The sequence below is a fragment of the Ceratotherium simum genome, chromosome 1, assembly GCF_057802395.1.
Source record: "Ceratotherium simum simum isolate JZ-2026a chromosome 1, ASM5780239v1, whole genome shotgun sequence".
Taxonomy (NCBI): Eukaryota; Metazoa; Chordata; class Mammalia; order Perissodactyla; family Rhinocerotidae; genus Ceratotherium; species Ceratotherium simum.
Window position 1 is genome coordinate 97,596,615 of NC_141900.1, and position 69,784 is coordinate 97,666,398.

Consider the following 69,784-nt stretch of genomic DNA (forward strand, 5'->3'; position numbering starts at 1 on the left):
AGTTGGAAATATTAAATTATTTCCATAGAATTTAACTGTGTCACAAAAAAAGTCCAGAATTTTTTAAAGGGATACAAATACTCCAGCACCTACAAGCATAAAATTCAAATATCTGACATCCAATAAAAAAATCAGATATGAAAAGAAACAGGAAAATATGGACCATAAAGAGGAGAAAATTACTCAATAGAAACAGATCTAGAAATGATATAGATGATAGAATTAGTAGACAAGGATATAAAAAGACCTGCTGTATATATTCCATATGCTCAACAGGGTGGAGGAGAGTGTACATATGTTAAGAAGAGACATGAAAGATATGAGGAAGACTGAAATAAAACTTCCACAGATGAAAAATACTATGAACGTGATGGAAAATACACTGGATGAAATTAGCAGCAGATGAGACATCTCAGACTGAATTTAAAGACAAAGCAATAGAAATCATCCAAGATGAAAACAGAAAGAAAAAGACTAAAAAAACAAATAGAGTATCAGTGACTTGTAGGACATTAAACAGTCTAACATTGAGAGTTTTGTAAAACCGGACAAAAGAAATGAATAACTAATAGGGAAACACTTCTAAATTTGATGAAAACTAGGAAGGCACAGATCCAAGGAGCTCAGTGAACTCCAAGCACATGCAAAGGAAGAATATTTTAACAAGACACATTATCATCAGAGTGTTTAAAGCAATGATACAGAAAAAATCTTTAAAGTAGCCAAAGATTAAAAGTCAAGCTATGCACAAATGAACAAAGTTAAGAATGACAGCAGTCTTCTCATCAGAAACAAGGCAGGCAGAGGCTGTGGAGAAATGTCTTTGAAGTATTGACAGGAAAATAAAAAACTGTCAACCTAGAATTCTATATCCATTGAAAATATCTTTCAAAAACTTTGCAAAAACTAAAATAATTCGTCACCAAGAGACACACACTCTAAGAAATGTTAAAGGATATCTTTCAGGCAAAATGAAAAAAAAAAGTCCAGATGGAGTTGGTAAGCCAGCTATCTAGGGGGGATAAAAAAGGAAAAAGAAAAGTGGATTTATAGCACTGACGAATTTCATGAATATAAATATTCCTACTATGGCCAAATTCAAGCTATCAACAGTTTAACAACTAGCTCACAAAATTTTTGAATATTTAGCAATTGGGTCTCAAGAGCTCCTACAAGCCAGCTACAGAATATTACTGATGGAATATCAATAGTAAATATGTGATAAATATAAAAACATGTTGTTTTATTTTTTTTTTAATTTCTGTAAAAATAATCGCTCTTCTACCTCCAGCCACAGTGAAGTAAGGACAAAATATATAAAACAATAGTTGTTCAACATTAGACATTGCACAAGGAAGGGCAGGAAAAATCAGCTGAGCTTTATAGTTGCCCAAGCTTGCTCCTTTAAGAGAATTTCCAGGCTGTGGCACACAGAGGGTAAACCTATGGGGAGACTAGCAGACTCTTTGGGTTGAAGACACAGAGCTGAGAGTCCAGGAAAAATAAGGCAAGTAGAGTTCATAAGACAGAGTATGGGAGAGGAGAGAGATGCCCAAAGAGAATTTCAGAGACCTTCAGATCTTAATTTTTTTATTTTTTATTTTTTAATTTATATTTTTTTGGTGATGAAGATTGGTCCTGAGCTAATATCTTTGCTAATCTTTTTCTTTTTCTTTGAGAAAGATTTTCCCTGAGCTGACATCTATGCCAACCTTCTTCTATTTTTTTTTTTTTTTTTTTTTGTATGTGGGACACCACCACAGCATGGCTTGATGAGTCATGTGTGGGTCTGCACCTGGGATCTGAACCTGCAAACCCTGGGCCAACAAAGCAGAGCACATGAACTTAACCACTACGCCACCAGGCCGGCCCCAGAGATCTTCATATCTTTAGTATTTAGCAGAGTACTGATCTGAGCATGGATGTGAAGAAACTAACTGAGACTGGAAATAACCACCCGAAAGGATTAAAGAGAACAGCAACTGAATTTCACATAGGGCCAGGAATAGTGCATATTCTCATCAGCCAGACTAGAAAAGCTTAAAACTCATGGGGTATTGGGTTGAGAACTCAGAAGTGTTTTGACTCAGGAGTGGAAAATAATTATCCCTAGACAAAATGCTACTCTGGTTCCATCTAACAAATATTTAAAGCGAGACACAAAAGGTTCAGATTGTTTCCAAGTAACTTAACTGTGTTCTAAAACAGAGCCCAAAAGTATGCATAGGAATATAAAAATTCCAACACAAAAGTGAAATTCAATGTGCGGCATGCAATAAAAAACTACCAGGCATGCAAAAAAGCAGAAAAATATAATTCATAATGAGGAGAAAAGCAAAACAATCAAAACTAACCCACAATTGACAGAGATACTAGAATTAGAAGACAAAAACATTACAATGGTTATTATAACTGTATCCCATATGTTCAATAAGCTAGAGGAAAGATTTAAGATACTAAAGATGCTAGGTAAAGACAAAAGAGACATACTTTTTAAAAGTCCCAGATCAAACTTCTACAGAGGAAAACCACAAAGTCTAAGATGAAAAAAATACACTGTATGAGGTTAATGGCAGATTAGACAATGCAGAAGAAAATATTAATGAACTTGAGGGCAAAGCATTAAAAACAAACCAAAATGGAATAAGGAGAGAAAAAGAATTTTTGAAAAGTAAACAGACCATCATTGTGTTATAGGACAACTTCAAGTGGCCTAAAATACTTATAATTGGAGGCCCAAAAGAAGAGGAGAGAGATGGGAAGAAAGAAAATAATTAGAAGAAATCGTGACTGAAAAATTTCCAAATTTGATAAAACTCTAAAAGCAGATCCAAGAAGCTTGACAAAACCCAAGCACAAGAAACACACACACATACACCAAAGAATATCACAGTCAAATCGCTCAAAACTACTGTTAGAAGATCCTAAAAGCAGCCAGAGAATAAAGACATATTTTGTACAGTGGAACAAGATAAGGAGGAGAGAGGATTTCTTGATGAAAACAATGCAAATGAAGGAGAAATATCGTCAATCCATAATTCTACACCAAGAGAAAAGCTTCTTAAAATCCTTCTTAAACATGCTTGTTATTTCGCCAAATTTCCACTCTGCATGCCAGCTACTTATTTCCTCCTCTTTCTTTCCACAGCCACTCCCATCCTCATTATTGTCCCAGACAATTCAGCTCCTGAAGAATATATCCAGCAAAACAAAAGCCTAAGAGTGGATCAGCCCCACTTGGAAAGCAATTCCATGATCACCTTTTTTTACATAAGCTTGATCTTTTCTGATGTTACCCTCTCCTATCCCCCTTCACCAAAAGTGTCTCATCCACGGATTTAGTAGACAAAATAAGTCTCTATCTAGGGAGAATCCTGCTACTTAGAAAATAGGATTTTCTCCTTCTTGTTACCCACAAAATTGGTGAAATTACAGGGATTGGTTTGGGAGAGGGGTGATAAGTGTGATTTAGTGCTGTGATCTTGAAGTTACAGTGGTCCAGTTCAATGGGAGAAAGTACAAGTGAAAGACTGGATTTTTAATGCGACATCAGGACTACCGATGCTGATTTGGGAGTCATTTACATAGAGATAATAGTTGAAATATTTGGAACAGATGAGATCTTCAAATTAACAAGTGAAGGAAAAGAACAGAGGTCCAAAAACAAGAATTGCTGAAAATTTGCACTTTTTGGAAAAGGAAGGAAAATAAGTTTGAGAAAGAAAGAAGGTAGTTGAGAGGTAAGAATAGAAATGGAACGGCCCCTGGGAGTTAAAAGAAGATTCTGACTAAAAAAGAGATGGCAACAGGATTTAAAAGGATCTAAAAAGGGTCAGTAAAATTAGGACTGAGTAAAATCACTGGTGTCATTGATGAAAAGCCGTGAGAGAGCAGAGGTGGAACACTTGTTAGACAAGTATAGAAGTGGAGAGAACAAGGAAGGAGTTAAAGGGAACTGAGGAGTTGAGCAAAGTCTTTTATACCAAGATAATTGCAATCTGATTATGTTTGAAAGCCAAGAGGAAGAGATCTGTGAAGACAAGAAAATTGGAGATGCTAAAGAGAGAAGATAATTGAGAAACAAGAGAGGTATGAGGAAATTAATCCTTGGGCATCAAGAGAGGAGAATTTCTTCCTCTGCAAGAGGAGAAAAAATTTAAAAATGTATAAAGGATAGACTTGCAATGAAGAAGGCCAATAAACATATTGAAAGATGCTTAATCTAACTAATGGTCAGTGAAATGTGAATTGTTGAAAAAAACAAACACCATTTCACTCATCAGATTGGCAAAATTAAAAGAATCGAGAGTATTGGATGTTGAGGAGCCTGTGGGGAAATACATGATCTCATGCACAGTTGAAATGTAAACTGTGACCGTCTTTGTGGAGGGCAATTTGGCAATGGTGATTAAAAATACACCTGACATTTTACTCAAAAATTCACTTCAAAGAAACAATTCCATAAAAAGATATGCACATGTAGGCAGAAAATTTTGCCAGGACTTGTATTATAGCATTGTTTATAAACTGCAAAATATAGGAAATATGTAAATACCCATCGGTAAATGAATGGACAAAAAAAATCCATAACATATAATACTATGCAGCAGTATTATTGAATAAAATAGAGCCGTATGTGGTACCATGGAAATATTCCCAAGATATGCTGTTGAGTAAAATAAGCAAGCGGCCAAATAATATGTATAATGCAGTATGATTTATATCAAAACACATTCACAAACATATGCAAAGCAGTTTATATGTATATATATAAGCATACACACACACGTACATATACACATTCATTCATTCAACCAGTAGTAACTGGATGCCTGCTATACCTTCCCATGTAGTTTATTTTAGCAAGAAATGCAAAATATAAAAAGGGCTGAAACAATGCACACCAGGTTGATAATAATAGTTATTTCGGGGAAATAAAGCAGGAGAGGGAAGCGTCAGAAGAGCCTTTGTTTGATTTGCAGTGTTTGTATTTTTTGAGGTAGATGGAGTGTATAATGTGTATTGAGTACCATCAACTGATCCCGGGTCTCACTCCACTTATTTTGAGTAGGTAACTAAGTGAATTAAGGTCGTTAGGCTCAAACTCCATCTTTTCTTCAGTACATAGTAAATATCTATTGAGAACAGCATCAAAATGGTGCAGAGTAGTTCAGACTGACAGAAAGTCAGGATGTCCAGCGAGGGATGAGTAAGTGAAAGAAACTGAAGGAATGGCATGAGAGAATGATCTGAGAGAGAGGGAGAGGATTGTGGATCGGAAATGCTGACAGAAAAGGTGCTGAGAAAGAACCATCTTATAAGATGAAGGCGTTCTGTGTTTGGCCTAAGTATTGTAAGATCGAAGATCTTGAGGGTTATGCAAGAGACAGACTGAGCTCATAAATGAATGCCAGAGGGGGACTAGAGAAAAGAACATGAATCACTTACTGAATCATCTTTGGATGTAAAAATGGGTCAGCAGAGAATGCTAAGCTATCGGTTTCAAGAGGGTTGTGGACATGAAAGGCAAAGACTTCAAATAATGACGAACAGAAGAAACGTGGTAGAAATGGCCCTGAGTACATCAGTCCTACCATCACCCACCATGGCCCCTCCTAGGGTGTTGGTTTTGGAGAGCTCTCAATGGGAGAGAAAAGTAGGAAGAACGGTATCGAAACAGGAGAGCTAGATAGGGCAAGGATGCGAATCTAGAAGAAAGTTGAGGAAAAAAGAAAACAGTATGTACAACAAAGCAGACACTAACTGCTTAATGTGAATAACAAGAGGGCTGAGACTGGGTGCTACCAACAGCATGGCTATTAAGAACCAAGTCAAAACCACCAGGGATGGGCCGGCCCCGTGGCTTGGTGGTTAAGTGAGCGCGCTCCACTGCTGGCGACCCGGGTTCGGATCCCGGGCTCGCACCGACGCGCTGCTTCTCCGGCCATGCTGAGGCCGCGTCCCACATACAGCAACTAGAAGGATGTGCAGCTATGACACACAACTATCCACTGGGGCTTTGGGGGGAAAAAATAAATAAAAAATAAAATCTTTAAAAAAACCACCAGGGTGAAAGGGTGGTACGCCGAGCCCTGGGTGTGGTTAATTGGGATAATGGAAACATCTGGGCAGATGGCATAAAGGAAAGCCACTCAGAGGAAAGTCATAATGAGAACTGGGGTGTCCGGTTGATGTCACTCCCCAAGCAAGGTGCCTCACAGCGGGAAAATCAAGTTCAAGAGAGGAGAGGCCAATGTACATGCACACACACAGGTGCGCGCACACACTTTCTCCCATACACACACCCTAAGATTCTAGATGTAAGACTCGTAATGAGTCATATCAATAGCAACAATTATTTGATTTGTCAGGGATATTTATTCTTGACAACATTGCTAATAATACTGGCTCAACACAAAGTTGACATAAGGGAAGTCATATTGTAGAAAAGAAACCCTATTGTAACTTTGAGTGGCCTCTGATTAACTAGCCCAGGCATGCTCTGTGGATTTTATGGCCCCTCCCAGCTGCTATAAATTGATAACTTGGTTCTCTTGAGTTTCTTAGGAATGTGATGACCCCCGGGGCAGAGAGTCTATGCTGATAGCCGTCATCAAGGACAACTAAAAGATCAGTGCGTTGCTCAGGTCTCTGATGCATATCCAGTAAAACCAAAGACTATCAGGAACTAAGACCAGGTGTCTGCCCCCACCTGGAGACCAGATGCCTCCCTCACCCGGAGACCAGCCCGCTATATAACTAGCCTGTAATCTTTGTTCTGTAAGATGGTTTTTTTCAGATATTAATTGGCCATCTTGCTTCTTGCTAACAAGTGTAATAAAAAGTTCTTTCTCTCCTATCACTTTGCCTCTTGACTATTGGCATGTCTTGCTGTGGGCAGACGAACTCCCTTTTCAGGCGGTAACACTAAGAGCTGTGGGGATGTGAGAAAGCTTCATTTACACCTCCATTTAAAATCCTGCTGTGCTCTGGTAAAAGTTATGTACTAGATTATAATCTCTTACTGAGGGAAGTTGAGATAGTAGCAAGTTGGAACAATTTCGAGAAAGTAAAGAGTTACCAAAGAAAGTGTCTTATGAAAAAACAATAAGCTTCATATACAAATTGAAAATAAATGACAAAGAAATTCCTAAAACAAGTTTAAAAATTAGTAGACCAATGAGATATGGGGAATGAGCAATTTCTTTTTTCTAACAGATAACATATTATGAGTGCTTGCTGTGTCCAGATTCAGATGCAATCTCGTTTTCATAGATTATCACCCTTGAAGTAAAGCTCCACAATCCTGAGAGGTAGTTGATATTTATCCCATTTAACAAATGAGGGCTTTGAGGCTTGGAGAGACTAAATGGCTTGCCCAAGGCCACACCACACCGGCAACATCTGGGTTCAATCTAATGCTGAAGATCTGCAAAGCTCATGTGTTTATCTACTGCACTATATTACTCCTCATCCTAGAGCGAGAACAGCAGGGACTCACATTGTTGCCATGCAGAGACACAGCATTTCTCCCTAATATCTGTTAGTGCTTACTCTTCCCCAGGCACTGTTCTTAGTGTTGAAATGCTTAACTTTATCCTGACAAAGACTCCATGCAGCAGGCGCTTTTATTATCACCCCCACTCCACAGATGAGAAAGCCGAGGCACTGATGAGTTAGATAATTCTGCCCGTGGTCATGAGATTAGTAAGTAGTTGAGCCAAGAGACCAACCCAGGCAGTCTGGCTCCAAAGCTATGGATGATGGTATTGTGCCATATCATAGTAAATGGTTGGTTTTGCTTCCCCCATGGAGAGAGAAACAAGAAAAACCTAGGATCGGAGGCAAAAGATGAAATATTTTTCTAATTTTCCTCTTTGCAAGAGTGTTGAACAGACAAGAACAACAAAACTGGGTTGTCTGTTAGCATATACATTTTCAGTCTTAAGAATTTCAAATATCTGAAAGACAATGAGAATATCACAGAAATTGAGAATTTCAGGATTCCTAATTGACTCTATAACCTAAGGGCCTCTAAGTAAAGCAAAATATGCTCAAAGGAAAAGTTGTGAAGGGATCAGGGAATATGAGAAAGAGAGAAAAAATCCAAGGTAAGTTGAATCAAAGTACAAAAATAGGGGCTGGCCCACCGGTGTAGTGGTTAAGTTCATGTGCTCTGCTTCAGCTGCCCAGGTTTTGCAGGTTCAGATCCTGGGTATGGACCTATGCACTGCTTATCAAACCATGTTGTAGTGGCATCCCATATATAAAGTAGAGGAAGATGGGCATGGGTGTTAGCCCAGGGCCGATCTTCCTCAGCAAAAGGAGGAGAATTGGTGGCAGATGTTAGCTCAGGGCTAATCTTTCTCACCAAAAAAAAAAAAAAAGTACAAAAATAATAGTAATAAACATTTACTATATACCAGATATTGTTGTAGATAGCATGCTCCTCTGGGCTAGAAGAATCAGCAAATGCTCTCACAACCTCCTTCAGAACATTGGGTCAACAACCCAACAACCAGTGGATGGAAAATTGTATTAAATGACCAATAAGATCTGTTTAAATGCAATTCATTTAAAAATGTCATTAAGTAAATAAAGCCCTATTCTTTGAATGATTCTAGATTCTATGGTTCTAGAAATAAAACAAGATTCTAAGAGCATAGTCTGAGAAACAAATTGCTTGAAGAGATGATTATAATAGAATAAGATAAGCAAGCACCACACACACACACACACACACACACACACACACAAACACACACACACAAATCTAGAGAGAGGATATCCATGATGTGCTTATGTCGAATTTAGGAGCTGGAAAAAAGTATATGGTCAGGGTTACACCAAGGAGAGATAACAAAATTTCTAGGAACACAGTCCAAGGAATATCTGCTGATTTAATGAAGCATAAGATGCAACTAGAAGTCAATAAAAGATAAACTCAGGGCCCAAATAGGACCTAGGGATACGTGCTTGTGTTACTCCACAAAAGGGGTTCATCTGCCTGCTGCAAGACATGCCAATAGTCAAGAGGCAAGGTAGTAAGAGAGAAAGGACTTTGTATTACATCTTGCTAGCAAGAGGGAAGATGGCCGACTCATGGTTCCAAAAGAACCATTTTACAGAAGACTACAGACCAGTTACATACGGGGCTGGTCTCCTGGAGGAGAGGCAGCTGATTTCTGGGTGGGGGCATCCATCTGATCTCTGGGTGGAGGCAGACATCTGTCTTAGTTCCTGATAGTCTTTTGTTTTACTGGATATGCATCAGACCAGAGCAACGCCCTATATCCTGATATTTCAGTTGTCATAGATGATGGCTATCAGCATAGACTCTCTGCGCAGGGGTCATCACATTCATAAGGAACTCAAAAGAACAAAGTTATCAACTTATTGCAGCTGGGAGGGGCCATAAAATCCACAGTGCATGTCTGGGCTAGTTAATCACAGGTCATTCAAAGTTACAATATGGTTTCTTTTCTACAATATGGCTTCCCTTATGTCAACCTTGTGTTGAGCTAGTATCACTTTGATAAAGAATCTTCTACTTTTTTTTCTTAATCTAGAGGTCCCCTAAACACATCACTACTTCATTTTTTTCTTTTCTTTTTTTTTTTTGCAGGGGAAGAGTCGCCCTAAGCTAACATTTGTTGCCAATCTTCCTCCTTTTGTTTTCCTTCCCCTCTTCAAAGCCCCACTACATTGTTGTGTATAGTTGTAAGTTCATCTGGTTCTTCCATGTGAGCCGCCACCACAGCATGGCTTCTGACAGATGAGTAGTATGGTTCCACACCCAGGAACCAAACCTGGGTTGCCGAAACAGAGCACACTGAGCTTTAACTGCTAGGCCATCAGGGCTGGCTCATATCTTTACTGCATTTGATCACAGTGGTGAAAAACAGTGAGCATAGTATCTACGTATGTCTGTGAAACCTTCCCATGAAAATATCTATGTTTGAAGTATATTTAAATGTAAGGTCTCTTACTCATAAAGACATAAATTTTACGTTTAATATGACCCAATGCTTGGTGCAAGCAAAATGAAGAACAATTAGAGTAACCTAGGAGTTCCTGCATAGCTAGGGTGTGGTCTTTGGAGAAGTAATGCTCCATTCTTTCCTAAGGATTTTGACAGGAAGGCAGAGTTAAGGTGAGGCGAGGTCCCCCTGCTGGGTGAACAAGGTAATCAATAAGCTATTATCGATAAGGTCTCCCTCCTGCAGTTCTCCTCTAAACCATCCCTCAGGGCCTTGGTGAAATAACTAAGGCAAGCTCTATAGTAGAAGGCTGCACACCACATGGAAAACACACACACACACTGAAAGAGAAGGAGAGAGTTGGCTCCTGAATGTTTCATAAAAGCCCTAGGTGTGGCCACTACATCTAGGCTTAATGAAGCTATAATTAGGGAAGGGAAAAAAAACATTAAGAAGAAGAAGCCCCTATTGTGGTATTTTCACTAATAGCAGAGGCTTGTCTAGGTCAGGTGAACTCCCATATTTCTTCCTAATAATGTCTCAAGTCCCAGGAAAGTCAAGGATAAGAAGATAAGGATTAAAGAAAGAAGCTGGTACAGGACAACCGGCCTAGATTTCAAAAATTTCAATGTAATGAAAAACCAAGAGAGAAGGAATTAAAATATATTTGTAATGTGCATATGACATATTATTTGAGAAGGTTAGAATCTGTCATAGAGACAAGAATGCAAAGAAAGAGGGTAAAGAAACTAAGCGTAGAGGTTAGTAGCTTGTAAGACATTGGCAGCATTCATGAGAGGTGCTAAGTATAGATAAATAAGTGAGTAACCTCTGAGACGCAATGAGATAAAATACAGCCTGAAGGAAGGCTGATATCATTTACATTCTACTGTAGCATAATAATGTATTTTGAGCTTTGTCTGTAAGTTGACTCTACAGGTTGAAAAATTAAAATGGTGTTTATGTTATTATGACTTTATAAATAATTCTATACTGCAGGTCATACAGGAATAATTACAGATACTCTCTTGTATAACTTGTATTGATTTTCCTGGAGTTAAAATTCTGTTTTCCTTAAAGCAGTTGACTTTATCATAGCCTCAATTTAGTTTTCCATGTTCTCTACCAAGTAAACTATTCTCTTCTGGCAGAAAATGCTAAGTGTCCCCCAATATCTGTTCTCCACTTCTTCTACTCTAATAAATGAAAATTAAATTTAGTTTGGTACATGGAAATTTGGCAATTAAAAAAACACTTTTTCCAGATTTGTTTGTAGCTAGGCATAGTCATGTGACTTAGTTCTAGCCATGGGATGTAAGGTCCAGTGTTATATGCAACTTTCACTAAAAGTCCCAAAAGGAAGTTGATGTGTTCAGTCTTCCCCCTTCGTCTCTCTGCTCCTGGTACTTGACTGGGTGCCTTTCACTGAATCTTTGGCTGAGTGAAGTCTAGGGAGTGCAAAGCAGGAAGCTGTCCGGCTCCTAGATCATTGTGCAGCTCCTACAGCTGCCCTGAACTGCTCACATTCAGGCTGTTATGTGAAGGGGAAATGAACATCTAGCTTGCCAAAACTACCTTGCAGGCTTTTTGCCAGCTCTCACCAGCAGAAGAATGCATAACCTAACTGTTATAAACTCAAAAGGACATCTTTTTAAAAACTTTTATTTATTTTTTTTTAATTTTTTTTTTATGTTTTAAAAACCTGAAGGAAATTTTATTTCTTATCCCACTGGAGTCTGACCCACCCTCTCAGTGGGACTTGGAGAACTTAAACAATTCATGTTTAAAAGCACCCTGAGCTAGAATTTCCATGGTGACACCCTGAAGGGTGGGCAGTCTTGGGCCAACTGGTTGGGTGTTTGGGGCCAAGAAATCGGGGTTCCTCATTGGAACATCTTTCTCAAGCAAGTGGGCAAACCTGATCTCCATCTCAGCCTGAGGGTCCCTGATTGCCACTCATTCTCAGGCATGCTGGGGAGAACACTCTCCCAACTGCAGCCAGTGGTCCTTGAGTAGACGTGATGGAAAGGGGCTGGTCACTTCTTCCGAGCCTGGGCCTGGTTACTTTGTCCTTCAAATAGGACATCCTTTTTGACACTTGCCTGGCTCATTTACTTCATAAGGCAATTCATGGAAGATGCTCAGAGTTGATTTCAGGGCACAGAAGTAGCGAAGAAACAAAGCAGGACACCAGGACTGTGTGAGTGGGTTTAGTGACACTTCTTCCTAATCAAATGTATTTTAGAGCTGAACATCGATGTAAAACAATGCTTCATTTACTGACGAGGGTGTACTCTAAGACAGAAAAAGCAGAGGGCAAAGGAAGAAGAAAATAAGGCTCTTAATGTAAAATGCTCCATGCAGCCAGTGTTTCATCCCAAAGATCCTAAATTTACAGAAGAGGTCAAGGCAGAGGCATATCTGGACAATCATTCCACCTGGTCAACCCAAGTTCTCTTTGTCCTATAATTTCTAGATCTAACTTTCTGATAATTTTATATTCACCTTTCCATAGCCAAGATTATCCCTTTAAATACCCACAATGTGTATTCAGGCACATGTGTATGGTGATGGACTGTAATTAGTTTTTGGGTGGCAACATGATGTAATCCACACAGAAATTGAAATATAATGATGTACACCTGAAATTAATATAATGTTATAAACAAGTGTTACCACAATAAAAATAAATAAATACCACAATGTTTATTATGCTAGTTTTTTTCTCCTTATTCTTTTCAAAACTCTGTCCCTTCCTTCCTGCCAACTTGTTATCAAAACTCCCAGAGCTCTTGAGTGAACCAGAAATGTGTCCTTTCTGTACCTGGGTCATATTCATATAAAGACTCAGTAGGAGTGGGGAGCACAGAATCACTTAGCCACAGGGATGGTGCATAGGGAGGAGAGGACGGCAGTCTTGTGGATAAATTGCTCACTCACAGATGCTCAAATAAATCTGTAATCAAAAGGAAATCTGAGTGCTTGGCCAAGGGGAAGTAAATTCCCTGAGGTCAACCTTTTGTTGGTCTCTGATCTTCTTCAGTAATGGGTCAATCGTCCCACCTGCCACCAACTCAGATGCTGTCCACATGATCTGCTTCCTGTCCCAGTGTCCTAGCTAGGGCCTTGGGATTTAGATTACTCTGGCATTCAAGAGGCCTGGACTGGAAGGAGAGAGAACAATAATACTTAACACTTATATACTACATATATACCACTTCTATGTATGTTTACATTTATCATATCATTTAATCCTCACAACAACCCTGAAAGACAGCCAGCTGGTTCTTTTATTTTTTAAATAATTTATCACTTTTAAACTAAATTCACTGTATATTTAGTTTATGATAGCATATAGGAGGTACCTATTTAATTTGTATAAGATTCCAATACTTAGACTATATTTTACAATTGAGGAAGGCACCTAGTTAGTAAGTGCTACTGGTATAAATAAGTTGGTAAAGACTTTTTTTAATGATAGTACTTACTAGTGATGGATTTACAAGACAGTATGGTATTTCTGGAGGGCAATTTGCCATACATATATAAGTCATAGAAAAGCAAATACTCTTTGAGTCAGCAATTCCACCTCAAGCAATTTGATCAAAGAAAATCATCAGACATTTAACACCCCAGGTATAAGAATGTCCATTGCAGAGTTGTTTATAATTATCAAAAACAATAACCAAAATAAGCTAAATGTTCAAATAGAGAAAGTTAACTGGTAAATTATGGTATACTACAAAATAGAATATTTTTCATATTTCAAAACCTGTTTTAGGAGATTATTTAATGATACAGAAAACAGTAATATTGACATGCAAAATCATTTATTGCTAACTGAAAAACATACAGCTTTTAATTCAAGATGATAGACTGAAGAAAATCATTTACCTCCCCTCACTCCAAAAAAAAAAAAGCAATGAACTATTGAAATATAAGTTTTGGTAAAGAAGCATAAAAGAGAAGAAATTAATGTGATTGCTGAATACTAGATGGAAAATATTAGCAAAACAAGATGTTATGAGTTTCTGAAAGATTGAAGATGGCTATGGCCAAAGTGTTATATAAATCAGAGCGGAGAGGGCCACAGCTCAGTACTGGTAGCTGAGAAAGCAGCAGGTGAGGCAAGGCTAGTTTACAGAGTTTCTTAAGTCCACAGGGATGTAGTCAGAGCACGAGAAGGAACTTAACACAAGACAGTTGGTGGAAGAACTATGTGTTCAATGGCTGCTGAGTCAGAGCCTCCTTTCTGACCTCCACACATACGTATATGTTGAAGGAAAACGTCTATAACATGAAGCTGGAAAAACGCCTTTCAAAGGAATTAAACTGTTAGCTTAAGAGGGACAATGACTTCCAGAAAACAGCTTGTCAGCTTGTTTATCTTAGAGTAAAGCCTGCCAGTTTACACACCACGCCCACAGAGAGCGTGCAGGCAGTTGCCTCATGCAGGGAAGAGGCCTCTGCTATCAGAGGAAATGCTAGTCAGTTACAGGGAATATGCAACTTTTTTTTTTTATTCATAAACATGATTGGACAACCGAGTATCAGTGGACATTTGGTTTTTTAAAAAAAACAGCTGTAGCAAAGACAATGCTATAGATTTATCAAACAACTTTATTATCCTCTTGGAAGCCCAGGAAAATTACATTTCCCAGTCCCTTTGCATCTAGATGGGGCCAGACGACCAGTTCTGAATACTAGAGGAATGTGAGCAGAAGCATATGGCACTTCCTGGCTTGGTCCAAACACCAAATCTCCCACATATTATCCTCCTCTCTTTCACCTTTTGTGACAACAGTGGGAAGCCTTGGGTAGTCGTGTCTTGGGTCTCTCACTCAACTCTCATAGGAGAGCTGCCCAGGTGAGCTTCCTGACCAGGAAGTTATGCACTGGCCTCTATTTTATTTTATTTTGTGAGGAAGATCAGCCCTGAGCTAACATCCATGCTAATCCTCCTCTTTTTGCTGAGGAAGATCAGCTCTGAGCTAACATCTATTGCCCATCCTCCTCCTTTTTTTTCCCCCAAAGCCCCAGTAGATAGTTGTATGTCATAGTTGCACATCCTTCTAGTTGCTGTACGTGGGACGCGGCCTCAGCATGGCCGGAGAAGCGGTGCCTTGATGCGCGCCGGGATCCCAACCCAGCTGTCAGTAGCGGAGCCCGAGCACTTAACCGCTAAGCCACAGGGCCGGCCCTGCACTGGCCTTTATGTAAAGAGAAAACAAAACAAAGCAACCTCTATTGGGTTAAGGACCTAAGAATTGGGGGATTGTTTGTTATAACAGGTATCATTAACTATTCTTACTTATATAGTTTCATAAAAAGAAAAGACCAAGGTAATCAAACAGTTATTGACTCCAGAGGAAACAGAGATGATTCAAAGTAGAGACAAGGACTTCAACTGAATTATAAGTCTCGTTTTTCTTTTCAGAAAAGTTTGAGGATATATTGTACTTTAAGAAAAGGATAAAGTGGGGGCCGGCCAGGTGGCGCAGCAGTTAAGTTCACGCCGGTTCGGATCCTGAGCACGGACCTACTCACCGTTCATCAAGCCATGCTGAGGTGGCGTCCCACGTAGAAGAACTAGAAGGACCTACAACTAGGATATACAACTATGTACTGGGGCTTTGGGGAGAAAAAAGAAAGAGAAGAAGATTGGCAACAGATGTTAGCTCAGGGCCAATCTTCTTCAAAAAAAAAAGAAAAAGAAAGAAAAGGATAAAGTGAAAACAAAAAAAAATGAAAGAATAAGAGACAGTTCAGAGAAGTTAAAAATTATTGCTTAAATGAAAATTTCAAGAGAAAAGCTGGAAAAATATAGACCCCAAACAAACAAAGAAACACCAAAAAAAGATGGAAAACATGAGGGCAAAAGTTAAGCAATAATGTGTAAATATTTTTGACATATTTTACAATGTGGTCACCATACTAGCTTGAGTGAATGATTCTCATGACCAAAGGAGAATTTGGTGGCTGTTGCATAACAATGACAAGCAAGACTATGCCTGGAACTCAGAGCATTCCCTGCATGCATCTGTCCAGTATTCCTAGATCATGAAAACTGCAGGAGCCCAAGGAAGCCAGGACCCCACAGACTCAGATCCTCTGGGAATGGAGGTGCACTTCATCCTACCAAAAAATAACTGTCCGGCTAAGGTGCTGGTAGGGGGTAGAGGGAAATTGGCATGGAAAGTGGAAGAAGGTCACAACAACTATTAATTTAGACCTCATGACCAGCTATAGAAACCAGGACTGAGGCAGCCATGTTTTGTGTTATTTAATGCTTTCTTTCCCTCCCTTCCCTGAAACATATATATTATGGGAGGAGCCCAGGAAGAGTGGCTAACACTTCAGGTTTCAGGTGGGTCCCATTCAAACCACTATTCAATCTCCTGTCTTCTTAATACAACTCAGATAACCACTTTCTCTGATTCTCTGGCTCCTGCATCCAAATGAACAACCTCTGCTTTCTCCATACACCAAGTGTATTAATTAGGGTAACATTAGTGGCTGTAACAAGCAAACTTTAAACTTCATAATGGCACAACCATGGCAGAAGTTTATTTCATGCTCATGTAAAATCTTAAATGGGTGTTCCTGGTTGATGGGAGTTGCCTCTCCAAGGAATAATTCAGAGACTGAGGATTTGTTGTTTTTCCCATCTGCTTTTTTAAAAATGTAACTTCCAAGATCCTTCTACTCATCTATATCAAGTAAGTAAAAAAAAAAGAGAACACAGATAAAGTGCTTCTGTCTATTAAGCTTCTTGACCTGGAGGTGAGTTGGGTTCTCTACCTGCAACCACTGGAGGGAACTAGTCACATGACTCCCCTGGACTCTCTCCCTCCAGCTTTGCTGCATCGTTTCTATTTCCCCAGACCCTCCTCCCTCTCTCTCAGCTTCCACATGAAAGTCTCCGTGTGGCCCTCCAGGCAAAATTATATGGGGATTTTTATATTTTGGGGGAAAGGAACAAAGGTACTAAGAGATTATGACCATTACCTAAAGAAAGGTAACTCAGGGTCATTGCATCCTTTCCTTAAAGCTATATCCCTGTCTGTATGAAGAGAAATGAGCCATATCCACCAATACTTTCTTTAGGAATCTTGTTTGCTTACACTTTTGCTTCATTAGTAGATTAGAAAGAAAGTTATTCTTTAATATCTCAAATAAGACAAAAACAATTGTTAATGGATTTTCCCACAAGACTCCTGGGAAGCAAACATAAGGGGCCTGCCCCAGGGAGAGTAACATTTATGACCATGATACGCCCTCTCATTTTTGGTAGAACAGGAGCCTGGGGAGATCCAGCTCTGAGGCCACGGCCTCTGCTGTCATTACCACCCCCCCCCCCGCTCCCCCCTCCCCTGTCACTGATGAAGCCACAGGCCTGCAGCATGCCAGCCATGGCTGCACCTCCCTTGACCAGCACACTTTATTGAGAAGGAAGAAAGGGTGCTTCCCTTTGCCCACTTTTTTTTTTTCCTTTGATATCCTGAAATTTCCACCTAATTGCTATTTAAAAATTAATTAAACACAAACCCCTAAACACTCACCCCTTTATTATGAAAAGCAATTCAGCCCTGCTCATGCCCCTATACCCAAATTTACATATGCCTACAATACTCAGCCAAAAATAGAAAAGGGGTGACAGTCAACCTAACTTAAGCACTGGATTTAGAGGGCAGCTCAGGGGCACCTCACAGTGCCTGAGCATGCACATTGCAATCGCCCTTGCCCCAAAGAGCTTACCAACACATTTCCTCCAAACACAACAAAACAAAACAACTTTCCCCACGGAGAATTTTCAAACCAGCTGCTAAGAGGAAAAAAACAAAACATTCTCTATCGTATTACACTAACTTCTACTGCTTGAATGTTGTCTTTCTGCCAACCAGTTTCTTAGCAGCCTTTTTTTGAAATTATTCAATGGCATTTAGCAGATGGAAAAACCCTAGATCACAGCAAAGGCACGCATCATAATCATACACAAACTTATCTGAGTCCCAACACAAACAGTCTTAAGGGCCTTAATCATTTATTTACAAAGACATGAAATTGTTTCCATTTGGAAAAATAGACTAAGTGACATAACTGAAGAATACGCTTATTACTAAAAAGCAGATTAAGTGGGAATAGACACATAATAAAACAACTTTAATATAATTTATGTAAACTACAGAAATTCTCCATTTTAAGTAGCATTAAATCCACAATTCTCACCACTACTATCACTACCACTAATAAAAAGAAAAAGTTCAGCCAGCCCTGATGGCCTAGCTGTTCAAGTTGCTCACGCTCCACTTTGGAACTTCAGAGGCCTGGGGTTCAGTTCCTGGGCACGGAACCACACCACTCGTCTGTTGGTAACCATACTGTGGCCACAGCTCAGACAGAACTAGAAGGACTTACAACTAGAATATACAACTATGTACTTGGGCTTTGGGGAGGGAAAAAAAAGAGAGAGGGGAAGATTGGCAACAGATGTTAGCTCAGGGTGAATCCTTCCCAGCAAAAAAAATTTATAATCCCACTCTTTAAAGGTAACCACAATTTAGTTTACTGTATTCATCCAGAATTTAAAAAAAAAAAAAGAAAAAGTGTTTGATGGGAAGGACAATTATTTTTTAAATATGATTACAGAATAAAGGTTTGTCAGTATTCTTCTAAGTATTCAGAACTTCAAGAATTCACCAAAGAAGCTATCCTAAAATCTTAAACTTTCTAGTCAAATGAGAAAAGAAAAAGAAAAGTAAGAGCAAATCTCACTTTTTTTTTTACCCCTTGAACTATTGGCAATGGCATGAAGAGTTATTGCAAATTATTAGACATAAAAGTCCATAATGTTTCCCACTCAATTTATTTGAAACCCATTATGAGATATGTAGATTCTCATAGGAAACTTTGTTTACTTATCCTGATTATCAGCCTTCAGAATAAAATACCTAAAATCAGAATGTGTTGCTATGTCCCTTCCTAATCAGCCACCTCACTCAATTTCTACCAAATTCAAATTAAAGAAAATGATAGCTCTTGGAGACCATTAGGAAGAATTATGCCTTCTACAACCTATAATTTGATCATGGATAATTATGTGATGTAACAATAGAATAATTAGGCCTGCTTCTCTATTTGTGTTTGTGTGTGGCCTAGTCATGCCACGTTTGCTAAATTATATTTAAATGACCTATTAAGATTAGTCAACTCTATAAATGCATGGCTAGAAAAGATTTAGGTAATTGCAATGTATGTGGTACTCAAATTGTATTTCAGTTTCCTGCGTTAATACTGGAAAAATTAATTCAATAAAAACTTTACACCAAATTATGTCAACAGGCTAGACACTGTTGGGAGATAAGTAAGTGAACCTGACATGGAAATCATCTTTGGAGTACAGAGTACTGGGGAACAGAAAGACATTCCTCAAAAATCACACAAATAAATACATATTTACCAACTAGGATAAGTATGATGAAAGGAAAAGCATAGTCTTCTGTGACTGAATATAATAGGATTTCAGAAGCTTCCCTGAAACAACAATCTGTTAGCTGAGATTTTTTTTTTTTATTTTTGTAAAATGTACATAACTTAATATCTGTCATTTTCACTGCAATTCAGTAGCATTAAATATGTTCACAATGCTGAGAACCACTATCTATATCCAAAACTTTTTCATCTTCCCCAACAAAAACTCTGTTCCTATTAAACAGTAACTCTCCCTCCTTCCCAGGCCCAGTAGCCAGTATTATCTGTCTCTATGAATCTGCCTATTCTAGATAACTCATAAAACTAGAATTATACAGTATTTGTCCTTCTTTATTGGCATATTTCACTAACCATAATGATTTCAAAGTCCATCCAAGTAGCATATATCAAAATGTCATTCCTTTTTCGGTTGAAAATTATTCCATGCATGGATATACCATCCTTTGTTTACCCACTCATCTGTTGATGGACACATGGATTGTTTCTACCTTTCAGCTATTGTGAATAATGCAGCTATCAACAACATGGGTATAAAAATATCCGTTCTAGTCCCTGCTTTCAATTTTTTTGTGTGTGTGTGAGGAAGATCAGCCCTGAGCTAACATCCAATGCCAATACTCCTCTTTTTTTTTTTTTTTTTTTTGCTGAGGAAGATCAGCCCTGAGCTAACATATGTGCCCATCTTGCTCCACTTTATATGGGATGCCACCACAGCATGGCTAGACAAGCAGTGCATCAGTGCACGCCTTGTATCCGAACCTGTGCACCCCTGGCTGCCAAAGCAGAGCACGCACAGTTAACCACTTGCACCACCGGGCCGGCCCCTTGCTTTCAATTCTTTTGGATATATACCTAGGAGTGAAATCGCTGGGATTACTATGTCTAACTTTTTTGAAAACCGTCAAACTGTTTTCCACAGCTGCTGCACCATTTTACACTCCCACCAGCAGTACACGAGAGTTCCAATTTCTCCTCATCCTCATCAACACTTGTTATTTTCCATTTTTTTAATTATAGCCATCCTAGTAAGTGTGAATTGGTATCTCATTGTGGTTTTGATTTGCATTTCCCTAATGATGAATGATGTTAAGCACCTTTTCATGTGCTTATTGGACATTTGTATATCTTCTTTAGAGAAATGTGTATTCAAGTCCTTTGCCCATTTTTGAATTGGGTTGTTTGGTATTTTGTTGTTGATTCTTAGGAGTTCTTTATATATTCTGGATATTAATCACTTATCACATATACACTTTGCACACATTTTCTCCCATTCTGTAGGTTGTCTTTTTGGTTTCTTGATAGTATCCTTTGATGTACAAAAGTTCTTAATTTTGATGAAGTCCAATATCTCTATTTTTTCTTTTGGTTCCTGTGCATTTGCTATCATGTCCATGAAATCATTGCTAAGTCCAATGTCATGAAGATTTTCCCCAATGTTTTCTTCTCAGAGTTTTATAGTTTTAGCTCTTAAGTTTAGGTCTTTGATTTATTTTGAGTTAATTTTTGTATATAGTGTAAGAGAAGAGTCCAACTTCAGTCTTTTGCATGTAGATATCTAGTTTTTCCAGTACCATTTGTTGAAGAGATTGTCCTTTCCCCATTCAACGTTCTTGGCAAACTTCCCAAAAATCAATTGACCATATATGTGAGGATTTGTTTTTGGGCTGTGAGGTGAGATTTTAAGAATGAACAGGAGTTAACTAGGTGACAAAAGAGAGAAAAATTCCTCTAAGTAGAGAAACAGTAGGTATTGACTTTCTTTACAAGGAATGTAGCTTTGCTATCTCATTTTTCTATTCCTTTTACATATACCGCATTAAATTAATCTGGTATTTGAAATCTCTTTTGGGGGAGATTCTGAGTTATTTACTTTACTCTGGAGTCTCCAGCAGAATAACACAGGGTGGCACTAAATCCACTCTCCTTATCTTTTAACCAATGTGATCATAAATGTGCCACTTTTTTCCTTCTAGTATCCAACAGGTAGCAGTGATTCAGAAAAGCACCACTCACAAGGCCAAATATTAATTCTCATAGATAGTAGAGAACAAAATTACAAGTAAGGACCTAATTATCTAACAATTAGTGAAGCCCCCTTAACCATAATAAAATTAGCAATTATATTATTATGAAGAGCAGTGTTAGAAAAGCTCCTTCCAGGCAATTAAAAGATTTGAGGGAGGGAAGAAAGGGGGGCTGGTGCTGTCAGTAGAGATTTAATGAGAGTTAACATAGCAAATTTCTGTAATTTACACTAGTTTTATTTAATGTTTTACATTATCTGTCAAATGTCTCTACTTCATTAATCTACTATGAATGGAATGAATGAATGTGATCCAGTTAAGAAATTTACTCTATTGTCCAATACAGAAATAAACCATTTCATGTTTTCATTTAAAGTGATTAAAGTCTTTAAGCCTATATTTTTGTTGGATTTGAATGTGACTATACCATGATTTTTTTTATGATCTGCCACTTCCACAATGCATCCTCCTGGGTTTATAATAAATAAAAAGTGAGCTCATTTCTAAATTTTATCCCTTTTCATGATTGCTGCTTTAGCTACACAAAGACTCAGATGAAGCCTTGAAATAAATGATCGCTTGTAAGAGCCTAATCAATTTTGTAGACAGGTCAACATCATCTTCCCATCTCTCCTTGGGTTGTGAAGATGTGGAGAAAGAGAGGGGAAGGAGAGGAGGAGAGGTGGGAAACAGGGAAGGATGGTGATTTTCTCCTTTCATTTGTGTGTGTGTGTGTATTTAAACTCCATGGTTTAAATGTTTCAAAATTATATATTTAATTTTAACGGTATTATTTTGTACTGTTACTGATGGTTCCATCTCTATTTGAGAAATTAAACGGTCAAGTGCCCCCAAGATACTGTCTTTTTTATGTAAATATTTCTAGAAATGCAAAAGACAACATTTCATTTAAGTATATTATAAAATGTGAAAGAGACTTTTTGTTACTTGCTGCATGAAGAAATTTCACAATGTACTTATTCCACTGATTTACCGTAGAAATCGTTCTAGAATATTATGCTTATTAGGAATTGTACTTGGTTTGACATCTGTCACTTTCATTATGCTGTCTATACCTTAATGCTTCCTTGTTATCTTTTATATATTTATCTTTGGATGAGTGAACTATACCATTTGCTTCTGTCTTCTATCTATGATTTGTAAGGTTAACACCTTCTTTTAAAGATAATCTTACATGATAATTTTAAAACATTAAAATTCTTCTAACCTAATTATGCCAACAATAACTGCTGACTTCTTTTGATGGATGTCAAGGAAGTTAACCCTGATGGCATCCCCATCTTTGCTATTTCCCTTTCATGTTTTGCATTATACTAGTCTGGAGTTTAAAATTTCCTTTAAAAAAAAGACTTTCTTTTTATATTTACATTGAATATTTTACTTTTGTTGCCATAATTACCCTCAATTACTTAATTTTCCTTTTATTATTGGTTAGTGATTTGCAGGTTTGTATTTTGTTTTGTATTTTATTTATCCTACAATTTTAGATAGTTTCAGTGATTATAATGACTTTTTCTCAATCACAACTTCCCTAATGAAGAATGCAATTGCTTATTCATGTCTTAATTGTTCAGAGTACAATTGTATCTTGCTGGAAAACAGACCTGAGTGGTAAATGTTCTAAGAATTTGCAGATCTGAGAATAACCTTATCTTGCCTTTTGAAAAGAATAAAATCTTGGCTGGGGATATAATATTTGAGTCTATATCCAATAGAGATGTATGAAACTGCAGGTAATAAAAATCACAATTACAGGTGCTTATTTTTCTCCTGTAACAAGAAGAGTATGCGGTTGCTGGCTTTGGCTCAGCTGCCAATATGGCTGCTGCAGGTCTAGCCATCATGTCTGTGGTAGGCAGAATAATGGTCTCCAAAGATATTCACATCATAGTCCTTGGAATCTGTTATGTTAGTTTACATGGTGAAGGAGAATAAAGGTTGCAGATAGAATTAAGGTTGCTAATCAACTGACCTAGAGATGGAGAGATTATCCTGGATTATCCAGATGTGGGCCCAATATAAACACAAGGGTCCTTATAAGTGGAAAAGGGAGACAGAAGACGGTCAGCATGAGGACTCAGCCCAACATTGCTGGCTTTGAAAATAGAGAAGGCCATGAGTTAAGGAATGCAGTAGCCTCTAGAAGTCACACTAGAAAAGTCAAGGAAATACATTCTCCCTAGATCCTCCAGAAGGAATGCAGCCCTGTCTACACTTTTTTTTTTTTAGTCCAGTTAGACCCATTTTGGACTTCTGACCTCCAAAACTATAATATATTACACTTGTGTGGTTTTCAGCCGTTGGGTTGTTTGTGGCAATAATAGGAAACCAGTGCAATGTCCAAGGGATGATTTCAAAGCAAGACAAAGGGGAAAGGGCCACATTAGTCTGTGTATTTTTATCAGAAACTAAAAGCTTTCTCATAAGTGCCCCCAGCAGAATTCTGTTTTCTTCTCAAGAACCAGATTAGGTCTGGTATCCACTCAGAACTGGAAGAAAGGCTGGGAGGGCAATTATTCAGCTTCCCAGCCTGTGTTTCAGGCAGCTAAGGAGAAGAGTTGGGAATGGCTTTTCAGAAGCTGATCAGTAGTGTTTTATCCTTTCCATCTGAAAACTCTGAAGGTATTATTCCACTGCCTTTTCATTAATCAATGCCCCAGAGAAGAAATGTGAATGTATCTTGATCTTAATTCTTATTAAATGTAGTCTTTTATGTGTAAACTTACGTGTATGTGTAAACTTACAAGGAACCAATGGAAAACTTTTACCAGAATATATCTTGGTATTGGTTTCTGGTTATCAGTTTTGCTTAGAAGATAGCAAAATCTGTAAATTTTCAGTCTCATGACTCTGTTTAGTTAATTCAACTATTTAATAAATATGTGTTAAGTACTTCATATGTGCCAGATGCTAACATAAATTTCTTGAACTTTGTCTTAGTTTTTTTTCCCCTCTTGTGTATGTGATGTGTCTTCTCATTCTGAAATTACTGTCATTTTAAGGTTAGAATTCCATACTGTATTTTCTAGACCTTTTACCTTCTCTGTTATTTTAAAAATAATCTATTTATGTCTCACAGCTTGAATGTGTTCCAAGGTTCATATTATATTTCACTGGTTTGTTTTTCCCAAACTTTTGTCATTTTTTTTCTTTCTGCATGACTGAGATTTTATTTTAGCTATTGTGCTTTTTCTTCCCACTCCCTTTTTATCCCAACCTTTAAAAATAGTTTCTGTATCTGCTTTTAACTCACTAAGAATATAAAGTGGAGACTTTTTCTTGAAACTCTTATATCGTTACCCCCTCCCACTTTGCCTCAGATTTTTAAAACACCTCAAGTTTCCTTGCTGTTGTTTACTCATTCTTGATATTGACTTGTTCCCTTTGTTATTGGTGCTTGAAGGTCTGATGGGAGAGATTCCAGAATCCTGCATGAATGTAGAGAGAGAGATATAATCTAAGAGAAGGAACATCCAGCAGCCTGAGAACCAGGAAACACTCCAGCCACATCTAGAGCTGGAGGCAAATCTTGCAGCAACGCAGGTCACCCTTCCTGTTTGGGGGGTGTGGATATTTTCAGAGAACACTATGTGAGACCAGAGCTAGAGGACAAGACTGGGTTTGACTGGAAGAGCAGACTGTGGGACCGTCTGCTCCATGTTGTAGATCATCACATCTCCTGTCTGGGTCTGAAGTAAGAGGACACAGCTCAGACAAGGGAGGGAACAGTGCGGTGTCCTGTCCTGCACATGGGGACAGCCCAAATTCTTATTAAAATCTAGAATGTTTTCAAATCTTACTGTTTACATGAGTAACTGTAGAGGATTTGTTATTTGTGTTTTGAGGTGGTGTCATAGGCATTTTAGTGAGAGGAGGCTCCTAACATTTCCATTCATTCCACTAACTTCCTAGGACTCATCTTTGAACACTAAAAATATGTATTAAAGATGATGTTCTTGGGGGGAAAATACTGGCAAGGATGGCCTGTGAAAAGCCTCCATCTTTGTAGATTGCAAGAAAAGATGTAGATAATTGTGATCATTTTAGCTCACTTGAGGTAGAGGCTGCGCATTGCGGGTCTAATATTCTTTGTCTCCTCTAACTAACACAACTTTAATTTTATTTGGTGCAGCATGCATTTCCCAATCCCTTTCAGGTAGGTGTGGTCATGTGACACAGTCTTCCGGAAATATGTATATATATAAGAAGCCCCTGTGTGGAGCTTCCAGAAAGTTCTTAAAAGTTGCTAACTCGGCTGAAGCTATGCCCTTTATTCTGTGCCCATTTTCTTTTTCTTGGCTGAAACTAATGGACATTATAACTGGTGCTCTGGCTGACATGCAGAGAACCTGAGAACAAGGCTTCACCCTAAAGAGGGAGGGGTACAAACCTAAGTCTTGTTGACCTTGGGCTTCCATAGCATTCCTGGATTGCTCAATTTGTTTAAACTACTGCTGGACAACTTTTCTGTTACATGCAGCCAAAGTCAATCTCTAATTGACAAAACATTCTATTATGAGACAAGAGCCTTCCTCTTTCTCCCTGTGTACTAATACCTCTGCATGTCTTTTTGTTGTTGCTTGGTTAAAGTAATGCCAAAGTGTAAGACTCTCATGGGGAAACTTTAAAGCTCACTCACTTTCAGTGAGCATCCAGGCTATCAATCACCATTGGTTTACAAATCAGTTGCAAACTAGGTTTGTCTTTCAAACAAATCAGTATTGTAGGAGAACCCTAGAACAATCTAGAAGTTTCTGAACAGAAAAAAAAATGGTTTCGTTGTATAAATGGACATTTGATACTTTTATTGGGTAAAATGTTTGGAGACCAGACTCCAGCTTTTGGGAAATAAGATGCACCTAGAGGCCACAGGGCATCGAGACAGTTCAGGGAAGGGCCTGGGACCCTGTGAGGTTGTGCATCTGGATCTATAACTAATGTCTTGGAATAAGAGATCTGGGGGCTCAGCAAATTCTTTTACTGCTTTTTACTAGAAGTCCTACCACCGAAATTGCTTATAAAGCTCTTTGTTTATAATAACATCAGCTTGCATTAGCTGTTCTAAAGGGAAATAAGGAAGAAGAAAATTGTGCACCCTTAGGGAGTGATAGAAGTTGAAGAGAGAAAAGCCCAAGGAGGCAAAAACGGGAAAAAAAGAGAGCAGATCCAATCAAAGAGCCATCGCAAACCACCTAGAGTTTTCTACTTACAAGCAACTTTTGGCTCCAAATTTACATTATAGTTGGTTGTGCCCCAAGATAATGAATTCTGTGAGCCACTAGCTTTACTAGGTCCTGCCCTTCGGCACAGAACAAGTTTAAATACTATCATTTTTTATTTACTCATTCTAAAACACTTCTAATTTTCAGAGTTTCAGAGCAATGGGAAGAAAAAATGCAGCTAGACTCACTAGTGCCAGCGGACTTATTAAATACGTCCCAATGCAGAATCATTCACCATCATTAGGCTTATTAATTGACTCCAAATATTGGGAGTGAACACCCCCTTGCCAAGTGGGGACTAGTTCAGTCGCCTTTTTCTTTCCTTCCATCACTCATTCAACCAATTCATTAAAGCCTATTTGTTTCTCCCAGGTGCCTCCTAATGAGTTTCATTGTTTTGTTTAGTGTGCTTGTTGGCTCACAGATCTCTTTCACAACTTTCCTTGGTTTCTGAATGCTCCTTAAGTACCAGTTTCATCAGCTCATTCGCAGCTAGTGCTTTAATAAACGCGTCTTGGATAAAAGAACGTAGGACAATACCATGGGACAGGGTGATATCGGGAGGGGAAAAGGCCCGAGGGAATTCCACCAGATGCCTTGTGTTCTTGTAAGAACCAGCAGGTGGTAGCAACACTTTGCGGGAAGGTCCCCCCCAGCGCTGTAGGCCCGGAACAATAGACCCCAAATCCTGCCCTCGGTTGAGAAGAGGCTAGAGGTGGGCGGGAACATCTTTCCTCCGGGCGCCCCCTCCGTTCCTCGACCCCTCCTTCCGAGCACCCGTTGCGAGTACCTTCCACCGCCTCTCATCCCTGTGGGGAAGTTCTCTCTGGCGAGCGGGCAAGGCAGGCGGCACCCAGAGGTGCAGCAACTTGCCGGGGCCGTGCAAAAGCCAGACACCGACATCAGGACTTCCCCTTTCAGACCCAAGCCTCCCTGCCCTTTCGGAGAGTGGAAAGAGGGAAGGTGGAGTCAGAAGCCCCAACCCAGGGTCACTAAAACAGAGGGGAGGTTAAGGCTAAATCAGAAGCACTTTCATACCCAGACGCCCCCCTCCCTGGCTGCCTAACCACTCCCACCACCCACGTACCCTCTGAGACCTCTCAGTTTGTCTTTCCCTCCGGCCCCTTCTTTTCCTTCTTTCTCCTTTTCCTCAGCTCACGCCCACCTGAGTTCAAACCTGAGTAGGAACTTTAGTTCCTAGAGCTGAAGCAGAAAAGCATGGCAGCGAGAGGGCGCGGGTGTCTGGACGGCTGCCGCCCTGCCCTGCCCTGCCCTGCCCTGCCCTGGGCATCGGCCGCCCGCCACATGCGCTTCACTCCCGGGTGCCCGAGCCCGCGCCCGCCCCAGGGGTTTTCAACACATCTCCTAGCCGCCCAGCTTCCCGCCTTCTCCAGGCCGCTCACGCGTGCCGTCTCCGTGCCCACGTCCCTTCCGCCCCCGGCCCAGCGCACAGGCGGGCCCAGGGCGAGCCCCGCGCCTCCACCTCGCTCTCCCTCGCGCGCCAGGGCCGCGGAGGGGCGCCCCGCATCGCCGCCTAGGCCGGGAGGGCGGGCTCGGCTCCCCGGAAGAGCGGAGAGGGAGGGCGGCCGCGGGGCCCGGAGAGGGGCGGGCCGGGCTGGGAGGGACGCGGAGGGGGCGGGCCGGGCTGCGCTCGCTCCAGCCGCCGCTCCAGAGCAGAGCAGCGGCCGGCGGGACGCGCGACCGAGCGCGGCGAGGGCGAGCGCGACGCGGGCCCCGCACGATCCCCCGACGCCCCGCCTCCAGAGCAGCCCCTGCCGCCAGTCACCGGCCCCCGGCCCCCGGAACCCCAGAGACGCGCGGCGCCGAGCGGACCGGGCCGCGGGGAGCCGGGTCCCCGCACCCGAGCGCAGACGCGGGCGGCGCTGGGCGAGTGTGGGGAGCCGCGGGTCCGGCGCGGGGCCTCGGGAGTCTCTGACCTGCGGAGCCTGAGGCCGGTGGTAAGGTGAGCGGCGGGGTCTCAGGCGGGGTTGAAGATGGGGGCGGTGTGCCTGGGGACAGAGGGATTAGGTTTGCAAAAGTAGAGGGGCCCTTCAGATAGGGCCTTTGCAGATTCTCAGTATCCTCCCCAAGGCGAGAGCTGGGTTCCTGAGGGGCGCGGAACTGGCCCACCTGGCTCCCCCACCGCACCCCCTTGACCAGCCGTCATTGACACCCCCATTACCCTTGCTGCTGCGATTCCGCACTGTGTTTGCTGAAACAATCCTCTGGCTCTGGTATAGGGGGTCCTGATACAGGGGTCCTGGCAGAGGCTGGGCTACCGGCCTTCTGAAGAGGTTTGCCCACCCCTCTGACCCAATGGCATCTCTCCAATCTCCGTGGAGCTGGGAGGAGCTAGGAGGTTGATCCCACACCTGCCCCCATCTCCCTGCAGCCTATCTTGCACCCCCGCTGCCATCACCACATGTAAGCCTTGGCGTGGAGTGAAGGCTTGGCTCATGCTCCCCAGCCACAACCCCCAAGTTGCAACCAAAGTCTACTGATCCCTGCGGCCCCAGCTCGTCCTCTCTTTACATCTGGGTGCTTGGCCCTGCCTGCCCTACACCCCCACCCACCAATCTTGGCTGTCTGGCACCCTTTCTCCTCCCATCCCTGGGGGACCTGGCATGGTCCCAGTGTAGCTGATGTTGTAATGTCCCTGGCAGTGCCTGTGGAGAGAAGCGGCTGGGCCTGTTCTCAATCAGTTAACCTGGGCCCTTCCCCCGCCAGGGGAACTTGACTCGTGCTCTGGAAGGGGAGATGCTGGTTCAGTGGGAAAGGAGCTGTGGGCCTGTTGGCAGTCCAGGGAAACTGTCCAAGTAGTGAGACATTGGGAGATGGAGACTTGCTGGGTGCTGTTCAGGGGGGCCACTTGGCTCTTTTAGGGCGCTGGACCTTGTATGTCCCAGGAAGATTAGGGTGGGGGTTTCTATGTACCTACCTAGTGGCCCAGGGAGGATGACTCCTTTGGAGTCTATTGGTTCATTCAGGGTGCAGGAGGATAGCTGCAGTGACCGCTGTGTCACCAGAATGCTGGGGAGCAACAGGCAGTGATGGGCTGAGCATGGCAAGGGCAAGACCATTCCTCCTCTGGGCTAGCTGCCCTCCCAGCTCATCACCATCTCCTGAGCTGGGCCCTGGGCCCTATGTCCCCACCATACTCCCCTCTAGGTAGAAGGGGTTTGGGGGGTTTTGGCAGCCTCAGGTTTCCCTTTCTCTACTTCCCTGTTACCTCCCTCTCCCAGCCCAGGTGTTTCTGCAGAAGCGAAGCCTGGGGCAGAGAGCAGTTCACAGCCTGACTTGGGTGAGACTGGACAGACCTAAGGGGAGGGAGAAGGGAAAGGGCCCATGGGCGTCTGCCACCAGCATGAGGACCACTCACATCTGCACTGATCTGCACGCTGTCACACACACACACCTCCCAGTGTGCGCCATCCTGCTCCACACCCATCTCACCCCTTCACACTCCCTTACACACTCTCACAGGCACTGGTCCTAGCACTCATGGGCTTTCTTCCACAATCATTCACTTACTCATCCGATGCATATTTACTAACTGCCCCAACACCCTCCCTTATGTCCTTTTCCAGAGCCACGCATGTCCCCAGTCAGTGCACAGCCAGAGCAGCTCTGTCTAAGTGGCTGTCTGGCTAGACCCAGACACTGCCTGCATCTTAAAAGCCTCCCCCACCTCCACAGTCTGGGAGTAGGAGGCACATTCATTCGTCTGCATCTGTGTGCTCCGGGGGACATTCTCAGGGGCTGGAGGCCTCAAGGGACACAGGACTGTCATCTGCTAGGTTAGCCACAAATTGGCTTCTCCAGCCAGGGCAGCAGAGGCTAGAAGTGCTGGAGGACAGCCACCTCCTCACTGTCTGCTCTGGATGCCACTGTAAAGGCCAATGGGATCCTTTCAAGGCAGGCAGCCAGAGCTCGAAGAGAGTAGTCCTGAGACCATATCCAAGGTGGAGATTAAAGGATAGAGGCTGCAGCATTAAGTTGAGCAAGGATTATACTGGAATTTCCTGGGCGTTGAACAGCTGCAGAACAGGACAGAGGACAGAACCTGTGGTGCTGACCCCTCCCACACTGACCCTGTGGCTAACAGGTGTGAGGACCAGCTCAGCAACCACCCCAAAGGTAAAACCATTAGCCCTCTGACCTTGGGAGCTTCCCTCGCCCCGCTGGCCCCCACAGCCTGCTTTGCTTCACTGAATGTTCTTGGCTGGGCTCACTTTGCAGTGATGCCCCTTGTTGTGTGATCTGAATGTACAGCCCCCTCTGGTCCCTTTTTCCCTTTGAAGTCACGGTCCTTCACTAGACATCAAGTAAGAGAAGCATGATATTATCAGTGGGACCATTTGAACTTCTTGGGAGAGAAGCTTAAAGAAAATCCAAGGATAAAAAGTTATTTTGCTCATCCATTCCCAGCTCCTACTGCCTCTCCATCGCTGCTTTCTTCTTATACATGAACATTTCTAGATATTTTGAAACCTAGAGGGAAAACGGGGGGGGGGGGGGGGCGATAAAATTTAAGCATATGCCCTACTAGTCTAGGTTTTAAAAATATTTTCCTATTTTTGTTTAGATTTTAATTATGAGATTTTGTTTTAATTATAAAAATAAGCTATGTTCATTGTAACAAGAAAAACAATGTTGCGTGTGTAAGACAAACTTAATAATCCCTCCACCTACCATCCTCCATTTCTACCTCCTACAGGAACCAATTTTAATGCCCAATATATCTCCTGCCATATCTTCCTCCAAGCTTATTTGGCTTACATTATTTAATTTTTAAAAATTCACTTTGTGGATTGAGGTGCAAAAGCTATATTAAGTCAGCTGGATTTGTTCATAAAATTATATTTAGCATTTTAATTTGAGCACAGTTAATTTTTAAAATTCTTATTAACTCTAATTTATTTTTAAATCTTTCTTTTTTATATATAACAGTATTCATAAGCTATGATTTATAAGCTAAGATTCCACAAATCTTTAATCTGTGCCAGTTTCTGAAAACAAAATACGATCCTGATGCCTACGAAACTGTCATATTTTTTTGTAAAGCAAAGAAATGTAGCGGGCTTGTGGATATAGTGTGGCTACAGTATCAAAAAGATATAAAGTGATATATCCAGAAAAGGAGCTGAGAAATAAAATGTAAAGTCATAGAATGCAATTTTTGTCACACAAAACTTTGTGTAATCAGTCTCATTTTCTGAGCTATCATTTCACATCCACATTTATGCTGCTTCTGATGTTTTATATTTTTAAAACTGTATATACATCTGAAATTTGAATGTTTTCCTGATTGAGAGAAGTTTTCTGCTCTTTCATGGGTTGGAGGATTTATAAACACTGACCAATTCTTTTCACGAACTGGAGAAGATAGAGCACTCTGAAGCAGACCATGAGGAAGAGGAGAAGGGGCCTGGCCTTTCTGTCCCCCTCTGTGTGACAGTAGGGGGGGCTGCTCCCAGGGTGCTCCCCTGGACCAAATTCGGAAAGATGTCCTAGTCCTCAGTCATTGAAGGCACCTTTGAAAACTAAGTAATAAGTCCTGCTTGTTTAGTATTCCAGGGATGTGGATGGAGCAGCCATGTTCTTGTCACATATTTCTGCCTTTGAAACTTGTTTCAAAAGGATCTGCAGTGGTAGGAATTAGTTGACAGCAATTTATTCCATATCTTCATACGGTTCCCTCTTTTCTTATTTTTATTCTAACCATAGAAATAGACTCAGATTCTCTTTATATATTAAAAAATAAAAGACTTGAATTTATCTGGTTTGTTGGCTAAGCAAGAACTGACCTAACTTCTTAGTCTCACTCAGCCACAATTTTTTTCTGAGGAAACTTGTTTATAACCTTCGAGCTTCTGAATCCGAATCTAAAATCTGTCCTCATCAAACAGCAAAAGTATACTTCTGGGTACTTGAGGATCCTCAACCATTTCTTGTTGGTGAATATCTTTGTTCTTAGTGAAATTTCAAAAAATTACTGAAGTGGCAATCCATAGGCAATGTCTCCATTTTATTCTTTTCTTTCTGATTCCCCTTGACGACAGAGGCTGAGTGGCTTTACCATGTGTCATAATTGTTTTTGCTCTTTCTGGATCTTCTGGAGAGAGGCCAGCTTCATATCATCATTAAGATGCATGCAAAGGCTAAGCATGCATACTGTATTGCAGCCACAAGCCACTGTGTTACTTGTAGTGTGGGTCATCAAAGCAAATGCTTTGCCATTCCTCCTCTTCTAGAATGTTCCATATTGCATAGCTGATGTTATCTGCAGTGCATCTCTTTCTCATGTTTTGCTGTCTTTCAAAAAAATTCATTGAGATGTATCTAAAGTGTTTATTCTTCCCTCTCCATGACTATTTGTCTAGCTATGAATTTGGGAAGACACAGTGCTTATAGTTTCTTCTTTGTACAGATTCCAGAATCTATCCATGTTCTGACTGAAAGAAGCTATTTGAAAGAATATCTGCTGGGCAAATGGTATAATAGCCTTCACTGTTTAAAGATTTTTTGCTGGCATTTTCAGTTCTTGATAACAGCGTTCCTAAAGACTCTCTAGCCCTGGACAGAATCTGGTCTGCTTTGGTGTGTCAACCCCTTCTCCACTTTAAGCCATTGAGAGTTTGGGGGTGCACCTACAATATGAGTTATTTCAGGATATATATTTTTTTGTGTGAGGAAGATTGGCCCTGAGCTAACATCTGCCAATCCTCCTCTTTTTTTTGCTGAGGAAGACTGGCCCTGGCTTAACATCCATGCTCATCTTCCTCCACTTTATATGGGATGCCACCACAGCATGGATTGCCAAGTGGTGTGTGGGTGCTTGCCCAGGATCCGAACCGGGCAACCCCGGGCCGCCGCAGCAGAGCGCGCGCACTTAACCGCTTGCGCCACCGGGCCAGCCCCAGGATATATTTTTTTTTAATTCTTTTTTTTTTCTTTTTAAAGATTTACCCTGAGAGAACATCTGTTGCCAATCTTCCTCTTTTTTTTTTTCTTCCCAAAGCCCCAGTGCATGGTTGTATATCCTAGTTGTAAGTCCTTCTGGTTCTTCTGTGTGAGCTGCCACCACAGCATGGCTACTGACAGATGGGTGGTGTGGTTCAACGACTGGGAAACAAACCCAGGCTGCCCAAGTGGTGAGAGCACCAAACTTTAACAACTAGGCCCTCAGGGCTGGCTCATCAGGATATTTTTTAAACAGCTATTGGTGATGGGGCCATGCTTTTTATTTCACGATCTCCATGTACTTCTTTTTTTTTTTTTTTTGTGAGGAAAATCAGCCCTGAGCTAACATCCATGCTAATCCTCCTCTTTTTGCTGAGGAAGACCAGCTCTGAGCTAACATACATTGCCAATCCTCCTCCTTTACTTTTTTCCCCAAGGCCCCCCAGTAGATAGTTGTACGTCATAGTTGCACATCCTTCTAGTTGCTGTATGTGGGACACGGCCTCAACATGGCCGGAGAAGCTGTGCCTTGGTGCGCGCCCGGGATCCGAACCCGGGCCGCCAATAGAGGAGTGCGCACGCTTAACCGCTAAGCCACGGGGCCGGCCCCTCCCTGTACTTCTTTGAAGCATTTATTTAATCTGTCAATGATTCTAGTAGCATTTGGGACAGTATTTGCAAAGAACCTCTGTTTCTTAGGAATAATTTGCCATATGGAAATCTTTTTTTTTCCCCTAGCTTTATTGAGATACAATTAATATATAACATTGTGTAAGTTTAAGATGTACAATGTGATGATTTGGAAATGCTCCTTACTTGCTTCCATATGCTATACATGGAACTCTGTTTCACAAATAGGATTCTAGAGGCATGAAGGGTAAATTTCAGCTAGTTGGCAGATACCCGCTACACAGCAGCCCATACAGATGTAGAAATGGTGTCCTTCCATGATAACCACAGGGAAATGACACTGAAGGCTTCATCTTACAGTATAGCCAGCATTACTAGAAAAAATTGTATCAGTAGGAATCAGATTATGATTTTCATATTCATCAAAGTTAAATATAGTTTAATAGTTTGACTTCAGCGTCACTGTGAAATGTGTAGTTTTGAATAGCGCTGTGGATCACACAGCCACAAATGTTCAGGAGGAACCAGGTTCCAACTTCCAATAGCCCGTTTTTTTAATTTATTCTCAGTTTCGTGTCTTTTGAGAAACATGCTTCTTGTTTTCTTCTCAACAGAAATAAATGGAGTCTACTGCTCTTTATCCATGCAACTCACAGATTTTTGAGACTCAGTCACAGGAGAGAGATAGGTTACCACTAATCTCTAGACCAACAAGCAAAGAAAGATCTGAGGCTGTTTGTCTTCCCTGTGACAGTGGAGGCAGCCATGCCTCCAGGTCATGTGTGTGTGAGCTGTAGTGTGTGCTTCTAAAGGCTCTGGGAACGTTTTATATAAGAGGGTAGCTTGCTACATAGTCTGAGAAATCATTTGAAGGTATGAACACTGTTTTGATTCATTTTACTAAATAGTTATTATGTATAGATTTAAAGGAAATTTTATTTAATGATTTAATTGAAAAGATAATATATATACAAGATCTTAAAAATGCAAAAATTGAAGAGAACGCACTAGGCCTGTATCCCCTGTACTAGCCCCATCATAGCCCTCTCCCTTTCTTCCCAGGTTTGTCTACCTTTCATAAAGATCCTTACGTACATATGTATTTGTATATGTATGTCCTTCTCAAGTTAGCAGTCAGGAGCATACTTTCTACTGTTCTGCACTGGATTACTTTCGCTTGGAAATTATTTTCCTATCAGCACATAGACAGTAGCCCTTATTCCTTCTTAACGTTGTGCTATAATTGTTTAACCATCTTCCTATTGATGAACAGTTAGTTTACAGTCTTTTCCCTTAAAAACAGTCCTGCAATAAATATCCTTGTTTGATCATCTGTGCAAACAGATCCAAGTACACTGTACCTGAAGGACAAATTCTTAGAAGTGAAGCTGCTAGAGAGAGATCGCCAATTGTCCTTCCAACAGGATATTCCAATTTGAACTCCTCAGCACAGTGAATATAAGAGAGCCTATTTCCTATACCTTCTCCAACCCAGTGCATTATTTATCTCATAGGACAAAATGGCATGTCATTGTTGTTTCAACATGGCTTTCTTTTATTGTGAGCAAACTAGAAGCATCTTTTCATATGTTTAAGGCATATATTTATTTTTCTGTAAGCCACAGAAAAAATGTGCTGCTTGTGGAGAGAGGACCTTTGTTCACAAACTGCAGGTATACCAACCTACATGGTTCCATCCCTTCTGTATACTGGCTCATTTATCAGACGGAATCTTTATACCTGTATTCTTTCTGCATCTGCTCTTGCCCCCTCCCTCCCATCATACCCTACAGCTCTCCTTCTGCGTTCCCTCTCGCTTCACTGCCTCTGAAATGTCTAGAGTGTCCAAGTTTGATGGGGGTTGGGAGGTGTTGGGGAGGGGGATCCGTGTGTCCTTAGGGAAGGAGTAGCTTTCAGCTCCCTGCTTTTAATAAGAAGAATCTCCAGGCTTCTGATACAGGGTGGCTATAGGAGGAAGAGAAGCGAGTAAATGAAGAGAAAGAACTGGAATAGCTCCTTCCCAAAGGAAAGGGTAAAGTTGGTCCAGAACTAACTACCGTGTGCTTTAAGGGAGAGGGCCATGAGAAATGAATGCTCAGAGATGGGGTTACCTACTCTGAATGCTCAGAGATGGGGAGTAGGGAGGGAGCAACCCTGCACATGGCCCTCTAAGATGGTGGACTTTGCACAGATCAGGAGAGAGTCAGGACCCTCCTGGCTCTCACCCCATGGTTGCTGCTGGGGCAGTTTGAGAACTGTAGGAAGAGACACAGAGTCAGGTTTTGGAGACTGGGCCACCTGTGAAGCAATGCAGTTCCCTCCCTCTTCTGGTCCTGTGTGTCTCCCTAGGAAACAAGCTTGGCTGCAGACCCCAGTCTTGCAAGGCAGCAGCCCCGCCTGGGAGCAGAGTGGTGGCCAGGGCAATGGTGAGAGCCCTGAAGATGCCTCATGGCTGCTGAGGGGGCTGCCCGGTCAGGGAGCAGAGTGGTGGGCATGGTGTGCAGCCCGTGGGTCCTGGTCCTGGTGTCCTCAGTTCTGGCTCTGGAAGGTAAGAGAGGGGAGACCAGAGAACTCCCACTTGCCAGTAGAGACCCAGCCCAGGTGGGAAATGGGAAAGATTCAAAAAAGGCAGAAAAGACTGAAGATATCAAAAGGGGGAAGGGAATAGGGAGGGTTTCAGAGAAAGACTTCTGACAGACAGCTGTACTCCTGCTGGTGAATTAAATGGACCAGGGAGGGAAATCCTTTCTTCTTCATGGGAATGGGGAGGGGGTTAGCAGTGCTGGCTGGAGGCTTGGCCACTGCGTGCCCCTTCTTATCTCTGGGCAGAGGTATTGCTGGACACCACTGGAGAGACATCTGAGATTGGCTGGCTCACCTACCCACCTGGTGGAGTGAGTGTCACTCTTTCATTCTGAACCCATCGCCCCTCCCCCACCCTGCTTGCTACAGTGTGGAGTTCAGGAAGGAAACCCTGGGTAGAGATTGATGGGCTAAGACTCCTTCCCTCCAGAGGCACAGGACTTGGCGTATCCTCACCCTGCTTTGCATGTCATTAATTTTAAGTCTCAGTGGAAGAGCTGTGCCCACCACCGCCTCACACCCTCCAATCCCCGAGCAGCTAACCCTGTCTCCTGCCCTCCCTGTAGTGGGATGAAGTGAGCGTTCTGGACGACCAGCGACGCCTGACTCGCACCTTCGAGGCATGCCACGTGGCAGGCGCCCCTCCAGGCACCGGGCAGGACAACTGGCTGCAGACACACTTTGTGGAGCGGCGAGAGGCCCAGAGGGCACACATCCGACTCCACTTCTCCGTGCGGGCCTGCTCCAGCCTGGGCGTGGCCGGGGGCACCTGCCGGGAGACCTTCACGCTCTACTACCGCCAGGCCGAGGAGCCTGACAGCCCCGACGGCGTTGCCGCCTGGCACCACAAACGCTGGACCAAGGTGGACACAATTGCAGCAGACGAGAGCTTCCCCGCCTCCTCCGCGTGGACTGTGGGGCCTCGTGGCGCTGGGCAGCGGGCCGGGCTGCAGCTGAATGTCAAGGAGCGGAGCTTCGGCCCCCTCACCCAGCGCGGCTTCTACGTGGCCTTCCAGGATACCGGGGCCTGCCTGGCCCTCGTGGCGGTCAAGCTCTTCTCCTACGCCTGCCCTTCCGTGCTGCGCGCCTTCGCCTCCTTTCCTGAGACTCAGGCCAGTGGTGCCGGGGGTGCCTCCCTGGTGGCAGCCATGGGTACCTGTGTGGCTCATGCAGAGCCAGAGGAGGATGGAGGGGGCGGCCAGGCAGGGGGCAGCCCCCCCAGGCTGCACTGCAATGGGGAGGGCAAGTGGATGGTGGCCGTCGGGGGCTGCCGCTGCCAGCCCGGGCACCAGCCCACGCATGGAGACAAGGCCTGCCAAGGTGAGACCTGCTCCCTTGCGCATGCCCAAGATGCCCCCACCTGCCTTCAGGCTGCTCTCCTGAATACCCCAAACTGCATTTTGTCCCCAAAAGTTCAGGAATAAGCTCTTTTAGGAAAGGACTCCTGTTTTCTCCAGATTTATTTCCTAAAACACACAGACTTGCTCTCATTCACTCATCTGAAATTTCTAAAACCTGGAGACTTCCACAGCCATTCTTGAGGATCCTAGGGCTGCAAGCCTGAGAAGTGATGGTGATCAAGAGGAGTTAAACTCCTGGGTTGTCATGGGATGGGGTCCTTTGTCCGCTTTTGCCATCTATTTAGGGAGGGGAATCATCCCACGGCCGGGTGACCAGGATGCAGGTAGGAGAACGCAGTGGATGCCAGCTAAGAAGAATGATTCTGCTGCTGGGTGGAGGATGCAGGAGGCCTCTGCAGAGGGAGGTTATGCAATCAAGCCAGACGCCTATATCTGGTGCTTGGCCTGCCCGTAGCCCCCACCCACCTCACTGTTTCCATCAATGAAAATACAGTTCCACCCAGCCAAATGGCAAAAGTAATCTCTGTCAGAGGGAGGGAAACAGGGAAGAGAGGGGTGGGAGTTAGACCTCAGGAAGAAAGGACGAACCGGCCCTGGGGAACAGAATGGAAGGCTGGGAGGCCGCCTCTGCGCAGGTGTGGACTCAGGAGGGGGTGGACAGAGTGAGCCTGATGCCTCCACCCTCTGCTCCTCAGCCTGCCCTGGGGGATCCTACAAGGCCTTGTCTGGGAATGCCCCCTGCTCTCCGTGCCCTGCCCGCAGCCATGCCCCCGATCCTGCAGCCCCCGTTTGCCCCTGCCTCTCCGGCTTCTACCGGGCCATTTCCGACCCCCCAGAGGCTCCCTGCACTGGTGAGTCCCCCACCTGCCCCAGGGGTGGAAACAGGACTGGATTGGGGCCAAAAGAGGGGGGCCTGAGGGCAAGGTGGTGGGGCTGGTTTGCATTTGAGTGACTTCTTTCTCTCTGTCCTTGGTTTCTTCCCCCTGCCCTCCGGCTCCCTCTCTCCCCCCATCCCAACCTGGCCTCTCCTCCTACCTACCTTCTCTGCTTTCTGCTCCCAACACATGCTCTCTGTCTCCTCCCCTGCCTCTTTCCTTCCTCAATCACCCCCACCCCACAACTCCCTCCGTCATGGCCCTTCTCTGGCTGCGCCTGACGCGTTCCCAGGCCCTCCGTCGGCCCCCCGGGAGCTTTGGTTCGAGGTGCAAGGCTCAGCGCTCATGCTGCACTGGCGCCTGCCCCAGGAGCTGGGGGGACGAGGGGACCTGCTCTTCAATGTCGTGTGCAAGGAGTGTGGAGGCCGCCAGGAGCCCGGCAGCAAGGGTGCTTGTCGCCGATGCAGGGATGAAGTGCACTTCGACCCCCGCCAGAGGGGCCTGACTGAGAGCCGAGTGTTAGTCGGGGGACTCCGGGCATATGTACCCTACATCTTGGAGGTGCAGGCTGTTAACGGGGTGTCAGAGCTTAGCCCTGACCCTCCCCAGGCTGCAGCCATCAATGTCAGCACCAGCCACACAGGTGAGCCTCACCCTCCGCCTAACGCCTTACCTGCCCAAGGCCTTCCCTTGCCTCCTTGGAAGCCCCTCCCCAACTCCTGCTCCCCGGCCCCTGGAAACCCCCCCTAATCACCCCCCACCCCAGTTCCTTCTGCAGTCCCTGCTGTGCACCAGGTGAGCCGGGCATCAAACAGCATCACGGTGTCCTGGCCACAGCCAGACCAGACCAACGGGAACATCCTGGACTATCAGCTCCGTTACTATGACCAGGTGGGGAGGAAAGGGGCGCCTGGCAGGGCTGATGGGAGCTCACAGTGGGGAGGTGAGGAGGTGGGGAGGGCAGGAGAGGTGCCCAGGAGCCCTGCAGCAGAGGGTACGGGAATGCAAGAGGGGCTGGAAGCCTGGGGTAGGAGCAGGGGTGAGGGGCTGGGAGGGGGCCAGCAGGGAGTGAGTGGTTGTCACCCCCAGGCAGAAGATGAATCCCACTCCTTCACCCTGACCAGCGAGACCAACACAGCCACCGTGACACAGCTGAGTCCTGGCCACATCTATGGCTTCCAGGTGCGGGCGCGGACTGCCGCTGGCCACGGCCCCTACGGGGGCAAGGTCTATTTCCAGACACTGCCTCAAGGTGAGAGGAAGCTGGACGGGGAGGGGAGGCGCTAGGACGTAGTAAGCAGAGGCCCAGGGGCTGACACCCAGCACCCTCCAGACCAGAGGCCTTGAGGAGAGTGCTCATGGCTAAGCAGCTGAACTTCGGGTCTGTGGGGGTGTGTGTGGTGGGGTGCATGGGGGGGTATGTGGGTGCATGCTCTTGTGAAGCCTTGCCCATCTGTGATCGTGGGCGGCTGGTTCCTCAGGTGAGCTGTCTGCCCAGCTTCCAGAGAGACTCTCCTTGGTGATTGGGTCCATCTTGGGGGCCTTGGCCTTCCTCCTGCTGGCAGCCATCACTGTGCTGGCTGTTGTCTTCCAGAGGTGAGCCCCTCCCGCCATGCCCCCACACCACTCATTCTGCAGCACAACTCCAGGTCCTGGCAGCCCCAAAGCCCACTGCAGAAACCCCCACCAATGCCCTCTCCCGCCACCCACGCCCTCTACCTGGTCCCATGCAGAGGTGGGAAGGGGAACCGGGCATCCTTCACTCCACAGATCTCTGGCTGGACAGCAGCCTGTGTGGGGGTGGAAGGGGGAGGAAATGGGAGTGTGTCATTCCAGGACTCTGGTTTGTCCCCCAGGAAGCGGCATGGTACAGGCTACACGGAGCAACTGCAGCAGTACAGCAGCCCAGGTGAGGGGGTCAGTTGAGGGATGCACAGACGAAGAGCTGGGCAATCGGGCCAGGAGCACACCAGGCAAGGCTGGTTTCCCCCAAGGTTGAGGGGTAGCTCCTTGGCACTGTCTTGGGAGGTGAGAGGGCCTGCCTGGGGTGTGTGGGCAGTCGGGCCTTGCACCACACCCTCACAACAAACCCCATATGCCTACAGGGCTTGGGGTCAAGTACTACATCGACCCCTCCACATATGAGGACCCCTGCCAGGCCGTCCGAGAATTCGCCCGGGAGGTGGACCCCACATATATCAAGATCGAGGAGGTCATTGGGGCAGGTACTACAGGGCAGCGGGAGGGCATTAGACGCACTAGCCGCCCACTGCCACCACCCCAGGACTCCCTGCAATGTCCCTTCTAAATGTGGCAGGATGCTGTGAACCCACGGTCCTTCCCTACTGCCTTCCCAACCTACACCTGTCCTCTTAGGCTCCTTCGGAGAAGTGCGCCGGGGCCGGTTGCAGCCCCGGGGACGGCGGGAGCAGGCAGTGGCCATCCAGGCCCTGTGGGCCGGAGGTGCCGAGAGCCTGCAGACGACCTTTCTAGGCCAGGCTGCAGTGCTGGGCCAGTTCCAGCACCCCAACATCCTGCGGCTGGAGGGCGTCGTCACCAAGAGCCGGCCCCTCATGGTGCTGACGGAGCTTATGGAGCTGGGCCCCCTGGACAGCTTCCTCAGGGTCAGTCCAGCCTGGGGGAAGGAGGAGGGCCCTTGGGTCTGGGAAAGTTTGCAGTTCTCAGCTGTCCCGGAGACTGAGTGCTATATCTTTGCTCCCTCCCACCCCACCTCCTGCGGTGGTCTTCATCCTTCATTCCCAGGCCATTTTCTGATTCCCAAATGCCCTCGCCCTCTCCTGTGATGTCTGCTGTGCTTTGTGTCACGGTTCCCCACCCAGCTGCTGACCTCTGCCCCCTGCCCCTCAGCAGCGGGAGGGCCAGTTCAGCAGCCTGCAGCTGGTGGCCATGCAGCGGGGAGTGGCCGCCGCCATGCAGTACCTGTCCAGCTTTGCCTTCGTCCACCGCACCCTCTCTGCCCACAGTGTGCTGGTGAATAGCCACCTGGTATGCAAAGTGGCCCATCTTGGCCACAATCCTCAGGTGAGAGCACAGGCCTGGGGCCTCTCCATTCTCAGCGGGTGCTGGAGGATAAGCTGGAACCTCAGGTGGCATATCATAGTGTCTGAAGGGATGGAGATCACCTGTGCTCCATCCAGAATAGAAGTCTGGGCAAGGAGGGCATTGAGGGCTTTCAGGGACCAAGAGGATTGGGGAAGGCAGAAGATGTGCAAAAACCTAGAACCACCTCCTACACTTTCCCTAAAGCACACAGACTCTAGAGTCAGAGCAGCCAGGCACACATCCCGGGCACTCCACCCTAAGCTCTGTGACTTTGCACAAGCTCACGTTTCTCTATGCCTCAGCCTCTGCATCTGTTAAGTGAAGATAATATCATCTACCCTAGAGTTGTTGTGAGGATTAAACGACATGCTTGATGTAAAACCCTTAACACACATCCAGACACACAGTAGTTTCTCAACGAACGTGACTTCTGCTATCATTGTTCTTGTTACTTTTAACCACCCTCAGGGCCCAAGTGGTATGCTTCGCTGGGCAGCCCCAGAGGTCATTGCACATGGAAAACATACAACATCGAGCGACGTGTGGAGCTTCGGGATAGTGATGTGGGAAGTGATGAGTTACGGAGAACGGCCCTACTGGGACATGAGTGACCAGGAGGTGAGCTCTTGACCTAGACCTTGCTGATTCCCCGCCCCCGATCCCTCCAGCCCTCCAAGCCTCACAGATTCGCACATTCTAAGACCTCCATTCTCTAATCCACTGACATTCTAAGATCTCGTGGCTCTTGTTTTCCATATTTTTAAGTTCCTTTCCCACTCCAACCTCATGCACTTCCTGCTTCCAGCCCACCCCCACACTCCTAACAATATACTCCTTTCCACCTGCAATAACGTCCCCTCACCATATTCTCCCTGCAACCCCCAGGTACTAAATGCAATAGAGCAGGAGTTCCGGCTGCCCCCGCCTCCAGGCTGTCCTCCTGGACTACATTTGCTTATGCTGGACACTTGGCAGAAGGACCGTACCCAGCGACCTCACTTTGACCAGCTGGTGGCTGCATTTGACAAGATGATCCGCAAGCCAGACACTCTGCAGGCTGGCGGGGGTCCAGGGGACAGGTCTGGAGCTTGGGGCTGCAGCCTGGGAAAGCCAGTGGGGATAGAAGCAAACCAAAAGGAAAAATGAGGAGAGGGGGCTAGGATGAAGTGGGGACTTTGACCTGCCTGCCCCTCCCCCATTAGACCTTCCCAGGCCCTTCTGAACCCTGTGGCCCTGGACTTTCCTTCTCTGGACTCACCCCAGGCCTGGCTTTCCGCCATTGGACTGGAGTGCTACCAAGACAACTTCTCCAAGTTTGGCCTCTGCACCTTCAGTGACGTGGCTCAGCTCAGCCTAGAGTAAGCAGGGAGAGGTGGTGGGGGGCGGGGGGAGCCTCTGGGCCCTAGGCCAGGGGCCATGCCTGGAATCTTGGAGAAGCCAGCCCAGATTTGATCCGCTCCTTCCCCACCAGAGACCTGCCTGCCCTGGGCATCACCCTGGCTGGGCACCAGAAGAAACTGCTGCACAACATCCAGCTCCTTCAGCAGCACCTGAGGCAGCCGGGCTCAGTGGAGGTCTGAGGCGCAGGCAGGAAGCTGTGAACTGACGATGACTATGACCCAGCCGTGGACACAGGTCCAAGGAGGAACGTGGGAGACGTGAGCCAGTCTCCATCTTGGCCTCCGTGAGAGGCGCGCACCACACTAAACCCAACCTTCCTGTGGACGCTTCATTCTCCAGTCCTCCACCCCTCCACCACCCTCCCCACATTAAAGGGAAAGAAGGGATTTTGCAAGTTGGAGGTGTGATGAGGCCTCAGTCTGCAAGGAGGGGCTAGGGAGGCCTTCAGGAGGAGCAGAGGGCAGGGCCAGGAAGGCAACACCACAGAACAGATTGCACAAGGGGAGCAGAGCAGGGAACAACTTTGTTGGAAAGAAGTTAGCAAGACACAACCAGCTTCACCCCACCCACAAAGTGGTGCCTCTCTCCTCAATCACACACTTTCCACAAGCCTCTCCCACAGCTGTCTGGGCTCTCTCCCTTCCCCTTCTGACACTGGGGTGGACACTGGATGCCTGAGGTGGCAAGCCTGCCCTTAAAGTGCTTTGCTCCGACAGTGCAGAGTACTTCAGTAAGGCTGAAGAGTGGGCGCAGGCCGGGGCCTCATTGGCTTTCGCGCTCGGCCCTGTGCTCTGGGTGAGGTGTGCGCCACCTCCTTGGTTTCCATTTGCCTCAGAGCTGAAGGAGTAGTGGAGACGTGGGGCACAGTTATTCCCATTCCTAGTTCATTCTACTCTCCTTTCTCCCCTGACCTGAGAGATTAGACCTTTAGGTATTTTGGATTTTGTTTTTGTGTTTCTGATGCTCCCAGGAACCTGAGAGTACCTGCTGGGAACCAAAGCAAGAGCAGTGCTCAGATCTGATATTCCCAGCCCTCCTCGTCTTCCAGACCCATGTTGAGCACCCCTGTCAATTCTTTCCGTAGGGTCCCCTGCCGAAGCCTCTCCCAGTTGGTGCTGCTGCGGGAGGTACTCCGAGACACTGAGGGGGTAGTAAGGGACAGGTAGGAGTTGAAAGAACGGCCCAGCTGCAGAGTTTCTGTGTCTTTGTCCACGTCGTGGGAGCCTGGGTTGTGGAAGGCCTGTGCATAGCGCCGGAGTCGCTGCTGGTTGGGATCCTGTCTGTCTTCCACCCTGTGGAGAACGGAGGACTTGAGAGGCAGCCAAGGATGGAAGTGCTGATCTCGGGCCAGTGCTTGTCTTCCGTCTGCACCCCATCCCCACCGTGAGTGGCCTTTTTCCTTGTCTGTGGCTGGTGTGGGCACAGGGGACACCAGCCTCTCAGCAGCCAGGCCTCGGGAAGCCATGCACTCTGGTCCAGCGGCTCTGGGCATACTTTCAGGGGCCCAAGCACCTCGTGGGGACCCTTCCCACAGTAGCAGCTTCAGTCTATGGGCGTAGAGCCTCAGGAGTGCACAGGCCCACACAGGGCCTCTGGGAGCAGGAGGGTGTCTGTGCAGAGGGACCCGGCCCCACACTGTCACTCACCGGAGGAACCAGCGGTCCCCCAGTCCATACTCTCGCCCGCAGATCCCAGAGCGAGGCCACAGGCAGCGAGGCACTTTCCGCTCCAGCATCACTGTGGTGGCCACGACCTGTGTGTGGGGACAAAAGGGGACATCAGAGGCTAGGTGCAGACTGAGAAGAAGGGCCGAGGAGAAGAGAGGACACCAGGCAGAGGGATGACAGTTTAGCGACAGCTAGGAATCTTAGGAGCTCGCAGTTTCCCGGGGGTGAGAGACAACACCCCTAAGCTGAGGAGGGTGGTATCAGCTTTGTGGACCCTCTTCTGTGGGAGAGAGTCGATGGGACATGAGCCCCACAATTCTTCGGCCAGTGACCTGACATCCTTGCTAATCAGTGCCAGGCTGGTCCTGCAGGAGGTTGAGAGACCTCACTCCAAGGCAACAAGAAAGAGAGCAAAGCAAATAGAAAGGGGGCCTCAGGGCTACAGGGTATTTTGACCCTACAGACATAAAGGCCATTTATAAATGCAAACATCCCACTGAGAAATCTAATATCAATATGTTTGCATGGAAAAATATTTTTCTGAGCAAACCCCATTTAGCCACTTAAGGGGTTTTTTAAACTCCATTTTCTACACAGCACAGCTAAATGCCATCCAATTTTCAGGATTTCCATTTAGCTAAAATTATTTTTGTTGAGATAAATTTTTTTGTAAGTATGTGTTTAAATGATGATTTGATTTATTTAATGGTCTTTTGTCCCCATCATGATGATCTGACTGAAGATAGCTTCTGCTATTATAGGGAGTTTTTGTGGCATTATTTTTAACATGTCCATTTTTCTGGGTCCAATTTTACAGACTTAAATATTGCAAGATGTGATACTCCAGTTTTTATTCAGTAACAAAATTTACCCAGTGCCCTTTTTGCCACTATTAGCTTTATTTCTTGTTGATATATTTCTTGTTGATTATTCTAGAAAAGACTCAGGTTTTCACTTTTGAGAAAACTGAAGAATTTTTTTCAGCTATTCCAATATTGCTCGGTTGTATCGCCAATCCAATTCTTCTGTACAATTTCTATTATTTTGTGTACTATGCACTAACCGTCCAAACATGTGGGGTCAAAATATCCTGCTTCTGTCTGAGCTCTGCCAGTTCCTTTGCAGGGAGAGAATGACTTGCACTAACCCTCCCAGCCACCAGGGAGCTCACCTGAGCCCTCCAGAGCTCATCCCGCTCATGGGCCACCCTCCAATGAGTGTCACCCATCATGGCAATAAGGAGGTTGAGCATGAGCAACGTGGCGATGATGGCGAAGGCAGCATAGGTGAGGCTGTACATGAACGGCAGATTCACGTCATAGTTGGCAGGGCCATCAATGAGGGTGAGGAAGAGCTCAAAGGTGCTGAACAGTGCCATGGGGTAATCGTGGAAATGGCCCAGCTGGTTGGGGGACTCTGTCTGGAAGATGATATAGAAGGCTGCCCACCCAAGGGGGTGAGCATTACCATGGCAACCATGCACGTGACTGGATCACAGCCAGCTCTACTGCCCATTTCAGTCCTGTTTCCCTCATCTCCAGTATCGCCATCCCAGCCGTCCATCGCTCCGTACTTTGGGTACTTGTGTTCTCTTATTTCCCATAGGGCTCATCCTCCTGATCCCAGGAGTCACCTCTTCCTAACACTCCCAGTTTTCCCTCACCTTTGAGGGATGTTCCATCTTCAGACACTATAGCTCCTCTTATGTCTGCCTTCCCTTCTACTTTTCTCCAAGTGTATCAGAGGCATTCTGTGCCATCTAGGCTCCTCTCCTCTCCCTCCCATGGCCCCCATCCTGGACAGATGACTTACCTGAGGCAAAGCCCAGGATGACCACTGCCATCAGCCAGCAGAATCGCATCAGGTCGCCAAAAATCATCTAGAGAGGGGAGAAGGGAGGGAGACCATCTCCACACATGTTGCTTGAGCAATTGCCCCTTCCAGCCTCCAAGAGGTCTAACTCTGAGAAGTCCACACTTGTCCAGAGCCACTCTCTAGGACAGCGTTGGCACACTATGGCCTGCAGGCCAAATCTACTTGGCCTGTCTTGGTATGCCCCTTGAACCAAGAATGGTTTTAACATTTTTAAAGGATTGTTTAAAAAAAGAAGAAGACAGAAAGAAAAGAAGAATATGCAACAATATGTGGCTCACAAAGCCTGAGATATCTATCATCTGGCCCTTTACAGAAATGTTTGCAGCCCTGCTCTAGGACTTTTATCTAGGGAGCATGGAGGGAGGCACTGACCTTCTGGATCATGATGGTGAAGGGGCCCAGCATCTGGAATCCTCGGGCGAAATACATGACGTTGCACCAACCCAGCACCAGGGCGAAGGACATGGGCACCGCCTCCCCCTTGGTGTTGGTGAGCCGCATCACCATGATCACCAGCACCATGCAGGCATAGATGATCCTGGAGGGAAATCAAGGAGGGAGGTGATGTGGGGGGAGCTGGGATTATCCTGGGGACCCAAGAGCAAGAGTGTGACTGAGACAGTACCCACACGCTCAGGTTCAGGCTTCGCAAGCTCAGTACATAGGGTCACACACACATCACTGGAGAGGGACCTCTGGAGTTAAGGTTCTTCAGAGGTCAGGAATCCAGGAAGTGAAAATGGAGCCCTAGGGAGGGAAGGGATGGGAGTGAGAGGAAGGAGACTCACGTGAGGACATGGAACGGCCCTCCAAAGATGGTCTGTCCAAAGAAGCGAGTGAATCCCACTCTCAAGATGTCTGGAATCTGGAAAGAGGCCAGGGAGAAACAGGCACTTATAGACTTGGGCTTGTGCTGGATCCCTGGGGCAAACAGCCTCACCCTAGAACCTGTCCACACCTCACCTCTGCAAGCAGAAGGATCACCGCTCCAATGACAGTCACCAACTCCCCCACCAGTCGGATGCCATCCTTAGGGGTCATGTAGGCCTCCTGAGTCGGGGAAACATGGTCAGTGCACTCAGGGCTTCCATGCATCTGCCCTGCTTGCCCCTGGCCAGAAGTCAATGTCCCTTGTATAGGGTCACTAGCCCCATCAGATTCTTTTTAACTTGTTAGGCTTGGTTATCTCAAAATCTGCTCCTAGAGCCTACGTGTTTCTTTGTGCACGTAGTTTCAGTTTGTGCCTATGTATTTGAGACCTGCATGAGGGGCAAAGTGGAGATTGTAGGACAGGCAAGGAATACAAGTCTGAGAAAGGGCAGCGAGCTGAGCCAAATCCTGCCCGGAAGCTCTGCTGCTCCTAGGATTTCACCTGAAGCAGCTTCGGCTCTAGGATGGTTATGTCCCGGGAGTTGGTGATATTACTCGTCCTGGGCTTGAGGGGGCGGTAGATGCAGCAAATAGTGAAGCAGATCATGTACAGCAGGTAAATGGCACCCAGCATGCAGAAGTACCGCTGCCCATATGTTCTCCACTTGAGGCTCACCAGCTCCTTCACCGGTGTCTGGTCCAGGATCTGGCGAGCCTGCAGCAGAAAGAGAATAGAGCAAGCAGCTCGGAGACCCTGAATTCCCTCCCCAGCTACTCTCTGACCTGAAGACCCCATACCTCCCGCTTGTGGGTGGTGATAATAAGTTCAAGCAGAGATTGCTCTTCCCCCGAGGAGTCAATCTCCGTGATGTCGTAGAGAGTGGAGGTCAGTGGCCCACATGTCCACTGGATATGCTTCCGCTTCTGTATCAGGTGTTGGAACATCTAAGAGAGACGGAGATGCATGAGGAGGGGCAAGCAGAGGGGACTGTCAGAGTGTGAGTGGGAAGCTTGTCCAGGAGGATAGCACCACTGGAAAGGGTGGTTGCTCTTCACTCAATGACCATAGCCTTTTGGGCAGAAGAAGCCATCTTCACACTGACCTCCTAGGGTCCTCTTCTTCCCCCATAACTCCCTCTAGAGCTTGGGGAAAGGCTGGAGGGCTGCTCCACCCCAGGGTGGCATCCAGACTCTATAAGCCCCCAACACCTCAGGGGAGAGAAAGTGGGCAAGAAAGGGGCTAGAGGACAAGAGAGACAGGGGCTGAGAAAGAAATTCCAATCTGAGCTCAAAACTGGACGTGAGCGTCAGGAGTGAGTGTTCACATCTATTTCCTCAAAGGGCCAGAAGTGTAGGATGAAGGTCTTTAGAAGGACATGTGGGTTTGGGGAGTGTCCCTCACCACAGTGTTGCCCTCCACTCCGGCCAGCTTGAAGGGGGTGAGACCCTGGTGATTGGGCACAAGGTCCAGGGACTGCAGGTGGTCCCCGCACCTATCATAGGACAGCAGCAGGTTGTACATCTGGCAGGCAAAGGTTTTGTTGGGCTGGAGGACGAGGATGTGCAACACTGTGTTTCCTGGGGGAGGACATGGGTGTCACATGACCACTGGAGCAAGTCCCTGATGTTCCCCGTGGTCACCCCTCCTCCTCACACCCCCAGCACCCCAGCTCCCCTCCCCACCCCAACTCTTACCCAGGGAGTCCTGGGCCCGGATGTCAGCTCCATGCTCAATGAGCAGCCGCACAATCTCCTCACTGCCCATGCAGGCAGCAAAGGACAAAGGGTGCTCCCCTGGGGACACAGAAGAACCATAGCAGGAGTGCAGGATGGGATGGGCAGTCTCCCCAGATGACTGCCTCCTTCCCCCCTCTCAGATCTGGGCTTGGGGACATTTGTCAGCAGAACCAGAGGCAGCGATGGTGCAGAGGGCAGTGGGGAGAATGGGCTGACCCCTCCCAGCTTCCCCAGAATGGAGCGCTCCTCAACCCACCCTCCCTCTGCTCCTGCCCACTTCTCCACCTCCCCTTCCTCCCAGCACTGGCCATGGCTCTCACCAAAGTAGATGAGGTTGTGCGGGCTGTGGTGGAAAGCTGTGCCTGTAGCCCTGGCAGAGACACTGGCCCCGTGGGCAAGCAGGGCTCTCACCAAGTTCACGTTCTGGTTCATGATGGCTACATGCAGTGCAGTTTGACCTGGCCCAGAGAGAGTCCTCAGTCACGGGTCTGTCCTCAGGATCCTGCAGTGGGTCCCTCCCATATCTACACATGGTCCTCTTCACCAGGGCAGCCTGGGGGTGGGGGAGGATGGGGAGCCTGGACCTGGCAGGGTTCCCAGGGGATCCAGGTGTTGCCCATCTCTTCCCACTCTCTGGGCCTTTCCATTTCAGAGGTCAGGTGCTCTAATGATGTGCAGTGAGGTCAACAAGGAAGAAGGGAGATGAAGAAGGGAATAAAGAGTAGGGGGCTCAGATTCCCTCTTTGGTTTCTCCAAATAATCCACCACAGAAACTGACCTGAAATATCCTATAGGTCACCCCTTCCCTCCATCCCAGGCCCCTTAGGTCCTCACCTTCAAAGAGCTCAGATGTCATGGGCTCAAAGACCAGGTCTGGGGCAGCCTCCATCAGCACAATGGCAGCCTCCAAGTTGTCAGAGAGGGCAGCTATGTGCAGCGCTGTCTCCCCCATGGCTCCTGGTATTGACAGAAAGAAGTCAGATGGCTTCTATGGGGTAGTGGAATGGGGACAATAGAGACGTGAGGGCCCACCACAGACGGTCCTGGGCTTTCCTGGGGAGCCATGTGCATGGGGCTGACCCAGGAGGAGAGCTGTGCTGAGGGCTCTGCTCCTTACCTCTCTGGTGCACCTCACAGGCATCATTCTTGAGCAGCTTGTTGAGAGCCTGCACATCATTCTCTTTGGCAGCTAGAAGGAGAGGATACTCCCAGATCCTACAAGGAATGGGATCAGAAAGGTGGCAACAGTGAGCATGCCCAATTGTGGAACAAGGGACAATGGCTTTGGTGCATCATATACAAACGTATGTACCTTAGTGGCAATGAAGACCAAGGTCCCTGATCCAGAGAAGTGAGGCCATTGGGGTGCAAATGGTTGCCTGATCTCTTTTTTCCCAACCAGTTAGTTAACCCAAACCAACTTTTCCCCTTTCAGCTTGAGTGGGAGAGCCTCAGTGACTGGTTTCCTATCCCCTGGGTGCTGGGGCCAGAATGTTGTGAATGTGTTATCTGTGCATATCAGGTATGGAGGGGAGGAGTTTTACTTAAACATTCATTCACTTCCTGACCCATTGACTTCTGGAGCAACCCTGCTTTAGCTTCACTAAGTGCCCTGAGATTACCCTCCAAGATTAGCATTGTTTTCATGGACTAGGGATACAGGGAATTCCTGCCTCATATTTGTGGGGGAAGTCAACATGTAGAGGCTAGCAGATTTTCTCCTGTTGCATGATGCCCTCCTTCCTAGACCTTCTCAGCAAAGCCCTTTGATCCTGGTACTTCCCTCTCTACAATAGCATCTTCAGGGCTCAATCAAAAAAGCAACAGTGGATTCTTTTTTTTCCTGGCCCCTAAATCAGATTGTCTCATCCTACTTCCTATCTGCTTCTTAATTACTTGTCCTAGGCAAAAATCTTCTTCTCTGATGATTTGGTCCCCAAATCCTCTCTTGAGTTTTATTCTTACAGTGAACTAAAAACCTTTTTTTTTTTTTTTTGGTGAGGATGACTGGCCCTGAGCTAATCTTGCCAATTTTCCTTTTTTTTTTTTTTTGCTGAGGAAAATTGGCCCTCAGCTCATATCAGTTCCCATCTTCCTCCATTTTGTACATGGGACACCGCCACAGCATGACTTGATGAACGGTGCATCAGTCTGTGCCTGGGATTTGAACCCGCGAACCCTGGGCCACTGAAGCAGAGCGCATGAACTTAACCACTACGTCACTGGGCCAGCCCAGAAACCTTTTTTTAAATCATAACTTACTCCAACTAAGACACATGGGCCCCTTTTACTCAATTTTCTCTCTGAGCCCAGAGCCATTTGGCCTTTCTATGGAAGCAAATGAAATAATACTATTTATCAGTAGATGGCCAAATATGTGGCATACAAAAAGACACAGACAGGAGCTCACACACTGAAATACTGAAGTGGCAGGAAATCAACTCCAAAAGTGGGGGCAATCAGGAGAGAAGGAATGAGCAGGAGACTCACACCTCCATGAGAGTTGGCCCCAGCCCTGCCTATGCCACATAGGCAGCCTCCAGGCCCTGCCAGTTCAACATGTAGAGTGCTCTCTCCATTCAATCCCCACCTCCTCTTCCCTACTGACTCTCATTAATTCATGTCCTCACTCTCTAGCTCAGGATTAGCAAAATATTCTAATTAGTTTCTTGACACCTCATTTCATCCTTCTCGATGCTGCCAAGATACTCTTTCTAGATGGCAAATGCAATCACAGCTTACAAAAGTCCGGTGGGTCCTAAAATGCCCAAGGAGAAGGCACCCAGAGGTCCTTTACAGTCTTGTGCAACTACTTTTCCATGCTCTCCTCCTCCCACTCAATCCTTACACCCGGCATTTCCGCCTCACCTCCCCAGAGCACACCATTCTCCCAATGCCTGCACCATAACTCTCCCTCCACTGGAATCCAGCTCCCCACCCACCCTGTTCATTGTCTAGTCTGTGCTCCCGATGCCTAGGAACATGCCCAGCCTGTGGTAGATACCCATCACCACAGTCTGTGGAACGGATGAATCTATAGCAGAGCCAGAAGGTAGTTTGGCCCCACTGGCCACCTCCTAAGCCAACCTTAGGCAAACATATCATCTACGTAAGAAATAGTATGCTTGGTATGCAAACACAGCTGCAAAACAAGTTTTCTACACCCCCTTCACCACCACCACCTTTCTAAGCATTTGCCCAAACGGCTTCTCTTTCTTAGTGGCAGAGATCAGCCACTTGCTTATCTTTGCATCCTTTCCCGTCTCTTCTCCAGTTACCTTCTAGTTTTGTGCCCCATTTTGACTAAGTGTGTGAAAGGTTAGTGGATCCAAGGGGGGTCCTTACCCAAGTTTCAGATTTGTCATATCTCCCAGCTTCCTAAGATATGAATGGGAAGGCTAGTCAGTGTCAGGCCCAACGATATCCATTTGGGCATACCTCTGAAGCCCATAAATGTCCCCCACGAACTTCCATTCCTATGTGTTCCTTTTCTTGCTTCTGCTGAATGCCCTGTTGGGCCTGGGAAGCACAAGAAGCCACTGTCCAACCTGGGCTTGCCAGATTTACCAAATAAAAATGCAAGATGCTCAGTTAGATTTGAATTTTAGATGTGCAAGAAATTATTTTTTTAATAAAGCACTTTTTTTCCTTTTTTTAATTGAGGTAACATTGGTTTATCCATTATATAAGCTTGAGGTGTATAACATTGTAATTCGACTTCTGTCTAGACTATAGGTGTGCTCACTATATAAGTATGTCTCATGCAATATTTGAGACATATTTATACTAATAATTTATTCATTGTTTCTCTGAAATTCAAATTTAACTCAGTGTCCTGTATTTTATCTGGCAACCCCAATCAGACCACACTCCAGGCAAAGAACCAGCTTATGACCCAACCCAGCAAGGTTTATAGAGAACTGGCCTCCTCTGGGTGGCAAACTCCAGAACCCGGCAGAAAGGAGGGCAGTGTATGAATGGTTCTGAGAGGATCCGGTCATTGACCAAAGCCATTACTTGCAATAGAATCATAGGGCCACAAGGGGACAGCAGAGAAAGCCCTCGCTCACAGTTCTTGGCAGTAAGGCAGACTCCCCAAAACACCTGACTGCCCTTGGGCCCCATAGAAAAGAGAGGAGATGCATAAGAGCAGACCCATGCAACGATTCTTGTCCTGAGGCACAAATAGTTTCTTCCATAACAACTCAGCACAGACATTTAAATCTGGAACAAAACTTATACATCTTCACCAGGTTTCTGCTGGACCCCTCCCTAGTGCAGGAAGAGGGGGAGATACTGATAAAATATCTTCCAATTTGAATGGTTAAATTCTGCTCGCTCCCTTCAGGAGAAAATTTCACTTTATTTGGTAGAATACTTAACATAACTACCAGAAACTCTTGTTTACAAACAGTGGCTTAGGGCAGTGGTTTTCCACCAAGGGTGATCCCCTGCCCCCTCCCCAAGGAATTTGGCAATATCTGGAGACATTTTTGGTTGTCATGACTTGGAGAGGGTGTGCTACTGGCATCTAGTGGGTAGAAGGCAGGGATGCTGTGACGTATCTTACACAGGGCAGCCTCCGTAAGAATTATCCTGCCCAACATGTCCATAGTGACAAGGTAGAGAAATTCTGACTTAGAAGTATAATTCTTCATAATTATTTTTTTTAAAAAGGATTTTTTCACATTAAAAAAATGAGAAATCCTCTATACATGTTTTCTTTCAAATCATTAAATACTTAACTGAGAGAGAAATAAAAAGGTGAAGCCTTTTAAGCACCCACTGATTAAGTAGACAAAAGAAATTATAGATCCACTCTGAAATTATAATAATATGAAAGGTGTTTTCAGGATTTAGAAAGTTTTATTTTGTTGGACAATTATAAAATCCAACCGTCTAGTTCAATATTAGACTGGTGGAAACCCTACTCTAGGATTCCTGGCCTAAAACCTAGCACATTTTTTGCATAGTCAACACATCATTGATCTCCCTGTCCGGGTTCCCTCTGGGCCACCAAGTGAGGATCTCCCACGTGTCTCTCCCTGTTCCTGCCACCCTGTCCTCCTCTTCTCCATTCTTGCTGATGTGCACACCTCTGTGTGTCTGCATCTGTGTGTACGCCGTGTGTGAGTGAAGTTTTGTATTTGGTTACTGGGGAAACAAGACAAGATCAAGAGTGTCTGCAGGAGAATTCAAATCAGAATTTTAGAGCTAGACAGTCTCTAGATAATTCATCTACTCTGTTCACGTAACAGATGGAAAAGAGGACTGGAGTCCCGAGGTGACGTGTCCATACAAGTCTGAGGCAGAGTTGGACTAGTTTCCCACTGGCCATTCCTCTGTCCCTGTCCTCTATGTTAATCAGGGTTGAAGAGGGGTTACGGGAGGCACAGGGGACTGTATCCACACGCATGGATCCCGCTGGTTTCTCCACAAGCACGTCTCAGGCAAGTGTGCCAATTGGGAAAGGAGGGCACAGGCAATCTGTAGCTCAGAGTACGAGTGTCCCAGGTGGATACAGTTCTGATAGGGGTAAGCTCACAACCCCTCGAACTCTTTTCATCACAATAAATCCCATCTGTTAAACGTGCTTTTCAGCTTCCAAGGCAGCATCTCACTTATTATGACTTTTTCTCCTTACAGCCCTGTAACACAGGCTAAGTAATTCTCTCATTTTTCAGAAAAGGAAACTGAGGCAGCATAGCCAAATCACTGCCAGAAGATCACAGAGTTAAAGGCAGAATGCTTGGCCAAGAACCTAGACTCAGGCTCTCACCGCTAAATTATGTGGTTCTTCTAGTTTTATGGCTCTTGATTTTTCTCAGCCAGCCTGGAGCAGTGACCATAGATGAAGGAAAGAGCAGTCATGTGTGGGAAAGAGGCACGCACTGGCCACATGTGGGCCACCTCCTTCCAGCTCAGGTTCTTGGCGATGGGATGAGGAAGCCCAAGTTCCGGGGAAAGTGGCTATTTCCAGACTTGGAGTTGGGTTGCCTTTCTAATTGCTGCAAGTAAGCATGTGTGTGTGTACTTACTGAGAAAGGAAGTCCACAGACTCGTCAGCTCACGTATATTTATACAGGTATCTGTCTAAACAGAGGAGAATCTCCAGGGTTCACTGCCTCCCTGCCAATTAGTGGGAGGGAGAACGTGCAGCAAGGGGGTCAGGTGTGAGGGTCAGGTTAGGCAGCCTATGAAAGCTGCCCAGCCCACCCCACACCAGCTGAAATCAGATACTACGGTGTCCTCCTCTATGCTCTCATGACACGTGTTTACATCCTTCTTAGGACACTCATCAAGCTCACTGTTAACCCAAGTAGATGCATATTGGGAAATTTTGCCCATGAGAATGTGAGCTCCTTGAGAGCAGGGAATGTATCATGTTAATTTTCTGCAAACCTAGCATAGTGCTTTATGCTCAATAAATGTTTAATATATTGAATCTCAGGAAATAAGACAATTCAAGGCCCAGGGAGAAATGATGCAGAAGAAATGGGAGAAAGGTGCAAGTTCAGCTTGGATCGCAATGATGTGAATTCAAGCAGAGGGGCAGCGTGACTGAGACCCGAGACAAGTCTACTAGTGAGAGAGGAACGTTGGGTTCCTGATCATCCTGAGAGACCATAAAGCCTTCCCTTATTAGGCCATGCTCTACCTCCTGGAAACCTCTCAACCCCACCCAGAGTCCCCCTCTAAGCCCTTGGTACAAATCCTGACTTCACTACTTGCTCACTCTGGGCCTGTCTCCTTCACAGGGGGATAACAGGCCCTATCTTCCAAGGCTGGTTTGGGGATTATACGACATAAGAGAGGTGGCTGCTTTCTTCCATCAGCTCACCTCCTCACCTGGCCATATTGTCCTCACATATGTGGTCATCTCATATTTATCTAGTTGTCCTCAAGTCTTCCCTTAGCCTGGTTTACTGTACAGCCTAGGACACTCCCTTTCCCAGCAACTTCAGTGTCCTTCCAGGGTGTACACACCCAGAGGGGAATCAATACTCTAGGCTCCTGGTGTCTGGAAAGAAGAGAGCCAAGAAACTATAGAATCAGGTGGGGAGATCAGGAATGGAGGAAGAATCCCTCAAAGTGGTAACATCAGGCTTTCTTAGCCCAAGGTACAAGAGAACCACCAGAAGGTCTTAAGAAAAAATAGGGTCAGAAAAAACAAGCGGAGGCAGCCCACTTCCAGCTCAGCTGCGTCTTTCACTCTCTCTGCCTCATGTCACATAGGGAACCTCTGCCACACCTTCCAAGCCCTAGGCCTTTTTGTGCTCTGTGCCTGGCTCCCCCAGCCCTGGGGTCCTGAGTGGGAAGGGGTGAGTGGAACCAGTGATGGCCTATTCTGCAACAACGATACCATTCTGTTGCCTCAAGATGTCATCGGCCAAGCACGTACTCAGCCCCACTCTCCCAGGCCTGGGGGGAGAGAGGTGGGTGGCTAGTGAGAGAGACAGGAAGCCAAAACTGAAAAAAGGAGCACACCCCCAGTCCAGAATCCTTGAGCAGAAGAAGAAACTATGGGGGCTCCAGGCGGCCTCTAGCCTCCAGGTCAGGCTCAAGCAGGCCCCTAATTATGGAGATAGAGGAAGAGCCTCAGACACAAAACCTTTAGGCTTTGCCCTATGAATAGATACATTATCTGCCTTCTTAGAGGCCAGGGAAAGACCCAACAGGAGGACTTCCTTCTAGCGTGCCACCACCACAGAGACCTTGGAGAGGAGACCACACTCAGGGACACCTCAAGCTTCCTCATCTTCCCTCATCTCCAGCTCCCAACTCTAAGCTGCCATCAGGGTAGGGGAGCATTAAATGAGATCAGGAAAGTTTTCAGAGGCTAGTAGCAACAAGTGATACTTCCTTAAGGCTCCAACTCTAGAGCCTCTTAAATTCCTCAACCTAGAGGAGAGAGTGGATGAGCATTGGTCATAAGCACATCTGGTATTTTGGCCAGTCACCCATGCCCCTCTCCCCCTGGTAGAATGTAATAAATTCCAGGGCTGGTCCCAGCTTGGTTCGTCTTCATACCCACCCCACCCCCATCCCCAGTGTGGGCATACAGCAGGGCCTTGGTCAATGGCTGATGCGATAAATGCACAGGAATGCTAACCATTATCAGTTTGTCTTCTTTTGCGGCGGTTACCAGTGTCTGCATTCCTCTTTGCTCCATTCATTCATCATTCATTTATTCATTCCCGTATAGGTACATACATGCCCTATGTGTTTCTGCCAGACAGATTGTTCCAGGGGCAGGGAACAGAGATATAAGGCATTGTCTTGACCCGCCAGCACCCTTCTGGTGGAGGTTCAATGATGCCATAATCCTTCTGAGGCCCAGCAAGGTGCCTGGCCCTTAGGGAGGTACTCAGAAGAGGCTTGCATAATTTAATTGGATCTTAAAGATGGTGAACACCTGTGTCCATGCCAGCCCCCTCCTCTTCCACCTGGCATCCTGGGGAGCTAGCCCCACAGGCCAAGACTCTTGAGACAAATGCCCCCAAGGAGCCAGGACTGGAAGCACAGTCTGTCCAGACAAAGGTGCAAAAATATGGTGGGGGGGAGGGGGGAGGCAGAGGGAGGGGAGAGGTGAGGAGCGCCTAGGGGAGCAGGAGGAACAGATTGACGCTTACCTCTTCTGCTGCAGCAGGTACTGCTCGTCTTGGCTTTGAGCCCAGGGCTCCTGTCTCTGGAACAGTCTACAGAACTTTCTCCACAGGCAGAAAATGAGTCCCTTTTCCTTGGGGAGCGGCAACCCCATGGAGTGTAGGGCCGGCTCCTTGGGGGTCTGAGGCCAAGGCCAGACCCTGACAGGACTCAGCCTTGGGGCCGCATGGGTGCCCTCTGGGGCTGGCCTGCCCTCTCCCTGTAGAGGTCCGTCTCCTAGCTCCCTGGTCCCGGCAGGAGTCTCCCTGAGGCACACCAGCCAGACCGGTGAGGGCTCCGAGTTTGTTGTACTTGGCAGAAGTGAGACTCCCTCCGCTGGGCTTCTCTGTCAGGAGCTCCTCCTGGGAGTGAGTGGAGCCCTGCAGACACTCCCTCCCTCCTCCCAAATTACCTGAGATTTAAAGAGACAGACAGCCTGCCGTCCTAGGCCTTTGCTAAACTTCTCCACCTGAGTCTCATTCCCTGCCCCCAGGCCAGTCCACAGAGGAAAGGTCTTCAAAAAACCTGGAGAGGCCTCTCTTGGACTTTGGGACGCTGGGTGACCTTTTATAGAAAGGCCTGGACAGGTCAGACTAGGCTGAGAGACTCAAGGCAGTGAGAGAGGAGGGGGAGGAGTCAGTAGGCCATTGGGGATTGAGGGGCACCCCAGAGAGCAAGCTAGCCAGCCCCTGGGGAGCACCCACTTTTCTCTCAGGGCCCTTGCTGTCTGCCTCCCCTCCCTGTTCTGTGCCTCCCCCTCCTGAGCTTCTCTTGACTCTTCTAGTTTAATCTCTCACCTGGCCCAGAATAGGTATATACATATTGAAGACTCCGTCTCCTCACCAACTGTGGGTCAGCAAATTTCTCCGTAAAGGGCCAGATAGTAAATGCAAATATTTTAGGCTTTGCAAGCCTCATACGGGCATACGGTGTCTGACACACATTCTTCTTTGTTTTGGTTTTGTTTTTATAGCCCTTTAAAGACTTAAAATTCATTCTTAGCTCATGGGCCAGGGCACAAAATGGAGCTGTGGGCAGGATTTGGCCCCCTGGACAGAATTCACAGACCCCCACTCTGGAGCTCAAGAGACCCTCCCTGACATGACACATCTGTTTGGAATTGCCAAATAAAATAAATACAGGATGCCCAGTTCAATCTGAATTTCAGATAAACAAAGAAGAATTTTTGAAGTATAAATATGCCCCAAATATTTTCTCCAGCAACCTCTGGTGGAGGCAGCATTTACTCGCCCGCTGCTGCCTACTGGGCCCTCAACTAAGTGTGCCCATGTAAACTCACATGGAACCTGGGAGGCAGGTATGATTATCTGCATTTTACTGATGGAAAAAAAAACAATGAAACTGAAAGTGGTAAAGTAAATCACCCCAGGTCATATAGCTAATTAGTGGCAGAGGCCAGATTCAGACCCACCAAAGTCCACCGTCTTTCTGCCCTACCACACTCCCTCATCCCAGCTGGCAAATGAAGTTCTAGAGAGGTGAAGGGACTTGGCACAGACACATTGAAGAACCATGACAGAAAGCCCAGCCCATCCAGGTCCCACAACATAGAATTCTGACATGAGTGAGCTGGGAGTCATCATGTAGATCATGTAGTTCAATCTTCTCCTTGGAAAGAAACTGAGGTCCCCGTTAAAGTCCTAGGGCAAGCTAGGGACCCGATGGCCTGGGGCATGGGTGTCTGGGCATTTAGAGTCACAGGTGTGTGTGGGTCACTCCCTAGCTTCAGAGTCTATTTTTTCCTACCTGTCTCTGATTCAGAGAGTTGGAGGCTACAGCGAGGAGAGTGTGTGTGTATGTTTGTGTGTATTGTGTGCATGGTATGTGCATGTGCATGTGCGTGTGTGTGTGTGTGTGGCTTGTCCATATGCATATATGAGTGTATGTGGTATATGCATGTGTGTGCCTGTGTGCATGTGCATAGGGGGAGGGGAGAGCTTAGGTGCAGGAGTGGGATGTCTCTGTGGGCAGGTTTAGGAAGGCCACCTTCAAACCTAAAGGGAAAGCAGTGATTCTGTTCCTATTCCTGGGCCCAAGGCCAGGCCATAGCGCCCTGAGTAAACAGTGTAGTTCGATTAGCTGCCTTCCCCACCCACCCAGGGGTCAGCGGGTGTGGGCTGGGTTCGGGGAAGGCGCTGGAACCCAAACCTTGAACCCAGGACCTTTGTGCCCAATAAGCCAGTGTTTTTCTGCCTGCTGACCCACCCACCTTCTCTGACCTGTTGGGCTCCAGGCAAAGACCCCAATTCAGTCCCTGGTGGGGGAGGGGATTAGGCAATGTGCCACATGGTAGAGGGAGGCTATGAGAGGACCCTGTCATTCCCAACTTTCCTTTCCTTCCTCAGCTTCCTCGACCTAGTGCTGACTTTGCACGGATCACCATGACAGATGGGAAATTGTGAACAGACTCAAAGTTGGGGTGGAGGGTTGGGAGGAGAGGAGGCAGTTTGCTGGATACAAGTTTCTGCTGACAGTGTCCTCTCAGTTCTTGACCCCAACATTGTGTGCTTGAATAGTGAGGGAAGGTGGGCCACGGGATGGGTGACACTACCCACATAGGTCCTTTCACATCTTCAAGCCACATTCCCTGTACCTCCCCGGGGTTGCTCGCTCCAAGGGGACAGGAAGGATGCCCCGGATGTCCTCCTCTCTTGAGGAGCATTGCATGGCTCCCTGTCCCGCTCCAAGGCCTGCCCAGTCTCTGCTGGGCAGCACCCCCTGATATGGGAGGACTCAATTGGTTCTGCAACCCAGAATCCTGGACTCGAGTGTCCAAATACAGGAGGCTGTAGGGGCAGGGGGTGAGGGGATGAGACAGAGATTGGAACTCATAGAAGGATGGTCACAGTTGCCAGCTTCACCTAGTGAGACTTGCCATCACACCCTCTCCCCTTGCCCAGACTTCAAATTTAAGCAGACTTTTATGACTCTGGACAAGTCATTGTCCCTTCCAATGGTCCCATCTGTAAGGACGAGCATGTGGACTTGGAGTGGTTGATGTCCAGTCTGCCCCTGACCTCATGGTGGTCAGTCTCTGATCTAGCCTTGGGAAGACTGAAAAGGTCAGAACCCATGGAGGAGGAAGGACTAGAGGGTCAACCTGGACTGTGTCTAGAATAGGTTGAGAATGCTCAGAGGCCTTCTAACCAGTTCTTCCTGCCTCAGGCTGAGCTCGAGCTCTAAGCAAAAGTTAGGTCCTCAGAATTCAAAGGTGGGGCCAGAGGCAGTGGGTCAACCAGAGTATGACTGGCCTCCTCTGGGGGCCACACCGGCAGGGGCTGGAGGTGGTCAGGGAGATGACACGTGTGTATGCATGTGTCAGTACGTACAGGACTGGGACCCAGCCCTGACTGGGGGTGTAGGAGCTGCTTGATGCTGATTTCTGCATTTTGGGCACAGTTTCTCGACCTGGGCACCATTGATAAGTTGAAACAAATAATTCTTTAGTGTGAGGCTGCCCTACGCATTGTTGGATGGTTAGCCGCCCCTCTCTGGGTGACAGCAGCAGCCCCCTCTGCTCAGTTTTGACAACCAAAAATCTCTTTTGACATAGCCTGTTTTCCCCTGGGGGGCAAAATCATTCTCCATTGAGAACCACTGCTTTAGGGCAAAAAAGTCTGTACATGTATTTTTATTCTGGTTTTGACCCTCTTCTTGTTTATTCTCTGTCCTTCTGTTTCCCTCTGTTTTTCCTGTCCCCCTGCCTCTGTCTACTCTGCAGTTGTATCTGCTCCCTTGGTCGTAGTCTCTGCGCCAGTGCGTGTGGGGTTTGTGTGTGTGTGTGAGAGGTGTATGTGTGTGGTATATGGGGGATGTGGTGTGTGATGTATGCTGTGTGTGTGGTTGTGGTGTATGATATGGGGCGGGTGGTATGCATCTGTGGCCATGGCTCTGTGGTTTCTCTGGGAACCCTAGGTTTCTTCTTCTTCTTTCTCTTGATCTTTGCCCCTTACTTTGTTTCCTTGTCCAGCTAAGTGCATCGCCCCAACCCTGCTCCCTACGCCCTTTTGGAGGGTGTCTCCTTAGCTCTGTTGTCATGAGCAGGGCTGACTAGGCAGGCCAAGGGGCTGGGAGGATGGAGCCAAGATGGGGCAGCGAGGTCTAAATCACTGCTCACTCAGCTTGGAGTTTGTTCCAGTCACTGAGTTCACAAGCCCTTGTGTGCCGGCCCATAAATCCTTCAAGGAATAGATGACAGGTCGGCAGGTGAACATACACACGTCATAAGCACCACCCAGGGGTCGGGCAGGATGGTGTACTGCTAAGATATCGGACTGGGAGCCAGGTGAGCTGGGCTCTAGTGCTGGATCTGTGGCTACTTAGGTGGCAGTTTGTGCTAAAAACCCTCCAAAGTCCTTTTCGACTCAAACATCCGGTGATTTTGAAGAAATATGAGTCATGTGGTGTCACGTATACACAGCTTTCACAGGTCAGGAGGTCTAAATTGATGCAGAACCATCATATATTTTTCCCCAAAATGTGACCTTGGTCCCCAGTCCCCTTTTCTCACCCCAGTTGTTAATTGTAACTCCATCCCTTTGCCTTCGTTTCCTACAACCTCTCCATCCTCTAGCCACATAAGCGCTCACACCACGGCGGACTTTGTGTAAGAGCTTCAGACCCTATATGCTTTCTTGGAAAGATCTGGGGCAGGCCAAGAAGGTGGTTGGAGAGTTGAGTCGATGGTGTAAACAGGGCCCAGGGGAGAGGACAGAGGCCATGACAAACCGCACTGTGCGGCTAGTTCCACCTTCTCAGATACGCATGTGCAGGATATTGGACAAATATTTATGCAAAGTATATTTTATGTCAAATGAATCAATATGTCATAGCAATGTTTCAGAATGGTTGTATGTGTGCATATAGGTCTGAGTTCTGGCATCCTCCTAACAGTCTGTAGATTTTTGAGTTCACAGGCATTGGTCACCCCGGACCCTTACCCCTTTGCAGAATGTGCCCAAAGGGTATAGATGGGCATAGTGAGCATCCTCCCCTACGCTTGTCCTTTTCTCTCTACTCTCAACCAGTTCCCCTCCTGCCTTACCTCTGCATGGGAGATTGTCTGATTCAGCCTTGCTAGGTTTGCGGCCCTCCTCACCCCTCAATGATTTTGAACATCTTGTTTCCTAAATGCCCCGTCTAGAAGGTGACTGAGTGCTGGTTGGGGGAAAAGTGGGTGCTGGCTCCCCTGGTTTGTGAGAGGAGACCTGAAGCTTTAGAGGGAGCCCCACTGAGAGCTCTGACCTCACCCTGACTCTCTCTTGAGGTCTCCGCAGGCTGGAATCCTGGCTCATGGCCCCAGTATGGCCCCTCTGGAGATAAGGCGGCATGCAGGAGGGTGTCAAAGTCCACAGCCTTCCTGCTGTCCAGGCTTCTCTGAGCCTTTTTCCTTCCTCCTTCTGTCTCTCTTCCTCTCCAGACCCTGAGGGCTTCTCTCTTCCAAAGCCAACCCCTCTGTTCTGCCACCTCCCTCGATCCTCTTTCATTCCACCTTACCTGGCCCCAGTGTCCTTTCTTTCCAGCTCTGAAATCAACCAGGAACGAAGCTGCTGAAACGTGCACAGCCCCCAAAGAACTTTCCCAATATGCCAAATGTGCCATGAGACTGGCTTCTGGAAGAGGCAAAACAGAGAACAACTGATGTGTAATCAGGATGGCTGCATTCCAACTGCAGTTCAACCAGATATCGCTGTGGGACCTTGGCCAAGTCACTTACCTTTTTTAGTTTCCTGATCTACAAAGATAAGGATTCTTAAGTTCTTAACATTCCCTGTTCCTCTCAACACTGTCTGCTCCCCTAGGCAGCCCCCTCCAACTTCTACATGCAGAAAGGATGGATCTCAGAAGCAACCTCATATCAGAAAATGTTCTTATTTCTCAGGCTAAATCTGTCTGTCTTTGTCTCTGAACCACAGGGGCAGACGCTCCACCAAGCAGAAAGGAGAGAGAGAAGGTAGGCCTGCAGAACACAGGGACACGTGGCTTCTGATCATCCCTTAGCCTGATAAATAGCAAGATCCCGTGACCCCAGTTGTTCTGGGTGGCGGGAGGGGGAAGCTCCTCCACCACAGAGATTCCCAGAGCTCATGGAGACAGCCAGAGACAGGGCTAGGGACAAGGTGTGTGGTCGTTCTGACAAGGTGGGAGCGGGCTGGCTCTCCACTCCACTTCCTTCCACTCATGGCAGTTTCTGGACAGTGGGCTCAGGGTGGGTGAGAAGGAAGCCATGGAGCCGCTAAGCCCAGACTAAACAGCCTTGGTTTGGGGCACAGGAAACAGGATCTAGCCATTATCCCAAATCGGATCATCGCTGTTATTTTTTTTTTTTAATTTTTATTTATTTATTTATTTTTCCCCCAAAACCCCAGTAGACAGTTGTATGTCATAGCTGCACGTCCTTCTAGTTGCTGTATGTGGGACGTGGCCTCAGCATGGCCGGAGAAGCAGTGAGTCGGTGCACGCCCCAGATCCGAACCTGGGCCTCCAGCAGCGGAGCGCATGCACTTAACTGCTAAATCACGGGGCCGGCCCAGGATCATCGCTATTAAAAACTCAAAAAAAGGGCCGGCCGGGTGACATAGCGATTAAGTGCGCACGCTCTGCTTCGGTGGCCCAAGGGTTCTCAGGTTCGCATCCTGGGCATGCACCGACGCACTGCTTGTCAAGCCATGCTGTGGTGGCATCCCATATAAAGTAGAGGAGGATGGGCACAGATGTTAGCCCAGGGCCAATCTTCCTCAGCAAAAAAAGAGGAAGATTGGCATCAGATGTTAGCTGTGGGCTAATCTTCCTCACAAAAAAATAAAATAAAATAAATAAATAAAAAATAAAAACTCAAAAGAAAGGCAAAACCCTTTTCCAAAAGCGTGTGTTCAAACTGGAAACCATAGCTTTTCCCAGCAGCAGCCCTGCAGTGGCAGCATTTTATCAGCAGTCTTCCCCCAATTTGTCCCCAATTGCACTTCTTATTCTTTTTCTCTCCCCACCCCAGCAAACTCAGTGAAAGGGCAGCAGGGCTGTGATAAGAACTCTTTCAAATTCTATTTATTTAGCCCAAGCATTCACCCAAACCCTCCAGCACCTCCGTCATAAAAATCATGCAAAATGCCAGACTCGTTCTAAAAGTAGGGGCAATAGTTGAATGTGCACAGGCTCGTGCCAGCCGGGGGAGGGGACAGTGGGAGCAGACAAGTGTTCTTCCTCCTGAAGGCCCGGGGCTGAGTCAACCGTAGGGATCAAGGAGCAGAACAGAGAAGAAGGAAATGCATTGGGGGCCCAGAGCCTGCCCACTGAGAGGCAGACCTGGGAGGAAGCTCTGGGCTCCTCTTCCTGCAGCTGGACCTGTAGGTTCACCCCTCGATGGAGCAGCAGGAGAAGGGGGTAGGCCTCCCCCTGGACTGACGGGCAGCGTCCAGCTAGGGCATGAGAGGTCTGGCAGATTCTGTGGCAGATACCCTAGCAGGGCATGGTGGGAGGCTGAGAGGTGGGTGGGGAGGCTGAAGCCAGGGGCCCAGGAGGTGGTGTCCCAGCTGGGTACAAGGAAGGGACACAAGCCAAGCAGTATGTTCTCCAGAAGTCTGTTGGGCAATTCTGGACCTACCTAGGCAAGAAGAGTGTGAAGTCCCTAGTCAGCCACTGTAATAACAATAACTAGGAAAGAAAGAAAAAGATGATAGCTATTCTGCACCTCCCCCACCTCTCCTGCCCCCAGGCACTGGCTTCCTGGACGGTGGTGCCCTGTGCACGTGGGAGTGTGGCTGTGGGGTTTGTGTCAGCATGTAAGTGCTGGTACATGCATGAGGGCATTTGTGGAGTATACAGTGATCTCCTGATAGGGATCTGTTCGCAGGCCTTGAGGAATCGGCACATCATTCACATGCTGTGCTCTGGGGGCGCTTCTCAGGCCACTGGATCCCCTCCCTGACGCCTCCTCCTTCTTCTGGCCTTGCTGAAGTTCCCAACTCCAAGAGCTGACTTTGATGTGTCTCCTAGCTACAGGGAAGTCCAGGAACCATTACGCAGTCAGTGCTGGGCCTAAAGTCCTTGCACACAGACCAGAATGCAGAAGGAGAAGTCAGAGCCCAGGGCTGCCTGTTGGCATCTACACTGAAGGCGTCAGGGGGTGATACTGTGGCTGAAGTTGTGTGCCCATCGTAGAGGGTGGCTGATGGACGTACTAAGATATTTACTGTCAGAGGTATGGAAGTTCCTGTGAGCTATCATCACGCCGAGGTGTCTCTGAGACTCTCCTCTGTGTGGCCCTTGCTGCAAACTTGGTGTAGAGGGTAGACCCCACCCACCTGGGTCTGGATTTGTCCATCTGTCCATACAGGTGGTTGAGGGAGCCATTGTGGGGACAAGTATCTCCAGGACCCCAGAAGCCCTGGTTACTGTCCCACTCTGCTGTGGTCTGTGACTTCAATCTTACAATCTCTCTGAGAATCAGCTTCGTTGTCTGTAAAATGAGGATGAGAACCCTGCCCTATTACTCGACAGGTTGTTGTTTTGATTAAAGAAGATAATGGCCATGAAGAGACTTTATATGCTGTGCAGTGTCGTATACGAAGGCAAGTCCTTGCTTTATCATCTTCGTTTGGATGGGAGTATTTGAAATTGAACACATCCAGGAAATAACTTTCTGGTAGAGACCTTACAGCTGTCTTGTCTCAGGGGCCCTGAGTCTTGTAGTGGAAGGAGCACAGACCCTGGGGCCAGATAAATTTGGATTCAAAGTCACACTCTGCTAATTGCTAGTTGAGTGATCTTGGGCAAATTAGTCCACCTCTCTAAGCCTCAGTTTCCCATCTACAAAATGAGCGCAGTCATAGTCACTTGACCTTGTGCAAGGCCTTGCCCTCTCTGGGCCTTAGTTGCCTGTCATAAAAGGAGAATAACAGCAGCTAAGGTGCAGCAGGATCACTGTGAAAGGTGGATAAGACAGGCTGGGAGGCACCTGGCCCACAGCAAATACACAATGATAGCCTGTGTTCCTAGCCCCTCATTCCCTCTTCTGCTGTTGTTTTTGTGTCTTGGAGCCCTTTCAGGGACCAGCTTACCCTCCCATGGACAAATACCTGCCATGGGACCAGAGCAGATCCAACATCAGACTGTTACCACCTGCATAGGGTGGGTTTCTGTATCATTCATCCCGTGGACCTCACCCCCTATCCTTCCCAAAGAAACTGTTTAAATCTGACTCCCTTGTTCATTGTTGAACTGAGTTGGGAGGAAATCAGGTCTATGGCATTTCCCCTACACCAAGCTCTGTAATCACATCAGTCCTGCCCCCATTCAGGAAGATGCCTCACATTAATTATCTGGTTTATAAACTCCAGCTCATTCCTTGAAGCTCAACTCAAATGTCATGTTTTGTCTTTTCTTCCTTCTGAACCCATCCTCACCCTGCCAGGGCTAGTCGCAGCCTCCTTTATGCTCCCAGCTCCCTTTCTTCATCCCCTTCATGTAAAGAATAGTACTGCATTAGCATTGTTCCTTCATCTGCCCATCTCCCCTACTTGCAGAGCCTCAGAGGAAGAGGCTAAATCACATTGTGTTCTTCTCAGCCCTTATCGGGGTACCTGGCATCTAGTAGATGTTGAGCTGTGTTTTATGGATAATCATCTGTGCCAAGGCAATTGCAAGTTATTTAGTGGGTGTATTTCCTTTCCTAGGCATCAAAGGCAAATATGGGTCAATGTTCAAGAGAGGGGCCCAGAAGGTGACAGGGGAATGAGGGAAGGTGGCAAAGAACTGGATGTGTGTGCTTATGGTGTGTGTCCTGGGAGGGCAGAGGGTGTTTGTCAGTCCCAGCCCACACACAGAGAAAATAACTTCTCTTGAAAGATTTATTGGCCTGCAGAAGGTAGGAAGTGAGCAGCCTCTGGGATGGAAGGGAGGGTGTGGTGTGTCTGTGTAGCAAAGGCACCTGTGGCTGCAGCCATTCCCTCCATCCCACCATCCTGCCCTGAACCTGGCTCCCGGCTGATCTGGGACCCAGGAGGAGGGAGTGATCACTGACTTAAGGCCTAGAGGGTATGGGACAGAGGCCACAGTGTCTGGCAGCTGTTTCCTGCTTGCCCACCAGGTTTATCCATGGAGGGAGAGAGAAGATGAAGAGGCAGAGACTACTGCCTGGGAAAAGGAAGACCAATTTGCAGCTCTCCTCTCTAGACCTGGTTTATAAGGAGAGAGCAGGGGTTGGGGTCTGAGAGTCTCTGGGAGAAGAGACTAGCCATCCATTTGGGACTTACACTCTCTGACCTAGGGGCAGGAGAGCATCTCTAAGGACTGAGTCAGAAGTCACCTTCATGGAGCCATAGTCTTTTTTTTTTTTTTTTTTAATTTTTTGTTTATTGCAGTAACATTGGTTTATAATATAGTCTTTAATATATCTGTCCCTCTCTCTTACCTTCTTACCTCTGAATTAAAAGGCAGTGCCTGAAGAGGGATGAGGAAAAGTAGAAGGAGCAAGAGCATAAGAGACGTGAACTAGGGGAAGGCAAAGACATTGTGATAACAGCTCCTTACATCAGTGACATTTTAGTGACCGTCATGCTTTCACGTGTGTATGCTACTGTATGGTCACAACCATGGTAGGTAGGCAAGTCAGGAATCATCAGCTAATACCATGGCAGAGTGGGGAACTGAAATTGGGTTTTCACTGCACACGTCATCCCTGAAGGACCCTGGCTGTCCAGTGGGGATGCTCATAGGGATGAGAAAGTTGGCAGAGGCAACCTGAGTGGCCCTCAGGTTAGCCCAGAACTCACAATAGTCACTGGCCAATGAAATCTGTGGCGGCAGATGGGGGGTGGGTGGCAGTGATGTTGTCTCTTGGAGGAAGCTTGTGCCAACCGCCTCGGTTGATCCTACAGCTTGATCAAGAAGGAGTTAGGCAAGCAACTTCAGCAAAAGGATGGAGAAGAGCAAAAGCATTGCTGAGGAGAAACCAGCCCCTTAGGAAACGTTTGTACTCACGTGCTCAAAAGCAGACACCCTCACAGATGCCTGGCACTGCATAGGTAAGTGGGGACATGCACATTCAGTCCCTCCAGCTGCAGCCTGACCTTGCACAAGCCCCCGCTCCTTCGGGCCCCATGGGCATAATTGCCGCCTCCTCCATGCCAAAGACAACAAGGAAGTGGTACAAGCAAAGGGAAGCGGGTATGCCCAGTCCTCCCCAGGTGGCTCTGCCTGACTGCCCACCCTGGGCAGACAGATGGGGCCACTTACCCAACCTTCTCCGTCGACGTGACACCACTCAGTGCTACCTGGTCAAAGTATTTCTTTCCTTGCACATTTCTCATTTTTTCCTCATTGGCCTTTAAGAAACAGGGCTAAATTTAAAAATGGC

The 69,784-nt window shown here is 46.5% G+C and overlaps 2 protein-coding genes across 11 annotated transcripts; one reads left to right on the forward strand and one right to left on the reverse strand.

Annotated features, from left to right (window-relative positions):
* The first annotated feature begins 28,451 nt into the window (after nt 1–28,451).
* Nucleotides 28,452–48,521, forward strand: EPHB6 (EPH receptor B6). 10 transcript variants are annotated; one of them, XM_087431961.1, is made up of 19 exons: nt 28,452–28,702; nt 29,982–30,040; nt 30,327–30,876; nt 36,682–36,880; nt 37,162–37,226; nt 37,482–38,235; nt 38,972–39,127; nt 39,444–39,794; nt 39,918–40,042; nt 40,241–40,403; nt 40,633–40,747; nt 41,008–41,060; nt 41,257–41,376; nt 41,528–41,775; nt 42,020–42,193; nt 42,683–42,832; nt 43,100–43,293; nt 43,417–43,572; nt 43,686–48,520. In XM_087431961.1, the coding sequence occupies exons 4-19, from the start codon at nt 36,781–36,783 to the stop codon at nt 43,792–43,794; spliced, it is 3,033 nt and encodes a 1,010-aa protein (XP_087288087.1). In that variant the 5' UTR covers nt 28,452–28,702; nt 29,982–30,040; nt 30,327–30,876; nt 36,682–36,780; the 3' UTR covers nt 43,795–48,520. The 10 variants fall into 10 exon arrangements, with proteins under 10 accessions (XP_087288087.1, XP_087288095.1, XP_087288077.1 ...); XM_087431969.1 differs by lacking the exon at nt 30,327–30,876; XM_087431958.1 differs by lacking the exon at nt 28,452–28,702 and having other exon boundaries at nt 28,743–30,040.
* TRPV6 (transient receptor potential cation channel subfamily V member 6) lies at nt 44,131–58,728 on the reverse strand. The gene is made up of 15 exons (XM_004430677.3): nt 58,398–58,728; nt 50,882–50,979; nt 50,599–50,721; nt 50,085–50,222; nt 49,723–49,821; nt 49,430–49,605; nt 48,826–48,972; nt 48,530–48,742; nt 48,121–48,207; nt 47,946–48,022; nt 47,530–47,695; nt 47,095–47,161; nt 46,454–46,722; nt 45,262–45,368; nt 44,131–44,907 (listed from the first exon to the last, which is right to left on the reverse strand). Exons 1-15 carry the CDS (start codon nt 58,523–58,525, stop codon nt 44,628–44,630), a joined length of 2,175 nt encoding a protein of 724 aa, XP_004430734.1. The 5' UTR covers nt 58,526–58,728; the 3' UTR covers nt 44,131–44,627.
* Between the last annotated feature and the right edge of the window lie 11,056 nt (nt 58,729–69,784).

Bases quoted from the DNA above. Each gene is read 5' to 3' on its own strand.
- EPHB6 (XM_014787677.2), top strand. From the start codon at position 36,413: ATGAGAAATGAATGCTCAGAGATGGGGTTACCTACTCTGAATGCTCAG. The intron at 41,377-41,527 runs GTACTACAGGGC...CTGTCCTCTTAG, and splicing joins CGAGGAGGTCATTGGGGCAG to GCTCCTTCGGAGAAGTGCGC. The intron at 41,776-42,019 runs GTCAGTCCAGCC...CCTGCCCCTCAG, and splicing joins CCCTGGACAGCTTCCTCAGG to CAGCGGGAGGGCCAGTTCAG.
- TRPV6 (XM_004430677.3), bottom strand. From the start codon at position 58,525: ATGGGGTTGCCGCTCCCCAAGGAAAAGGGACTCATTTTCTGCCTGTGG. The intron at 50,223-50,598 runs GTGAGGACCTAA...TCTCTGGGCCAG, and splicing joins GACATCTGAGCTCTTTGAAG to GTCAAACTGCACTGCATGTA. The intron at 48,973-49,429 runs GTGAGGGACACT...CGTCTCTCTTAG, and splicing joins GAGTGGAGGGCAACACTGTG to ATGTTCCAACACCTGATACA.